The sequence below is a fragment of the Henckelia pumila genome, chromosome 4 (assembly GCF_033568475.1).
Source record: "Henckelia pumila isolate YLH828 chromosome 4, ASM3356847v2, whole genome shotgun sequence".
Taxonomy (NCBI): Eukaryota; Viridiplantae; Streptophyta; class Magnoliopsida; order Lamiales; family Gesneriaceae; genus Henckelia; species Henckelia pumila.
The window spans coordinates 133,037,008-133,109,096 of NC_133123.1; the positions used below are offsets into that span (position 1 = coordinate 133,037,008).

The window sequence follows — 72,089 nt, forward strand, 5'->3', positions numbered from 1 at the left end:
CACTGAGTCTGTTCCACCTATGTCTATTTATAACACTGCTGTGATTATGTTGAATTCTACTGCAATTCGTGCTCAAATGGCTCATGCTGAACTGAAAATTGCACAAGCCAAAGCTGATCTCGAGTACTATGAAGCTTTAATGGCTGAGTACAGGCCTAAACTTGGACTACCAGGGCCCTCTGGACAAAAAGGGGAAGTAGAATCAAGTGCTGAGTAAGCTGAAGAGGCAGATGATTAGATGTGGTTGATCGTAATTGGTTTTAGGATTTTTTTTTTCTTATCCTTATCTTTTATTTTTTTTATTTATTATTTTGCTCTGAGTTAGTAATATATTTATGAGTTGATTAGGTTGTGCTCCTTATTACTCTCTGATATGCTATTAAGCTATCTGCTACTCTGATCTAGTAAGTGTTGAGAGTTGGTGTGGCCAACACGACCATACAACACTATGTTCTGAGATGATTAAATTCAGGGGGAGCTTTAGTTGCATAAGATAGGGGAAGTTATTTGCACTTATGTGTGTTTTGTCCAGAAAAGCAAAAAGGGGGAGTTTGAAAGAACATATTGTGCACATGTCTTTTAAATTATTTCCTTATTGCATTCAATTTCTGTATTTATAGTTTTGCCTTTCTTAGAACAAGTTTTAAAATTGGTAATATCAGTTATATCTTGATTCGAAATATTTGATTATGATGATATATTGTTTCCATGCTTTGTAGGTTCTTATTTATGAAAATATATTGAAGATCTATTTATAGGAGTGCTTGGACCGAGAGAGATGACAACAACGAGATAGAGAGATCAAGAGAGTGAAACATAGAGAGCAAAATACATAGAGAAAGTAATGCAGAAATTCTAGAGTATTGAAGTTCGATCATTGAAGAATTTCTGAAGAGATACTACTGCTACGTTGTGTTGCCGAGTAGTGTTGGAAACACTGAAGAACACACGAGTGAAGTGTTGTTCAGAAAGTGTTTCTTTGGTTTTTGTTTTTCGGTTTAGAACTTCCTATTGATTTATTATTCTAGTTTTTAGGAAGTCTTTTATTTTCTCAATGTGTTGAGAAAAGTAGTTTTTCATAAACAATCACTAGTTGATTTTTGTAAACTGATTTGATTTTCTAGTGATTATTTCACCATGAGGCATCGTACAAGTACTTAGTACTTGTGCATAACTATTTTTGTGTTATTTACTTTTACTGTTAGTTAATTATTCTGCTGCATAATGTTATCGTGAAGTGATGACAACACTGAAAGATAACACAGACTCGAATATTTATTTCTGGTATTTCTGTGATTTCAAGACTGTCCAAACCTTACAATAATAACTTAATATAACAACATAAAATCTCATTCTGACTTAAATAACTTGATCCGAAGTTGGAGGTTGAGCTCAATTTTATTATTTCGAATTTTAACGACTCGCAAAAAAAAAAGATTAACAAGCAGTGTAAAAGGCTCACAAATAGACTCGAACCATTTTTTCCAAGATACATCTCACGGAGAAAGAAACATCACCCCAAATTTTCCTACAGCATTCCACACAAACAGTTGCGAAGTTCAGTTTGAACTTACAATATAATGAAGAAACAATGCAACACTTTTAAGTGTCTTAACCAGTGTAACCAAGATTGTCCAGAAGTACTAGGAAAAATCACAATACTGATGCCGGACTATCCATTTCTTTTCAATGGCGACAACCTATGCTTCGACCATTCTTCCAAGGCTTCACGGTGAAGAGCATTCATACGAATGTAAGGCCTTTTTTCACGAATTAGTTTTTCCGCACTTTTCCAATCTTCTGCTAGGCCAAGAGCCACCAACAGAGCACACATTACTGCAACGCTTCGTCCATGTCCTTAAGAATTTTAAAATTCATAAGTACCAAATTATAGGGCATATCTCTTCAGCTTTTGGACTAGAATTAATTCATAAGTACCAAATTCATCAATGTGCATATCTCTTCAGCTTTTGGACTAGAATTAATTCACCACGGCGACAAAGCACACATCATCGAGTCATTCGAAGTAAACACAAAAAAACCTTGATAGGCATAACAAGAAATGGCCATAATTCAGGCAAAAAGATATCTAATTGCATAGGCTCAAACCACATTTTGGAAGTGAGTTCGGCTGAAACTAAAGAAGAAAAGGGGAGAGAAACATTCTAACACCACTGGAGACTGTAAAGATGCAAGCCAAATTTGAGTCAATGAAAGCCTGTTCACTGTCTTTCTGGAACATAACATAAGCCTAGCGTAATCTTTCATTTGAATGAAGAAACTCTGGTATCGTTCTCTAAACAAGCCAACTTTCAAAATCCCTAAAACAACATGTCAAGTCTATCCATCTTTTTCCACATACAAGCGATGAAAAACTACTCTCCTTTTTAAACTTGCAGCATCTAATTTTTAATGATCATTAGCATACAATGTCCTAGAGATGAGAAAACATGAAACAGATACAATTCACTGGTGGAAATGTGTACTTTTTTTTCTTGGTTAGATATTATCAAGATATCAAAGCTGAAAAAGCAAAACTAACACAAGCTAATTACTTCAATCCAGCAAAAGTCAGAGAAAACATATAGTGATGAAGTAATATGCAATAACACAGGCATCCTACTACGCATGACTTCTAACAACTGAAATGGACTTTTAGCACTTGATATCATACCATATGCACAATGAATAAAAATAGGAGTTTTCTGAGCAATCTTTCGACAAGCCCATTTCACCGCAGACTCGATCTCACCCGGCTGAGGCGCCCGTGTATCCCATGTAGGAATGCAAAAATATGCATGCCCTGAAACCTCCATTTTCCTAGGCAACTCACAGGTGCAATCAATTATAGCCGGATTACCCGGTGGCAACTTATCTGGCGAATAAGGCCAACCTCCTACATACAGACCCTCACTGACCTGACTGTACGGATCCTCTCTGCTTGTAAATCTTCTAACAGCCGAAAATGCTCTCACGAAATATAGATAAGGACTGAACATGACCAAAGACCAAATTGGGAACTTCCCATCTGTGCCTTTTCCTAGAAGCATCGGTAGATTTATGGAAGGATGGGAAGCAAGTGCAACCAATAATGATACCAAAGATGCATACAAAATTGGAATTGACAGCAAAGCGAAGCCGAGATTTCTAAGAGATGCAAAGAAAATGAATAAAGTTGCTGCCTTTAGGCCTATGAGGAAAGATATACCGACACCCATTAGTTTTCTTGAATCGGTAGACAATCGTGTGGGGAAGATTTTCTTCTTGAAAACTGTGCCGTTTGAGTCACAGGAATGGAGAGGGCGATTAGGATTTATGGAGTCAGCATCGATCGCACAGAGGATAGATTCGAGCGAACAAAGGAAAATTTAGGGAGAAGAAATTCATTTCTAACTTATTTAAAAAAAAGGATTCATGTTTAAAATTATTTATATATCCTTCTATATTATTATTATAATTCTAAATCAATAATAAATTTCTTCTTAAACGGGCGACGTGATTATCTCTCCTCTCTTTCTTCTTCATCTCTTTCTTTTTCATTCAAATTATTTTCTATTTTTCAATCTCTTTCTTTATCAAACAAAATCTTCCATTAAACTCAAAAATTCTACGCACTCTTCATCTTCTCAAAGCGAGACAAATCTTGGCAATAAAGCGAGACAAATGGCTGACAACACAATGGTAACGTTTCTTCCTAAATGTATTTTTCAAAACTCATCGTCTGTGTATTTAATCAAACGTGAACCCTTGATCGACCCAAACGTGGGTCTCGATAAAACGCCCCATGCCTAGGTCGACCCAAGCTAAGGGTCAACCCAAGCTTGGGTCGACCCAGAGATTTGGTTAAACCCAGAGCTCTGGGTCGAACCAGATCCCTTGTGCTTGGCAGACCCAAAGCTTGGGTCTGCCAATGCCCCCAAGCTTTGGGTCTGCCAAGCAAAGCACTTGGCAGACCCAAAGCATTGTGCTTGGGTCTGCCAAGCAATGCCAAGCGTTGTGCTTGGCAGACCCAAGCACTTGGCAGACCCAAAGCGTTGTGCTTGACAGACCCAAGCGCAGACCCAAATCTTGGGTCTGCCAAGCACAACGCTTTGGGTCTGGCCAAAGTGGTCAGACCCAAGCTTGGGTTTGCCAAGTGTTTGGCAGACCGTGTGCTTTGCTTGGCAGACCCAAGCTTGGGTCTGACCCAAGTGCTTATTGCTCTTTAGGTTTACTCATCTAATATTTGTTTTATTAATTATTTTAAAGCGTATATTTTTGAATTTTGCAGGTGCATTTGCCAACAAAATTAGGTAAGGATGTAATTTTTCGTGTCAAATTGACTATGGAGTCGAGGTATAAAGAGACGTCGGAGAAGATTCATAACTATCTAAACAACAATGAGAGAGCGACATTTTTTGAGCACTCTCCATTTGATAATCTCGTTAAGTATTATCGAGATTTTAATGTTTCCGGTCAAATTATTTGGTATCTAATGAGTAGACAGATATTTGATAATAACAGTGATGATTTTTGGATGGTTGTGCGCAAGAGGCCGGTAAGATTTTCTATGTTAGAGTATTGTTTAATAACCGGTCTCGATTGCGGTATAGAGCCGATAGATTTACCAGAGGAAGATGTCTTTGCATCCAGACATTTTGTTGGTAAGTCTCAGATTTTTCTCAGTGATTTGAAGGCAAAGATCAAAGCCGTAGGGCAGAATGAGACCGAGGGAATGGATGTGGAAAAGTTGAACATAGAAATTTTTTGGTAGACCATGAAATTTTTTTGGTAGACCATAGAAATTTTTTGGTAGACCATGAAAAGTTTTTGGTAGACCATGGAAATTATTTGGTAGAACACGGTAGACCATAGAAATTTTTTGGTAGACCATGAAAAGTTTTTGGTAGACCATGAAAATTTTTTGGTAGACCACGGTAGACCATAGAAATTTTTTGGACCATGAAAAGTTTTTGTTAGACCGTGAAAATTTTTTGGTAGACCACAGAGATTATGTTATGTTATTATACATATTTTAATATATGAATTCATAACATATCACGATTATGTTATATAATCATACATATTTTGATATAGGATATGAATCCATTAATTTCACGATTATGTTAGATAATTATACATATTTTGATATAGAAATCAACTGATTTAATGATTATTTTATGTTATTATACATATTTTAATATATGAATCAATTAATTTCACGATTATGTTAGATAATTATACATATTTTGAAATAGAAATCAACTGATTTAATGATTATGTTATGTTATTATACATATTTTAATATATGAATCCATTAATTTCACGATTATGTTAGATAATTATACATATTTTGATATAGAAATCAACTGATTTAATGATTATGTTATGTTATTATACATATTTTAATATATGAATCAATTAATTTCACGATTATGTTAGATAATTATACATATTTTGAAATAGAAATCAACTGATTTAATGATTATGTTATGTTATTATACATATTTTAATATATGAATCCATTAATTTCACGATTATGTTAGATAATTATACATATTTTGATATAAAAATCAACTAATTTAATGATTATGTTATGTTATTATACATATTTTAATATATGAATCTATTAATTTCACGATTATGTTAGATAATTATACATATTTTGAAATAGAAATCAACTGATTTAATGATTATGTTATGTTATTATACATATTTTAATATATGAATCCATTAATTTCACGATTATGTTAGATAATTATACATATTTTGATATAGAAATCAACTGATTTAATGATTATGTTATGTTATTATACATATTTTAATATATGAATCAATTAATTTCACGATTATGTTAGATAATTATAAATATTTTGAAATAGAAATCAACTGATTTAATGATTATGTTATGTTATTATACATATTTTAATATATGAATCCATTAATTTCACGATTATGTTAGATAATTATACATATTTTGAAATAGAAATCAACTGATTTAATGATTATGTTATGTTATTATACATATTTTAATATATGAATCCATTAATTTCACGATTATGTTAGATAATTATACATATTTTGATATAGAAATCAACTGATTTAATGATTATGTTATGTTATTATACATATTTTAATATATGAATCAATTAATTTCACGATTATGTTAGATAATTATACATATTTTGAAATAGAAATCAACTGATTTAATGATTATGTTATGTTATTATACATATTTTAATATATGAATCCATTAATTTCACGATTATGTTAGATAATTATACATATTTTGAAATAGAAATCAACTGATTTAATGATTATGTTATGTTATTATACATATTTTAATATATGAATCCATTAATTTCATGATTATGCTAGATAATTATACATATTTTGATATAGAAATCAACTGATTTAATGATTATGTTATGTTATTATACATATTTTAATATATGAATCAATTAATTTCACGATTATGTTAGATAATTATACATATTTTGAAATAGAAATCAACTGATTTAATGATTATGTTATGTTATTATACATATTTTAATATATGAATCCATTAATTTCACGATTATGTTAGATAATTATACATATTTTGATATAGAAATCAACTGATTTAATGATTATGTTATGTTATTATACATATTTTAATATATGAATCCATTAATTTCACGATTATGTTAGATAATTATACATATTTTGATATAGAAATCAACTGATTTAATGATTATGTTATGTTATTATACATATTTTAATATATGAATCAATTAATTTCACGATTATGTTAGATAATTATACATATTTGGATATAGAAATCAACTGATTTAATGATTATGTTATGTTATTATACATATTTTAATATATGAATCTATTAATTTCACGATTATGTTAGATAATTATACATATTTTGATATAGAAATCAACTGATTTTTCGGTAGATAATGACAGACCATGTTAGACCATTGACATTTTTTGATACAGACCATGGTAGACCATAGATAATTTTTTGGTAGACCATGACAGACCATGTTAGACCATTGACATTTTTTGATACAGACCATGGTAGACCATGGCAGACCATTGGCATTTTTGGTACAGACCATGGAGATTAGGTAGACCACGGTAGACCATAGATAATTTTTTGGTAGACCATGACAGACCACATTAGGCCATTAACATTTTTTGGTACAGACCATGGAGATTAGATAGACCATGGTAGACCATAGATAATTTTTTGGAAGACCATGACAGACCATGTTAGACCATTGACATTTTTTGATACAGACCATGGTAGACCATGGCAAACCATGGCAGACCATTGTCATTTTTGGTACAGACCATGGAGATTTGTCTTGCTGGACCAAGACAATCGAGACATAATGATGCATATTTTAACACAAAAATCAACTTATTTCACGAGTATATTATATAATAATACATGTTTTAACAATCGAATACACTAACTCACGATTATGAGATATAGTTTTACATGTTTTTGCAAAAGAATACAATCCTCTCGCTTCTACCTTTTGCTAAATTCACCAATAGAAGGAATTCTCTTTTGTTTTTTTCTACCAACTCTCTTCTCTAAACAAGGAGGTAGGACCACTGGAAAATTAATGTTACGTGGCCATTCACTTTCTTCGGGAACAGGATAGACAGTCTCTGAGTAAGTCATGCACCATGTCATCGTAGAATAATACTCTGAACACAATTGATATAAGTCAATCTTTGCTAACCAACTGGCTGCAATGGCATGAGCACATGGGACTCTATCAATATCAAAAACTCGGCAAGTGCATCTTTTAGATTCCAGGTCCACAATAGCCGAATGTCGACCACTCCGAACATCAAACTCAAGACGACCCAATTCAAAAACTTGCATTCCCTGGGCATCAGTGAAACGGCTTCGAAGAATTCTGTAGTAGCCCGTACCCTAATGGAGTAATTAAAGGATTAATGCTAATTAATTGAATTGGGTATCGGATGGATCGGAAGCTCCGAAGGCACGATCGGAAGCTCCGAACAGGATCGGAAGCTCCGATGAGCGATCGGAGGCACCGATGTTATTACGTCAGGCATGACGTGTGGTTGGATCGGAAGCTCCGATCAGGACCGGAGGCTCCGATCACCCCTATCCGGAATCAACTAGTGATATTTTGACACGTGGCAGATCAGGATCTTCGGAAGCTCCGATGGCAGGATCGGACGTTCCGATTGAGGTTCGGACGTTCCGATCAAGGATCGGAAGTTCCGATCGTTGTCTATAAATAGAAGGCCGAGACTTCACTTTCATTTGCCAATTCCGAGTTCTCCTTTCCTTTCTAGTCCTTTTGGAGCTGTTCTAGTCTTCTTAGGCTTGGTCCGGAGGTCGGCGAGGCGTTTGGTAGTCGTAGCGGAGTTGTGACCAAGTTCTGGAGGCATCGACATCAAAGGGCTAACGACGGACGAAGGTATAACTTTTGCTTCCTATAAATATTTAGGAGTATGCAATAGCTTAGTTAAGGCTTTTAGAGCACTTTAATGATAGTAGTATCATTTGGCAGTGTAGAGTAGACTATAGGCGTGGACCTAGAGTTGGTAGAGCTTGCACTGTATTGAGGTACGAAAGTACTGTTCGAGATATCCTGACTGAGTATGCATGTATTCTGTGACTGCATGATTTATATGCCATGATGTTATGCTGCATTCATTTGCATCTTGCTGTATCTCTTTCGAGATGTCTGTTAGTAGGGTTGTACCCTATCCTGTTGTGGATGGACTTCCATCGATTTGGGTCCGGCGTATCCACGGTTATCTCGGTATGGGAGCCACCTCCTGAAGCGACGGCACAGCGTGCTACATACCAGGGCCCGGTCTGTCTCTGTTATCTGATCCTTGACCTCGAGTCTATAGGGAGTTCACTTTGCATGCATGTATACTCATACTCTCGCACTGAGCGTTTTATGCTCACGTCTTGTACTCTGTATTTTCTGGACACCCTATTCCATGGGGCAGGTTTGCGATTGGACGAGGAGGGTGGATCCAGGAGGGGCTAGTCAGTGGTTGGCCAGCTGGAGCTTTGCTTAGTTTTATTACTGTTGTTTGGGTTTATACAGCTATTCGATTTGGTTGTATATTATTGGATAAATTACAGATTCCTTTATTTGGGATTGTATATTTTGTTTATGGATTCCGCAGTTTTATTCTGATATCTGTTTCATTAAGTTAATTGCATGCCTAAGTTCTGTTTAGTAGGTGATCCGGGTAAGGGTCACTACATTTATGGTATCAGAGCATGCAAAAGATTTCTTGGGATTTAGTCTCATCTTGAGGTATTTTTGTAGATGTCAAATCGTGACGACCAGAGTTCTCATGGCAGTGTTGGTGGGCGTTGGGGTGATGCCGACCGGGAGCCTCGTCGAGAACGGCGTCATCGTCACCATGACGACGAGCGTTTCACTGTGCGTCGATTCTTAGCTATGGGTCCTAAGCCCTTAGTTGGAGGTGAGTCTCCGGAGGATGCGAAGAACTGGTTAGACCGCATGGAGACGACTTTTCAGACTTTCCAATTCACCGATGAGCAGAAGGTGGAGACCCTTGGCTATCTTCTGGATGGGCGTGCGCGCAGGTGGTGGAGGTTTACTTCTGCACCTTTTGTTGCGGCGAGAGGAGTGGCCACCTGGGCCGAGTTCCGCACAGCTTTCCAAAAGCGGTATTTTCCTCCTGCACTCCGTCAGTCGAAGGCAGGCGAGCTACTGAGTCTGCGACAGGGAGCCATGTCTATCGATGAGTATCAGCAGAGGTTCTTTGATCTGCTATCCTATTGCCCCGAGATTGCTGATAGCTCAGAGATGAATATAATTTTTTCCTTCAGGACCTTAACCCTGAGATCCATGACCGTGTGGCGGTTGGCGACGACATGTCCTACGAGGGTTTGGTGAGCCGTTGTCACCAGGCGGAGGACAGCATTCGGCGGAACAGGTCTTTCCCTCAGTCGAGGCCTGCTAGTTCTTTGGGTCCCCGTGCCCAAACTTTCAAGAAGTCTGGATCTTCTTCTTCCTCTGGTTCTGGAGGTGTCGTTCGTTTCGGTAAGAAGGACAAGTGTGATCACTGTGGGAAGAACCATCCATCCGACAAGTGCCGTAGAGCTTCTGGAGCTTGTTTCCATTGTGGAGAGACTGGTCATATCCGGAGGGATTGTCCACAGTCTGGGGGAGGCGGTTCTGGTTCTGGTTCAGGATCGGGTTCTCAGGCTACCGTACAGCAGAGGTCGCAGGAACAGTCTGCTGGGAGTTCTCATTTGAGGCCACGAGCTTCTGGCCAGGTGTTTGCCCTGAGACATGATCAGGCTGTGGAGGAGAATGAGAAAGTCATCGCAGGTACATTTCTGCTTTATGGTATACCTGCTCTTGTACTTATTGACACTGGTGCATCTCATTCCTTCATTTCTGCACGTTTTGTTAAGAGGCATAAGTTACCATGCATTGCACTAGACGTAGTGATGTCTGTTTCTACTCCGATGGGCCAATCTGCTTTGGCTAAGCATCTAGTGATGGGTTGCCCTTTTGAGTTCGAAGGGAACATTCTGTTAGCGAATCTCATGGTCCTGGCGATGGACGACTTTGATTGCATTCTGGGAATAGATATGTTGACTACCTATCGAGCTTCAGTGGACTGCTATCAGAGATTAGTACGCTTTCATCCGGAAGGGAGTGAGAGCTGATTTTTCTATGGTGAGGGAGCGCGACCCCCGATGCCTTTGGTATCAGCTTTGAGAGTCTGTCGAGCTCTGGAGTCTGGCGGGGAAGGCTACCTTATCTATGCAGTTGATTTGTCCGCTGAGAGTATTGGGATAGAGAGCATTCCTGTTGTGGATGAATTTTCAGATGTATTTCCTGATGAGATTCCGGGTTTTCCTCCTGCTAGGGAAGTCGAGTTTGGCATAGAGTTGATGCCGGGTACTTCGCCTATTTCTAGAGCACCGTATCGTCTGGCTCCGTCAGAGATGCGTGAGTTAAAGAATCAGCTACAGGATCTTTTGGACAAGGGGTACATTCGTCCTAGTGTATCTCCTTGGGGAGCTCCTGTTCTCTTCGTGAAGAAGAAGGATGGGTCGATGCGGCTGTGCATTGACTATCGGCAGCTGAATCGAGTCACTGTGAAGAACAAGTATCCGTTGCCTCGTATTGATGACTTGTTCGATCAGCTGCAGGGCACGTCAGTTTACTCCAAGATTGACTTGAGATCTGGGTATCATCAGTTGAGAGTCCGTGATCAGGACATAGCCAAGACTGCATTCCGTACTCGCTATGGGCATTACGAGTTCCTAGTGATGCCATTTGGTTTGACTAATGCGCCGGCTATATTCATGGATTTGATTAACCGTGTCTTCAGGGAGTATTTGGACAAGTTTGTCGTGGTCTTTATTGACGATATCTTGGTGTATTCGCGTAATACGGAAGAGCGTGTTTCTCACTTGCGGTTGGTACTACAGACTCTTCGAGATGAGCAGTTGTACGCCAAGCTGAGCAAGTGTGAGTTCTGGATGGATAGAGTGGTCTTTCTTGGCCATATCATATCCAGGGAAGGGATTTCTGTTGATCCAAGCAAGATTGAAGCGGTACTTAATTGGTCGCGTCCGACGACAGTTGCTGAGATCCGTAGTTTTCTGGGTCTAGCAGGGTATTATCGTCGCTTCATTCTGAACTTCTCTCAGTTAGCTCGACCGTTGACGCAGCTTACCCGCAAGGGTGTGGATTTCGAGTGGTCCTCCGAGTGCGAGGACAATTTTCGTGAGCTTCGACGGCGGTTAACTTCTGCGCCGGTGTTGGCATTACCGTCAGGATCTGGAGGGTATGTAGTTTACACGGATGCTTCTCTTCAGGGGTTAGGTTATGTCCTGACTCAGAATGGGCATGTGATCGCATACGCTTCTAGACAGCTGAAGCTTCATGAGGAAAATTATCCAGTCCATGATTTGGAGTTAGCAGCCATTGTGTTCGCTTTGAAGATCTGGCGTCATTATCTGTATGGCGAGAAATTTGAGATCTTCACCGACCATAAGAGTCTCAAGTATTTGTTCACTCAAGCGGAGTTGAACATGAGGCAGAGACGTTGGATGGACTTGCTTAAAGACTATGATTGCGAGATTAAGTACCATCCGGGAGCTGCTAATCTCACCGCTGATGCTTTGAGTCGCAAGGTGCGACTATCCGCACTTCAGGCTTGTTCGATGTCTAGTGCGATCAGTGACTTTTGTACTTCAGGTTATACCTTCAAGCATAAGAAAGGTATGCAGAGTATCCAGATGTTTGCGATATTATCTGAGCCAGCCTTGTATTCGCGGATCCGAGATGCTCAGATGTCTGATTCGAAGACCCAGCGTTTAGCTCGTCTAGCTAACAAGGGTAGCTCGTCTGGATTTCATTATCAGTCAGATGGCTTTCTGTGTTTGTTTGGTAGGCTTGTGATTCCGCAGGATGAAGAGTTGCGAGAGGAGATTTTGTCTCAGGCGCATCGCACTAAGTTGAGTATTCATCCTGGGAGCAACAAGATGTACAAGGATCTACGTACTCGTTTCTGGTGGAAGGGAATAAAACGCAGTGTTTATCAGTTTGTTTCGAGATGTTTGGTGTGTCAACAGGTCAAGGCAGAGCACCGACGACCTGGAGGATTGCTTCACAGTCTGCCTATTCCTGAATGGAAATGAGAGTTTATCACTATGGACTTTGTGACCCATTTGCCGATATCCCCGAAGAACTGTGATGCTATCTGGGTTGTGGTGGACCGACTCACCAAGTCAGCGCATTTCATTGCCTATAGCCGAGAGTACTCTGTGGATCGCATGGCGCGGATGTACATTCAGGAGATTGCCCGACTTTATGGAGTGCCTGTGAGCATTGTCAGTGATCGGGACCCCAGGTTTACTTCTAGATTCTGGGGGAGTGTTCAGCGTGCGATGGGTACTACTCTCAGTTTGAGTACAGCCTATCATCCGGAGACTGATGGTCAGTCAGAGCGCACTATCCGTACGTTAGAGGATATGCTTAGAGCGTGCGTCATGGATTTTGGTTCAGCCTGGCAGGATCATTTGCCGTTGATCGAGTTCGCGTACAACAATAGCTATCACACTAGTATTGGGATGGCACCTTTTGAGGCGTTGTATAGGCGACGTTGTCGTACTCCACTCTTCTGGGAAGAAGTGGGGGAGAGACAAGCTGAGGGACCGGAGTTTATCCAGCAGGCGATAGACATTGTTGATCAAATCAAGAAACGGATTAAGACTGCACAGGATCGTCAGGCCAGCTATGCTAATATCAAGCGTAGGCCCTTGCAGTTCGAGGTCGGGGAGAAAGTGTTTCTGAGAGTGTCATCTTTCCGCAAAATTCTCAGATTTGGCCTTAAAGGCAAGTTGTCTCCCAGATTTATCGGTCCGTTTGAGATCTTGGAGAGCATTGGAGATTTGGCTTATCGACTAGCTTTGCCACCGCATCTATCCAGTATTCACGACGTGTTCCACGTATCTCTGTTGAGAAGGTATGTGGCAGATGAATCTCATATTCTGCAGCGGTCTGAGGTTCAGGTAGACAAGGATTTGACTTATGTTGAGAAACCACTTCGTATCCTGGATTATAAGGATAAGGTTTTACGGAACAAAGTCATTCCTTTGGTTTTAGTTCAGTGGCAGCGCCGAGGCACTGAGGAAGCTACTTGGGAGCTTGAGGACAGGATGCGTAAAGACCATCCTGAGTTGTTTTAATTTTATTCTTTAAGTTGTATTCAGTTGCAAACTCTGTAAACGTTTGATTTGAATAAAGAATGTTTCTGATTTCTGTATTTGCATTCGGTACTTAAGATCTGATTTCGAGGACGAAACATCTTAAGTGGGGGAGAATGTAGTAGCCCGTACCCTAATGGAGTAATTAAAGGATTAACGCTAATTAATTGAATTGGGTATCGGACGGATCGGAAGCTCCGAAGGCACGATCGGAAGCTCCGAACAGGACCGAAAGCTCCGATGAGCGATCGGAGGCACCGATGTTATTACGTCAGGCATGACGTGTGGTTGGATCGGAAGCTCCGATCAGGACCGGAGGCTCCGATCACCCCTATCCGGAATCAACTAGTGATATTTTGACACGTGGCAGATCAGGATTTTCGGAAGCTCCGATGGCAGGATCGGACGTTCCGATCGAGGTTCGGACGTTCCGATCAAGGATCGGAAGTTCCGATTGTTGTCTATAAATAGAAGTCCGAGACTTCACTTTCATTTGCCAATTCCGAGTTCTCCTTTCCTTTCTAGTCCTTTTGGAGCTGTTCTAGTCTTCTTAGGCTTGGTCCGGAGGTCGGCGAGGCGTTTGGTAGTCGTAGCGGAGTTGTGACCAAGTTCTGGAGGCATCGACATCAAAGGGCTAACGACGGACGAAGGTATAACTTTTGCTTCCTATAAATATTTAGGAGTATGCAATAGCTTAGTTAAGGCTTTTAGAGCACTTTAATGATAGTAGTATCATTTGGCAGTGTAGAGCAGACTATAGGCGTGGACCTAGAGTTGGTAGAGCTTGCACTGTATTGAGGTACGAAAGTACTGTTCGAGATATCCTGACTGAGTATGCATGTATTCTGTGACTGCATGATTTATATGCCATGATATTATGCTGCATTCATTTTCATCTTGCTGTATCTCTTTCGAGATGTCTGTTAGTAGGGTTGTACCCTATCCTGTTGTGGATGGACTTCCATCGATTTGGGTCCGGCATATCCACGGTTATCTCGGTATGGGAGCCACCTCCTGAAGCGACGGCACAGCGTGCTACATACCAGGGCCCGGTCTGTCTCTGTTATCTGATCCTTGACCTCGAGTCTATAGGGAGTTCACTTTGCATGCATGTATACTCATACTCTCGCACTGAGCGTTTTATGCTCACGTCTCGTACTCTGTATTTTCTGGACACCCTATTCCATGGGGCAGGTTTGCGATTGGACGAGGAGGGTGGATCCAGGAGGGGCTAGTCAGTGGTTGGCCAGCTGGAGCTTCGCTTAGGTTTTATTACTGTTGTTTGGGTTTATACAGCTATTCGATTTGATTGTATATTATTGGATAAATTACAGATTCCTTTATTTGGGATTGTATATTTTGTTTATGGATTCCGCAGTTTTATTCTGATATCTGTTTCATTAAGTTAATTGCATGCCTAAGTTCTGTTTAGTAGGTGATCCGGGTAAGGGTCACTAAAAATTCCCTCTATGGTTGGGGTCAGATTAGTATTAGCTGCAACTGATTCGTTGCGATAGCGGACAAACCAAGATGATGTCAGTCTCTGCAAAGAATCTAAATAGGAAGCTTCCTCTCTTCAAGTAGTCGAGCATTGATCGATTCAACCCCGTTTGTCGTCATAATATTGTAACGGGTATTTGGGCAATATGCTCGAGTCCATCGATCAAGTGTATCTCTCTCGTCCAAAAACTGTGCGGCCTCAGGATATCTCTTCCTAAAATCACTGTATGCAATATCAAACTCGTTTTGCTTATAAATTTTTGCAATTTGCAGAAACAGTTCCGTTGCACCCTTCTTTTTGCACCTAATTTTCAAGTTCTGGGATAAATGCCACGTACAATGGCCATGATGTTCATTTCTATAGACACTAGAAATCGCATTAATTATTCCCTGATGTCTGTCTGAAATTATCACCAGTTCATCCTCGTCTGGTACTACTTCTAACAACTTCGTCAAAAACCAACTCCACGAAAACGTAGACTCAACATCGACGATTTCCCACGCCACAGGATATTGGTGATAATTTCCATCATGTGCGGATGCCACAAGTAAAACACCATTGTATTTTCCCTTCAACCATGTGCCATCAATTGATACAACTTTTCGCATGCTTCGATATCCCCTGACACATGCACCAAAAGCAAGAAACATATACTTGAATCGATTTTTCTCGTCAACACATATGTCTGTTATGCTTCCTCGATTCATCTTCTCAACCATGTGTAAATAACAAGGCAGTAAAGTAAAACTTTTGGTAGGATCACCTTTCAAAATATTGTCTGCTAGTTCTTTCCCTCTCCAAGCCTTGTAATATGATATATCAGCATTCATATTATTGCGTATCATCGCCATGACTGCTTTCGGGGCTATTGACACTGGATTACCTTGGAAAGTATTCACCAACATATCACGAACAACAGCCGAACTAGCTTCGCGTATTCTCTTACTTCTCCCTGTCAAATCACAAGTGTGTGTATTGCAATATGTTCGAATGGAGAATGCATGTGAATCTTTAATCTTTGAGGTCCAGATTCTCCACTTACAATCAGCCACTATACATTTTACAGCATACACTATATGACTACTTTTTACTGTCTCAAATTCAAAACATGCTTCCAAACTGATCCTTCTTAACACCTTTTTCACTGCATCTCTGTTTGGAAATTCTTGACCAACAAATAAGTTTGAACCATCTGTGAATAAAAATGTGTCGTTAACAATATCCACATTTGCAACCACATCTTCCTCATTTCTTGCAATCACAATTGTCTCATTATTTGCAATCACAATTGCCTCACTATCAATATCCACATTTTCAACCACATCTGCTTCATTTCTTGCAATCACAACTGCTTCATTACTTGCAATCACAATTGTCTCGCTATCAATATCCACATTTGCAACCACAACTCCCTCAATATTTGCAACCACATCTGCCTCATCAAAAGCCTCACTGATATTATTAAGATCCAAAGAAACAATATTCAAATCAAAATAATCATCATAAGAGGTTTGATCGTTATAATCAGTATTGCCTTCATCAATACCAATTTCATGAACGTTATCAGAAACATCCAAAAAACCAACATGTTCAATTTCAACTTTGAGCACGGGCCTTGTTTTGGGACAACCAAAATACAGATATGCTTTCAAATCTTGGTCATTATCGATATAGATCGGTTGAATGTTGCACGTCAACTCTAGAAGGTAACTCAACCTCAGGTTGGCAGACTCTTCTATTTTCCCAGTTCTATATAGTTCACGATTTAAATTTTCAAGAAAAAAAAAAATCACCATCTACTGGAATAGCAGCAAACTTTGAATTGGGCCCTGGATTCCATTTATATATGTTATCTTCACTCGCTTCCCATCGACCATCGAAATGAACAACAATAACTGTAGTCATAACCTACAAAATTCACAAAAATAATGAGAATAATACTATTGTAATTACCAAAAATAACAAAAATTCTCCATGGTCTAGCATGGTCTACCCATGGTCTATCAATAGAGTTTATGGTCGACCAAAAGAAAGTTCTCAGTCTCAGTCCCAGAACTCTTTGGGTCGACAAAAAAATTCTCCGAGATCATCAATAAAATCAAACTCAGCTTATTCCAACACATCATTTTTTAATCCACACTTGCTAAATGAAAAAAAAAAAAGACTTAAATCGTATTAATGCTTACATTCAACAACAATGGAGAAAACTTGCGCTTGTACTGAGATAAGTTTCTTCAAATACAGATGAATGGGAAATAGACAATGTTTGAAATAGATTAGGTCTTCTTCACAGCTCAAGGATCGGAGCAGCCACGTGAAGATAAAAATGAAGAAGATGACAGCCCCAAGTTTTTCTTACGGGAAAATAAAATAGGGCAAATTGCGGGAAAGAATCGAATAAAACTGTTAGGATTGTTAATTAGTTTAACTAATTAACTTATTAGGTTTAATTTTAATTTACCTGAGTCAACTCCCTTTTTTTTAAAAAAAGAAGTCAACATCCTTTTTTTTTAAATACTCCCCAAAGTAAGGGCTGGTTAAAAACATATGATTACTTTGGGGAGTATTTAAAAAAAAAGGATGTTGACTTCTTTTTTTAAAAAAAAGGGAGTTGACTCAGGTAAATTAAAATTAAACCTAATAAGTTAATTAGTTAAACTAATTAACAATCCTAACAGTTTTATTCGATTCTTTTCCGCAATTTGCCCTATTTTATTTTCCCGCAAGAAAAACTTGGGGCTGTCATCTTCTTCATTTTTCTCTTCACGTGGCTGCTCCGATCCTTGAGCTGTGAAGAAGACCTAATCTATTTCAAACATTGTCTATTTCCCATTCATCTGTATTTGAAGAAACTTATCTCAGTACAAGCGCAAGTTTTCTCCATTGTTGTTGAATGTAAGCATTAATACGATTTAAGTTTTTTTTTTCATTTAGCAAGTGTGGATTAAAAAATGATGTGTTGGAATAAGCTGAGTTTGATTTTATTGGTGATCTCGGAGAATTTTTTGGTCGACCCAAAGAGTTCTGGGACTGAGACTGAGAACTTTCTTTTGGTCGACCATAAACTCTATTGATAGACCATGGGTAGACCATGCTAGACCATGGAGAATTTTTGTTATTTTTGGTAATTAAAATAGTCTTATTCTCATTATTTTTGTGAATTTTGTAGGTTATGCCTACGGTTATTGTTGTTCATTTCGATGGTCGATGGGAAGCGAGTGAAGATAACATATATAAATGGAATCCAGGGCCCAATTCAAAGTTTGCTGCTATTCCAGTAGATGGTGATTTTTTTTTTCTTGAAAATTTAAATCGTGAACTATATAGAACTGGGAAAATAGAAGAGTCTGCCAACCTGAGGTTGAGTTACCTTCTAGAGTTGACATGCAACATTCAACCGATCTATATCGATAATGACCAAGATTTGAAAGCATATCTGTATTTTGGTTGTCCCAAAACGAGGCCAGTGCTCAAAGTTGAAATTGAACATGTTGGTTTTTTGGATGTTTTTGATAACGTGCATGAAGTTGGTATTGATGAAGGCAATACTAATTATAACGATCAAACCTCTTATGATGATTATTTTGATTTGAATATTGTTTCTTTGGATCGTAATAATATCAGTGAGGCTTTTGATGAGGCAGATGTGGTTGAAAATAGTGAGGCAGTTGTGGTTGCAAATGTGGATATTGATAGCGAGACAATTGTGATTGCAAGTAATAAAGCAGTTGTGATTGCAAGAAATGAAGCAGATGTGGTTGAAAATGTGGATATTGATAGTGAGGCAATTGTGATTGCAAATAATGAGACAATTGTGATTGCAAGAAATGAGGAAGATGTGGTTGCAAATGTGGATATTGTTAACGACACATTTTCATTCACAGATGGTTCAAACTTATTTGTTGGTCAAGAATTTCCAAACAGAGATGCAGTGAAAAAGGTGTTAAGAAGGATCAGTTTGGAAGCATGTTTTGAATTTGAGACAGTAAAAAGTAGTCATATAGTGTATGCTGTAAAATGTATAGTGGCTGATTGTAAGTGGAGAATCTGGACCTCAAAGATTAAAGATTCACATGCATTCTCCATTCGAACATATTGCAATACACACACTTGTGATTTGACAGGGAGAAGTAAGAGTGTAACACCCGGTATTTTTAATTACGTAAATCCGCCTGCATAATTAGGATATTTAATTATTTAAATTTATGATTTATGGGTTAAATAATTATGTGAATTATTTATGCATGATTTAATTTATTTTTAAGCATTTAACCCATAATTAGTGATTTTTATGATTTTTAGTATTTTTATTATTTGATCGCATAGACGGGACCGTGGACAGACGAGATGACAACTTTTTAGCCAAATTATTTTATGAGCCTTTTTAGAGCCTTAAAATATTATTTTGAGTCCTATTATCTCAAAATTTTAAGTATTTAATTTTATTTAATTTTAGGAGTCCATTTTTATTCTAATTAAGCCAAAATATTGACTTTTTATTATCTTTAAAATTCCCTAAAATTATTATTTCGAGATTTTATAATATTTATGTTAGTATTATTATTTTTAAAGTTGGGATTATTTTAATTATGTTATTATCTTCCTATTTTAATTATTAAACCCTTATCTACCTAAAATAATCCCCAAACCCTACGCCATTCTCCTAGCATCAGCCGCCTACCTCCCCTCCATTCTCCATATTCTTCATCAGATAGCATTCTCCAAGGACTCCATAGCCTCAATTCGTGTGGTTTTCAAGCCGAGTCATCATTCCGTCGTCCCGGAACCGTCCCACGTTCGTGCTTCTCGTCATCTACGGTGAAAGGCATGATTCCTTCTTAAAATTTTCGTACCATCTCAGTTAGTTTACGTGTGTGTAGTGTTATGCATCAAAATTTTAAAGATTTTCAGAAAACGATAATGGTATTGTATGTATGTGCTTTGTTCCTTGTTCCTCTTGTTCATGACCACGTTTTTGGGGTTAACTATGGATGGTAGGTCTGTTGGTCAAGGTCCTAGGAGGGTGGGGGACGGCCTGGACTCGAGTGGCTCGAATGGCTCGAGCCAAACGAGCCCAGGGTAGCCAATATAGCAGCTCGGCCGAGACAGGTGCAGGTTTAGGGTTGGCAGGAAGGAGGCTCGGCCTTGGCGGTTCAGGGTGCATGGGGGTTCGGGCCTGACTGGGTTTGGTCCGCCCGGACGTGGGCTACGTCCGGGCGGCGGCGCTCCGGCCAGGGGCGGCCGGAGCCGGCCGGCAGCAGCCATGGAATGGCTGCTGCTCTCGGCCGAGAAGCAATGGGAGAGGGGGGATCGGGTTGGGTTGGGTTAGGGGTCTGGGTCGGTTCTGAGTGGTCCGGGTCGGGTCGGTTAGGTAGTGGGTCGGGTTAGTGAGTCCGGGTCCGGGTTTGGTGGGCCGGGCTCGAGTATTTTATTTTTAAAGTATTTTACAAATTTATGTGTTTTTGAGTCAAATAAATTGAAATAAAATTATTTGGACTCCCAAATAATTTTATTTGGACTTTTAAAATTTTTAATTAAGTTAGTCCATTTATTTTATGGGATTTTGGGCCCATAAAAGTTAATGGGCCAGTCTTTGGGTTTTTGGGCCCATTGGGCCAGTTTAAGTTGTTATTGGGCTTAGTGTATTTTAATGGGCTTTATTAATTTAATTGGGCTTAGAATAATTATTTGGGCTTAAAGTTTAAGATATTGGCTTAAGTATGTTAATGGACCAGATTTAAGTTAATGGGCTTGTGTGTAGGGCCAGCAGTCCAGGACCATCCATGAGAAAATTTGCATGTGTCCTGATTATATATTTAATTATTTTTATGCATTTGAGTTATTTTAATATTTATATGTTAATAAGAAATTAAATTAAATATATATGATGGACACACATTTTATTCAAGTACATGCATTCATGAAATAATATTTTATGCATGATTTAATGTTTAAGTTGAGCAATAAAAATATTTTATGTTGGAAGTTGAAGTAGTGTGACAATTTAAGGGGGATTCGTCCCCATATGATTGAAGGGCAGTTTACTGCCAATTTAAGAGGTGATTCGTCACCGGCCACGTACGTAGGTTTCCACGCTGATCAGTATTTAATGTATGATTTAAGGTTACACTACGGATACAACCATGCTATGTTAGAAAATAAATTGCTCAATAATGTTATGTATTATGTTATGTAATGTTTATTTAAGTAAGTTATGTTATGTAATTTTTAAGCATGCTCATTCATGTATATGTATGTATTAGTATTAAATTGGTTTAAATTATTTTAAACCCTTGTTATGTTAGCATGTTGGGCCTCTAGGCTCACTACACTGGTATGGTGCAGGTGAGTACGTTGAGGATGACATTGTACCCACCGGAGGCGAGGACGTATGAGCATGCATGCAGTGGCCCCGTGACCGTGAAATATTCTGAGTCGCTATGCATGTCATTGTTTTTGTCAGCATGATACATTTTTATTATTTTCAGTGATTGAGGGTCTAGAATATTTATTTAATATTTTCAGTGCATGCAAACTTTTATTTACTTATGCAGTATATTTTTAATTAATGTTTGACTCAGATATTTATTATATTTTTAAGAATGCATTTTTATTTAAGTATTTATTTGTTTATTCATTTTAAATATTTTTATTCTGTGCATATATGTATGGGCATATATGTACATATTTTATTTAGTAAGTATAAAAAAAAAAAAATTTCCGCATATTTATTTATTATAGAGTTAGGGTCGTTTCAGTTGGTATCAGAGCACGGTTCTTGGAGGGGTCATTACTGCTATGCGAGCTCAGAAATCCACGCTACCGGTCTGTAAGTTTTAAGTGTTTATAGTATGATTTAATTTTTAGGATTTAAGTTAGCATTAATTTTAAAACACTTAGTTATGCATGGCGATTTACGTAAATAAATATGTGGTGGTGCAGAATGCCTCCCAGACAGGTGAATCGACGTGGGAGACCTCCACATCCACCTCCACCTCCACCGCCACCTCAGCAGCACCCCATGACAGCACTGGAGCAGGCCAGTGCCACGATGATGGCGGGTATTACTGCCTTGCTGGAGCAGCAGGCAGCCCGTCCCAGACTGTCCCACGAGGAGGACGTCGCCGAGAGGTTCCAGAAGAAGGGGCCTAAGGAGTTTTTGGGGACCACCGATCCGTTGGTGGCTGAGGGATGGATTCGATCTTTGGAGTCCATCTTTGACTATATGGGGATCACAGACGCCGACAGGGTGAGCTGTGCTACATACATGATGCGAGGCGATGCAGCCTCATGGTGGGAGGGTGCAGTACGAGGAGTCCATCTACCTACTCTGACATGGGCTGAGTTCAGGCGTATCTTCTACGCCAAATATTTCACTGAGGATGTGCGCAGTCGCATGATCCGAGAGTTCATGAGTCTCCGTCAGGGGGACAGATCTGTGGTGGAGTACATAAGCCAGTTTGAGAGGGGCTGTCGTTTTGTGCCCATGATTGCTGATAGTCCGCAGGAGAAGCTGCGACAGTTTGTTGAGGGCCTGAAGGCTGAGATCAGGCATGACGTGCGCATGGCAGACGTGTTTACATATGAGTCTGCAGTCAGCAGGGCCTTGCGTTCTGAGGAGGGTCGGAGAGCGATCCAGAGAGAGCAGCAGGGCAAGAGGCAGTTTGTACAGACAGGATATCAGCGACCATCTTCGCAGCCACCTGCGAAGAAGCAGTATACAGGGCCGGCTAAGGGCCCGAATCAGCAGCAGAGGCCACAGCAGCAGAGGCCGCAGCAGCAGCAGAGGGGCGGGGCCCCTAATTCCATAGCTCATCCCACTTGCCCGAAGTGCCAGAAGATGCATTCGGGACCTTGCCTACTGGGAGCAGGAGTTTGCTTCCACTGCAGAGAGCCGGGGCATCAGATTGCTAACTGCCCCAGGAAGAAGAACACCGCTGGTAGGGTGTTCGTGATGCAGGCTGAGGAGGTCGATCCTGACACCTCCTTGATCACCGGGAGAATTCTAGTTGGAGGCAACTCCACGTTTGCGTTGCTAGATTCAGGAGCTACGCATTCGTTTATCTCCCTGGAGTTTATCAGGCGGGTAGGCATCACACCTGAGAGTAGTGACAGCGGGTATGATGTTACTATGCCGTCAGGGCAGATTATGTCTACCTCGAAGGTTATTCGAGGACTGGAGTTAGAGCTGCAGGGACACTCCATTCGAGCAGATGTAGTAGTCTTGCCTTTGAGTGGTTTTGATCTTATTTTGGGTATGGACTGGTTGACAGTCAATGGAGCTTCGATTGATTTTCGTCGGAGATCAGTGTCAGTGAGACCTACAGGGGGCGACCCGTTCACTTTTCATGCATCTCAGAGCAGTGATATTCCTCAGGTGATATCCTATATTCAGGCGAGGAAGTTGTTGAGACGGGGTTGTCAGGGGTTTCTAGCGAGTATTGTCACGACTTCAGAGCCATCTAGCAGATCATTATCAGAGTTAGAGGTGGTTCGTGACTTTCCGGATGTCTTTCCAGAGGATGTGGCAGGAATTCCACCAGTGAGAGAGGTGGAGTTCAGTATTGACTTAGTGCCAGACACCGTGCCTATCTCTAAGGCACCGTACAGGCTTGCTCCTACCGAGATGAAAGAGTTGAAGGAGCAGATTCAGGAGTTGTTAGAGAAAGGCTTTGTTCGACCTAGCTTTTCTCCTTGGGGAGCTCCGGTGTTGTTTGTGAAGAAGAAGGATGGCAGTATGAGACTGTGCATCGATTACCGAGAGCTTAACAGAGTCACAGTGAAGAACAAGTATCCACTGCCGAGGATAGAGGACTTGTTTGACCAGTTGCAGGGAGCTTCAGTGTTCTCCAAGATCGATCTGCGATCTGGTTACCATCAGTTGCGTGTTAGGGATGCAGATGTGTCCAAGACTGCTTTCCGGACACGATATGGGCATTACGAGTTCTTGGTGATGCCATTTGGGTTGACCAATGCTCCAGTGGTTTTCATGGATCTCATGAACCGAGTCTTTCAGCCATATCTGGATCAGTTCATCATAGTCTTTATTGATGATATTTTGATCTATTCTAGGAGCATCGAGGAGCATAGACAGCACCTTCAGACCGCATTGCAGACTTTGAGGGAGCATCGGTTGTATGCCAAGTTCAGCAAGTGCGAGTTTTGGCTTGAGCAGGTGGCATTTCTTGGTCACATTATTTCGAGAGATGGAGTTGCAGTCGATCAGTCTAAAGTGGAGGCAGTGCAGAATTGGGGCATTCCGAAGAATGCTTCAGAGATTCGCAGTTTCTTGGGTTTGGCCGGATACTACAGGAAGTTCATCAAGGGTTTTTCCTCTATTGCAGTACCCTTGACTTCCTTGACCAAGAAGAATGCGAAGTTTATATGGAGTTCAGACTGTCAGAGGAGCTTCGATCAGCTGAAGGAAGCACTCACTACAGCACCAGTGTTAGCGATGACAGTACCACACGAGGAGTTAGTGGTTTACACCGACGCGTCTAAACTTGGTTTAGGCGCAGTGCTTATGCAGTGTGGTAAGGTTATTGCGTATGCGTCGAGACAGTTGAAGATTCATGAGCAGAAATACCCGACGCATGACTTGGAGTTGGCAGCAGTGGTCTTCGCTTTGAAAATCTGGAGGCACTATCTTTACGGCGAGAAGTGCAAGATTTTCACCGATCACAAGAGCCTCAAGTACTTCTTCACCCAGAAGGAGTTGAACATGAGACAGCGCAGATGGTTGGAGTTGGTGAAGGACTATGATTGTGACATTAGCTACCATCCGGGTAAAGCTAATGTAGTGGCCGATGCTTTGAGTCGGAAGTCATCAGTGGTAACATGTTTGACTGTGCAGTTACCACTACAGACCGAGATTCAGAGATTTGGTTTGGAGTGCTATCCGAGTGGCCATGCACCGAGCTTGTCAGTGTTGACGGTGCAGCCAGTTCTGCGAGATCGGATTAGAGAGGGGCAGTCCACTGATGAGGAGTTACAGCGATGGAGACAGAGAGATGAGGCTAGAGGAAATCTCTTATATACAGTGTAGGATGGCATCGTTCAGTACCGTGGGAGGATGTGGGTACCGAACATCGATCAGTTGCGAGCTGAGATTTTGACAGAGGCTCACGCATCTCCGTACTCCATTCACCCCGGAAGTACGAAGATGTACAAGGACTTGCAACTATTGTATTGGTGGCCCGGGATGAAGAGTGACATCGGGAGGGTGGTGTCAGAGTGCTTGACTTGTCAGCAAGTCAAGGCAGAGCATCAGCGTCCAGCAGGACTTCTTAGACCTCTCCCCATTCCGGAATGGAAGTGGGAGAACATTACGATGGACTTTGTGGTTGGCTTACCGAGGAGTACCAGAGGGTGTACAGCGATTTGGGTGATTGTGGATAGACTCACCAAGTCAGCTCATTTCTTGCCGGTAAGGACTACTTACACCTTGACACAGTATGCAGAGCTTTACATCAGAGAGATTGTTAGACTGCATGGCATACCAGTGTCTATCGTGTCAGACAGAGATCCGAGGTTCACCTCAGCGTTTTGGAAGAGTCTGCACACAGCTTTGGGGACTAGACTTTTGTTCAGTACAGCTTTTCATCCCCAGACAGATGGTCAGTCCGAGAGAGTGATCCAGGTTCTCGAGGATCTTTTGAGAGCTTGTGTCATCGATTTTCGAGGATCTTGGGAGACTAGACTGCCATTAGTGGAGTTTACCTATAACAACAGCTTTCAGTCGTCTATAGGTATGGCTCCATATGCAGCACTCTACGGGAGGAGATGCAGATCTCCGGTGCATTGGGATGAGGTTGGAGAGAGGATTTTGTTGGGTCCAGAGATTGTGCAGCAGACAGCTGACATTGTGACGCAGATTCGAGACAGGATGAGGACAGCGCAGAGTCGGCAGAAGAGTTATGCGGATGCCAGACGACGCGATTTGGAGTTCGCGGTAGGTGATCACGTATTCCTGAAGGTGTCACCTATGAAGGGAGTAGCGCGTTTTGGGCGGAGAGGCAAGCTTAATCCGAGATACATAGGGCCATTCGAGATCTTGGAGCGAGTTGGCACGTTGGCCTATCGTTTAGCTCTACCTCCAGGGCTAGCGGCAGTGCACAACGTTTTCCATGTATCCATGCTTCGGAGATATGTCTCCAATCCGTCGCATGTGTTGGATTTTGAGCCCTTACAGTTGCCACCAGATCTTGTTTACGAGGAGAGACCAGTGCGGATTTTGGCTAGAGAGGAGCGGAGGCTTAGGACGCGGGTCATACCGATGGTCAGAGTCCAGTGGCTGAATCACTCGGAGGAGGAAGCTACTTGGGAGACCGAGGAGGATATGAGGACTCGCTACCCGGAGATGTTCGGGTAAGTACTTTAATTTCGAGGACGAAATTCAATTTAAGGGGGGGAGAATTGTAACACCCGGTATTTTTAATTACATAAATCCGCCTGCATAATTAGGATATTTAATTATTTAAATTTATGATTTATGGGTTAAATAATTATGTGAATTATTTATGCATGATTTAATTTATTTTTAAGCATTTAACTCATAATTAGTGATTTTTATGATTTTTAGTATTTTTATTATTTGATCGCATAGACGGGACCGTGGACAGACGAGATGACAACTTTTTAGCCAAATTATTTTATGAGCCTTTTTAGAGCCTTAAAATATTATTTTGAGTCCTATTATCTCAAAATTTTAAGTATTTAATTTTATTTAATTTTAGGAGTCCATTTTTATTCAAATTAAGCCAAAATATTGACTTTTTATTATCTTTAAAATTCCCTAAAATTATTATTTCGAGATTTTATAATATTTATGTTAGTATTATTATTTTTAAAGTTGGGATTATTTTAATTATGTTATTATCTTCCTATTTTAATTATTAAACCCTTATCTACCTAAAATAATCCCCAAACCCTACGCCATTCTCCTAGCATCAGCCGCCTACCTCCCCTCCATTCTCCATATTCTTCATCAGATAGCATTCTCCAAGGACTCCATAGCCTCAATTCGTGTGGTTTTCAAGCCGAGTCATCATTCCGTCGTCCCGGAACCGTCCCACGTTCGTGCTTCTCGTCATCTACGGTGAAAGGCATGATTCCTTCTTAAAATTTTCGTACCATCTCAGTTAGTTTACGTGTGTGTAGTGTTATGCATCAAAATTTTAAAGATTTTCAGAAAACGATAATGGTATTGTATGTATGTGCTTTGTTCCTTGTTCCTCTTGTTCATGACCACGTTTTTGGGGTTAACTATGGATGGTAGGTCTGTTGGTCAAGGTCCTAGGAGGGTGGGGGACGGCCTGGACTCGAGTGGCTCGAATGGCTCGAGCCAAACGAGCCCAGGGTAGCCAATATAGCAGCTCGGCCGAGACAGGTGCAGGTTTAGGGTTGGCAGGAAGGAGGCTCGGCCTTGGCGGTTCAGGGTGCATGGGGGTTCGGGCCTGACTGGGTTTGGTCCGCCCGGACGTGGGCTACGTCCGGGCGGCGGCGCTCCGGCCAGGGGCGGCCGGAGCCGGCCGGCAGCAGCCATGGAATGGCTGCTGCTCTCGGCCGAGAAGCAATGGGAGAGGGGGGATCGGGTTGGGTTGGGTTAGGGGTCTGGGTCGGTTCTGAGTGGTCCGGGTCGGGTCGGTTAGGTAGTGGGTCGGGTTAGTGAGTCCGGGTCCGGGTTTGGTGGGCCGGGCTCGAGTATTTTATTTTTAAAGTATTTTACAAATTTATGTGTTTTTGAGTCAAATAAATTGAAATAAAATTATTTGGACTCCCAAATAATTTTATTTGGACTTTTAAAATTTTAATTAAGTTAGTCCATTTATTTTATGGGATTTTGGCCCATAAAAGTTAATGGGCCAGTCTTTGGGTTTTTGGGCCCATTGGGCCAGTTTAAGTTGTTATTGGGCTTAGTGTATTTTAATGGGCTTTATTAATTTAATTGGGCTTAGAATAATTATTTGGGCTTAAAGTTTAAGATATTGGGCTTAAGTATGTTAATGGACCAGATTTAAGTTAATGGGCTTGTGTGTAGGGCCAGCAGTCCAGGACCATCCATGAGAAAATTTGCATGTGTCCTGATTATATATTTAATTATTTTTATGCATTTGAGTTATTTTAATATTTATATGTTAATAAGAAATTAAATTAAATATATATGATGGACACACATTTTATTCAAGTACATGCATTCATGAAATAATATTTTATGCATGATTTAATGTTTAAGTTGAGCAATAAAAATATTTTATGTTGGAAGTTGAAGTAGTGTGACAATTTAAGGGGGATTCGTCCCCATATGATTGAAGGGCAGTTTACTGCCAATTTAAGAGGTGATTCGTCACCGGCCACGTACGTAGGTTTCCACGCTGATCAGTATTTAATGTATGATTTAAGGTTACACTACGGATACAACCATGCTATGTTAGAAAATAAATTGCTCAATAATGTTATGTATTATGTTATGTAATATGTTTATTTAAGTAAGTTATGTTATGTAATTTTTAAGCATGCTCATTCATGTATATGTATGTATTAGTATTAAATTGGTTTAAATTATTTTAAACCCTTGTTATGTTAGCATGTTGGGCCTCTAGGCTCACTACACTGGTATGGTGCAGGTGAGTACGTTGAGGATGACATTGTACCCACCGGAGGCGAGGACGTATGAGCATGCATGCAGTGGCCCCGTGACCGTGAAATATTCTGAGTCGCTATGCATGTCATTGTTTTTGTCAGCATGATACATTTTTATTATTTTCAGTGATTGAGGGTCTAGAATATTTATTTAATATTTTCAGTGCATGCAAACTTTTATTTACTTATGCAGTATATTTTTAATTAATGTTTGACTCAGATATTTATTATATTTTTAAGAATGCATTTTTATTTAAGTATTTATTTGTTTATTCATTTTAAATATTTTTATTCTGTGCATATATGTATGGGCATATATGTACATATTTTATTTAGTAAGTATAAAAAAAAAAAAATTTCCGCATATTTATTTATTATAGAGTTAGGGTCGTTTCAAAGAGAATACGCGGAGCTAGTTCGGCTATTGTTCGTGATATGTTGGTGAATACTTTCCAAGGTAATCCAGTGTCAATAGCCCCGAAAGCAGTCATGGCGATGATACGCAATAATATGAATGCTGATATATCATATTACAAGGCTTGGAGAGGGAAAGAACTAGCAGACAATATTTTGAAAGGTGATCCTACCAAAAGTTTTACTTTACTGCCTTGTTATTTACACATGGTTGAGAAGATGAATCGAGGAAGCATAACAGACATATGTATTGACGAGAAAAATCGATTCAAGTATATGTTTCTTGCTTTTGGTGCATGTGTCAGGGGATATCGAAGCATGCGAAAAGTTGTATCAATTGATGGCACATGGTTGAAGGGAAAATAAAATGGTGTTTTACTTGTGGCATCCGCACAAGATGGAAATTATCACCAATATCCTGTGGCGTGGGGAATCGTCGATGTTGAGTCTACGTTTTCGTAGAGTTGGTTTTTGACGAAGTTGTTAGAAGTAGTACCAGACGAGGATGAACTGGTGATAATTTCAGACAGACATCAGGGAATAATTAATGCGGTTTCTAGTGTCTATAGAAATGCACATCATGGCCATTGTACGTGGCATTTATCCCAGAACTTGAAAATCAGGTGCAAAAAGAAGGGTGCAGTTGAACTTTTTCTGCAAATTGCAAAAATTTATAAGCAAAACGAGTTTGATATTGCATACAGTGATTTTAGGAAGAGATATCCTGAGGCCGCACAGTTTTTGGACGAGAGAGATACACTTGATCGATGGACTCGAGCATATTGCCCAAATACCCGTTACAATATTATGACGACAAACGGGGTTGAATCGATCAATGCTCGACTACTTGAAGAGAGGAAGCTTCCTATTATTTCACTTTTAGATTCTTTGCAGAGACTGACATCATCTTGGTTTGTCCGCTATCGCAACGCATCAGTTGCAGCTAACACTAATCTGACCCCAACCATAGAGGGAATTCTTCGAAGCCGTTTCACTGATGCCCAGGGAATGCAAGTTTTTGAATTGGGCCGTCTTGAGTTTGATGTTCGGAGTGGTCGACATTCGGCCATTGTGGACCTGGAATCTAAAAGATGCACTTGCCGAGTTTTTGATATTGATAGAGTCCCATGTTCTCATGCCATTGCAGCCAGTTGGTTAGCGAAGATTGACTTATATCAATTGTGTTCAGAGTATTATTCTACGATGACATGGTGCATGGCTTACTCAGAGACTGTCTATCCCGTTCCCGAAGAAAGTGAATGGCCACGTAACATTAATTTTCCAGTGGTCCTACCTCCTTGTTTAGAGAAGAGAGTAGGTAGAAAAAAACAGAAGAGAATTCCTTCTATTGGTGAATTTAGCAAAAGGTAGAAGCGAGAGGATTGTATTCTTTTGCAAAAACATGTAAAACTATATCTCATAATCGTGAGTTAGTGTATTCGATTGTTAAAACATGTATTATTATATAATATACTCGTGAAATAAGTTGATTTTTGTGTTAAAATATGCATCATTATGTCTCGATTGTCTTGGTCCAGCAAGACAAATCTCCATGGTCTGTACCAAAAATGTCAATGGTCTGCCATGGTCTACCATGGTCTGTATCAAAAAATGTCAATGGTCTAACATGGTCTGTCATGGTCTTCCAAAAAATTATCTATGGTCTACCATGGTCTATCTAATCTCCATGGTCTATACCAAAAAATGTCAATGGCCTAACATGGTCTGTCATGGTCTACCAAAAAATTATCTATGATCTACCGTGGTCTACCTAATCTCCATGGTCTGTACCGAAAATGCCAATGGCCTGCCATGGTCTACCATGGTCTGCCATGGTCTGTATCAAAAAATATCAATGGTCTAACATGGTCTGTCATGGTCTACCAAAAAATTATCTATGGTCTACCATGGTCTGTATCAAAAAATGTCAATGGTTTAACATGGTCTGTCATTGTCTACCAAAAAATCAGTTGATTTCTATATCAAAATATGTATAATTATCTAACATAATCGTGAAATTAATGGATTCATATATTAAAATATGTATAATAACATAACATAATCATTAAATCAGTTGATTTCTATATCAAAATATGTATAATTATCAAACATAATCGTGAAATTAATTGATTCATATATTAAAATATGTATAATAACATAACATAATCATTAAATCAGTTGATTTCTATATCAAAATATGTATAATTATCTAACATAATCGTGAAATTAATGGATTCATATATTAAAATATGTATAATAACATAACATAATCATTAAATCAGTTGATTTCTATATCAAAATATGTATAATTATCTAACATAATCGTAAAATTAATGGATTCATATATTAAAATATGTATAATAATATAACATAATCATTAAATCAGTTGATTTTTATTTCAAAATATGTATAATTATCTAATATAATCGTAAAATTAATTGATTCATATATTAAAATATGTATAATAACATAACATAATCATTAAATCAGTTGATTTCTATTTCAAAATATGTATAATTATCTAACATAATCGTGAAATTAATTGATTCATATATTAAAATATATATAATAACATAAAGAAAGACCTTGTTTTTCCTTCTGGGGGTTTTCTGTCCTGGACCATAGGTAATAGCATGAATACTTTATCTCCCCTACATTTGCCGAGTGTTACTAGCATTCCTATTGTATTGGTTGGTCTTGTGCCCCATCATGGAGCTGTGATCCCAGGAAGGTGAATAAGCAGTACATCGAGAGTAGGTCAGTGTTCCATTGGGGGATCTTGGAGGGATTTCACCTATGATCAGATCAGTGGGCAACCATAGTTTACTTGCCTCGGTTATCCAGCCTCTTTTTGACCATTTCTTTACTTATCCGCAGTTTTTTAATGCACCGCGTTCTCCAAGTGGTTGATCTTAGCTTAGCGTGCTAGCCGCTGCTTCATTTCGTATAGTGATAACCCATCTAGCTACTCTAGGTTGGGGGGTAGGTCCATTGATAATTACTTTGCCAGGTTCTAGGGGGGCTACTCTTCTTTTTTTGTCGATCAACATAATCATTAAATCAGTTGATTTTTATATCAAAATATGTATAATTATCTAACATAATCGTGAAATTAATTGATTCATATATTAAAATATGTATAATAACATAACATAATATTAAATCAGTTGATTTCTATTTCAAAATATGTATAATTATCTAACATAATCGTGAAATTAATGGATTCATATATTAAAATATGTATAATAACATAACATAATCATTAAATCAGTTGATTTCTATTTCAAAATATGTATAATTATCTAACATAATCGTGAAATTAATTGATTCATATATTAAAATATGTATAATAACATAACATAATCATTAAATCAGTTGATTTCTATATCAAAATATGTATAATTATCTAACATAATCGTGAAATTAATGGATTCATATATTAAAATATGTATAATAACATAACATAATCATTAAATCAGTTGATTTCTATTTCAAAATATGTATAATTATCTAACATAATGGTGAAATTAATGGATTCATATATTAAAATATGTATAATAACATAACATAATCATTAAATCAGTTGATTTCTATATCAAAATATGTATAATTATCTAACATAATCATGAAATTAATGGATTTATAATAACATAACATAATCATTAAATCAGTTGATTTCTATTTCAAAATATGTATAATTATCTAACATAATCGTGAATTTAATTGATTCATATATTAAAATATGTATAATAACATAACATAATCATTAAATCAGTTGATTTCTATATCAAAATATGTATAATTATCTAACATAATCGTGAAATTAATGGATTCATATATTAAAATATGTATAATAACATAACATAATCATTAAATCAGTTGATTTCTATTTCAAAATATGTATAATTATCTAACATAATCGTGAAATTAATTGATTCATATATTAAAATATGTATAATAACATAACATAATCATTAAATTAGTTAATTTCTATATCAAAATATGTATAATTATTTAACATAATCGTGAAATTAATGGATTCATATCCTATATCAAAATATATATGATTATATAACATAATCGTGATATGTTATGAATTCATATATTAAAATATGTATAATAACATAACATAATCTCCGTGGTCTACCAAAAAATTTTCACGGTCTAACAAAAACTTTTCATGGTCTACCAAAAAATTTCTATGGTCTACCGTGGTCTACCAAAAAATTTTCATGGTCTACCAAAAAATTTCTATGGTCTACCGTGTTCTACCAAATAATTTCCATGGTCTACCAAAAACTTTTCATGGTCTACCAAAAAATTTCTATGGTCTACCAAAAAAATTTCATGGTCTACCAAAAAATTTCTATGTTCAACTTTTCCACATCCATTCCCTCGGTCTCATTCTGCCCTACGGCTTTGATCTTTGCCTCCAAATCACTGAGAAAAATCTGAGACTTACCAACAAAATGTCTGGATGCAAAGACATCTTCCTCTGGTAAATCTATCGGCTCTATACCGCAATCGAGACCGGTTATTAAACAATACTCTAACATAGAAAATTTTACCGGCCTCTTGCGCACAACCATCCAAAAATCATCACTGTTATTATCAAATATCTGCCTACTCATTAGATACCAAATAATTTGACCGGAAACATTAAAATCTCGATAATACTTAACGAGATTACCAAATGGAGAGTGCTCAAAAAACGTTGCTCTCTCATTGTTGTTTAGATAGTTATGAATCTTCTCCGACGTCTCTTTATACCTCGACTCCATAGTCAATTTGACACGAAAAATTACATCCTTACCTAATTTTGTTGGCAAATGCACCTGCAAAATTCAAAAATATATGCTTTAGAATAATTAAAAAAACAAATATTAGATGAGTAGACCTAGAGAGCAATAAGCACTTGGGTCAGACCCAAGCTTGGGTCTGCCAAGAAAAGCACACGGTCTGCCAAACACTTGGCAGACCCAAGCTTGGGTCTGACCACTTTGGCCAGACCCAAACTTGTGCTTGGCAGACCCAAGCACGACGCTTTGGGTCTGCCAAGCAAAGCACTTGTGCTTGGCAGACCCGCATTGCTTGGCAGACCCCAAGCTTGGGTCTGCCAAGCACAAGCTTGGGTCTGCCAAGCACAAGGGATTTGGTTCGACCCAGAGCTCTGGGTTTACCCAAAGCTCTGGGTCGACCCAAGCTTTGGTTGACCCTTAGCTTGGTTCGACCCAGGCATGGGGCGTTTTATCGAGATCCACGCTTGGGTCGACCAAAGGTTCACGTTTGATTAAATCCACAGACGATGAGTTTTGAAAATTACATTTAGGAAGAAACGTTACCACTGTGTTGTCAGCCATTTGTCTCGCTTTGTTGCCAAGATTTGTCTCGCTTTGAGAAGATGAAGAGTGCGTAGAATTTTTGAGTTTAATGGAAGATTTTGTTTGATAAAGAAAGAGATTGAGAAATAGAAAATAATTTGAATGAAAAAGAAAGAGATGAAGAAGAAAGAGAGGAGAGATAATCACGTCGCCCGTTTAAGAAGAGATTTATTATTGATTTAGAATTATAATAATAACATAGAAGGATATATAAGTAATTTTAAACATGAATCCTTTTTTTTAAATAAGTTAGAAATGAATCTCTTCTCCCTAAATTTCCCCCAAAGTAATCATATGTTTTTAACCAGCCCGCTAACAAAGGTGGAGACTTTTTGTGTTCGTTTCGACGTGTGACGTGTCACATCATCGGGGTCGGCGAATTTTTCCAAAAATCTGCCCAAAGATGATTGTAAATTACACTTTGCCCCCTCAACTACACACGAAATACCTTTTCTTCTCTGAATTTATAAATCTACGTGACCAAAAAACAGAGGATCCATTGTGGTTAAAAGTTCCAAGTTCCAACGCCATATAAACTGAAAGCTTCTGCCGGCAAAAACAAGAACGTAATAAACTGTTGAAATCAGGTGCCCACAAACAGTTAGTTCCTTTTTTGCAGATATAAAATTCAAGAAAATGGAGGTGGCAAAGGGGGTTCAGAGATGGGCTGTTGACATATCCAAGTGGAATCCTTCTGTCAATCACTTGTCTTTTTTCATTTCCCTTCTTCCTCAGCTTGAGCACTCCTCCATCAATAGGTAATCTTTATGTCGTGTGTGCCTCAATTTTTCCATTTTCTCATTGTATTCAACTAGTTTGCTTTATTTGAAGAGCTTACTGTATGCGGCTCCTTGGACACAGAATTTCGAATTTGACGTGCTTGTTCTGAAAATACATCCAGTATCCATGAGCTAGAATCATAAATCGGCCATGATCCTATTTGTTGAATTTTTGTCCATTTTTTTCAAAAAGAAAAATCCTGTTCTTAACTCATAGAGTCGAAAAGAAAATCTTGCAGTGGAGTATGAACTGTCTGAACCATTGATTACTTCATGTTAAGAAAGTGGCAATGGATATGTTGGTGAGCTCGATTCTTTGATTTATCAGGTTTGTGAAATTGGAGGATCGAAAACGTGCTCTAGTAAGCCGGTTGTTGCAGTATTCACTTGTGCATCAAATACTAGGGATCCCATTTGATGAAATCATCATTAGGCGCACGGCGGAGGGAAAACCTTATTTGGTATATTAACACCTTGATCAAAGTATTGTTACTTCTGGCTTGTGCTAAGCTTCAAGTTTTTGTTCAGGATTGGGATAAAACTATTGATGTTTAAGGATAAAACTATACATTGAGCTAATGTTGTGAAGTTAGCTCCTGTTCTCTTTTCTTTCTCATTTCGGTTGGGTGGTTCAAACTAAATGAAAGAAATGCAAAAACTTCTATTCGATGGGCAATCAGGTAGGAGTGAATAGCTTGGGTCTTGGTATACATCTGTTGTTTCTTCCATTAATATATTGATCTACAATGCAATAATGGTTCTGAGAACGAATATATCTTTGTTCGAGTCTGCTTGTGTTGTAGGCTTGTAGCTCTATGATTTGTCTCATCACTTATGAATTATGATTTGATTTAGAGAGCAATTTGAGGCATGGTCAAGAAAAGTTTCTATCATAGCGAGTGCAAATGTCAGAGTTACTAGGCCGGGGAATGGGGATACAACTAATTTTATCTATTACAAGCTGGGCCTTTTATTCTCTATCTTAAGTTGATATGGAAAAAAAAAGAAGAGTACAATGAATGCCAGCTTGATCTCAAAGAAAATGTCAAGGTCTTTGAGATGCTTTCCTAGGATTGTGGGATATTTATGAAATACTCAAAGGCTGAATGAATCATCATAGGATCCATTTACCCTTCACAAGGTGACTCGGCATGATGTTTTGAGCCGGATACCCTGGCATAGTAATTTTTTTCCTTTTCATTATCATTCTAGACAAGAGCTTATTAAAACTTCTCAATGTAATTTGTTGAAAAGGGAATCTCTCCACCATGAATGAATAGGAACTGGTTTGCAAGGTTTTCATCATTTTATTTTTGTTGCATTTGTAAACAGCAAGATAGCATGCATACTCACCACCGCACAATACATGAATATATTAAAATATTTACATGAGTGTGTGCATAAAGTTTCCGTATTTACTTTTGCTAGGTTTGTGCAAACCCGGAGATTGGATTTCCAAATTTTAATTTTAATGCATCCCATCATGGCGACTACGTTGCAATAGCATCAGAACCTATATGTCTGGTGGGTTTAGATATCGTTTCTCATTCCATTCCTGTAAATGAAACAGCTCAGGAGTTCATTCAAAACTTCTCTTCATACTTCTCTAGTTTAGAATGGTATCATGTCATCAGTGCTAGCTCTTCGGAGGAGAAGCTGAAAATATTTTACCGGTAAGCTAATTTCAGTATCAATATCCTTGTATAACAAGTATATTAGTGTCTTGATGTAATTTTAGAATCCCAAAATACCCCTCTTTCTTTCATTGTTTTCAACGAAAATTGTAATTTATGAAAAACAAAATCTAAAAAACTCATTAAAATTTAAAAATCATAAATTTTTTCATTTTTTTTATAAAAAGAGTACTTACGGAAAATTAGAGCATTCAAATCATCAGCGATACCAATGCTAATTGCTATGCATCAATTATTGTGGCGCATAAGTAATTAGACATGACAGCGGGTGAAATTATTGCTCTCGTGAGTGTTTTTTCAGTAATCAAAGGGATTGATTACACTCATAAAATGAAAACTTTTTCACTCTCAATCTTGCAGATATTGGTGTCTGAAAGAAGCTTATGTCAAGGCCTTAGGTACTGGTGTAGGTTACAAGTTGGACGATGTTGAATTCCACCACAACGGGTGGAAAAACATATCCGCCAAAGTCGCGGGAAATGAGTTGAAGGATTGGAAATTCTGGCTGCTAGAACTGGACCAACACCATTCGGTTAGTTTTCAGAGTTTCCCGTTGCTTATATTTTCAAAATTATTTCCTAGACAAATTAATATGTAGCAGTCCTTTTTTGCTGAAAAGATATAAGTTTTCCCCGAGTTCTTTCTTTCATTTGTTCTACAATAATTTATTTGCTTGAGGTAACAAATCTCAGGCTACATGATGTAAGTAGTTTGTAGATTTTTCGGATGTTACACTAGTTGGTCTATCCTGAGCAGTGCTTGTTTTATTGTTAAACCATGTTGATTGGCTCTTGATCAAGGGTTTTAAATTTCTTGCTGTAGTTGTCCATCGCCAGAGGCCATCCAAGAACAGCCACCTCTAGTTACAAGAGCACGCTAAAACAGACAGAATTTGACAAGGACATGTACAGCATGGGATTACATCTTCCAAATTCGAGTTTCATGTTTCTGACTGTCGAGGATCTTGTACCAGTTCAGCGTAAGCCGGAAGGGTTATCTCTTGATTTATCCAGAAACCATCTTGGATCCCAAAATGGTGACGATGATGAGAATGCCATGTTTTCGGAGTTATAAGTTTGATTTTGGCTGCCATATCTATTGTATAGCTCAGTCTATGAAGGTAAAAGTCTGCAACATGGACTGTCCAAAAATCATATATAATGCTAGATAATAAAAAGGCTTGGGAATTGGAGAGTTAAAACAACTGAAATTAACCTTGAATATAAAAGTAACAGAGTTGGAAAAAGGTGAACGAAATTTTGGCGTTAATTAAGGATTTTTCAACTCGTATACTTTACATTGCAGCCATTTGTTAACACCCTTTAAACAAAAAAATTGGCAACATAAAGATGAGCTCGATATCATCTCCTTGCCCCCACAATGTGGTGCATTTAGTTGGTACTTGCACCAAGCAAAATACGGTGATCAGAAACGATCAGGTACAAAAATGAGATGCCATTGAACAGTTATAATGTTTATTCCCAAAGAAAATTGTCTGGAATACAGGGAAAACTAGGATATTCTAACATTCTAGCAGGGTACAGAAAAAGAATTGCATACTTACAACAGCCCATTTTGGCCAGGACATATCTTAAAAACTGCAACCATACCCTACCCTACCCTACCCTCCCTCCACGGCTCGAGCGAAAAAAGGACAAAGAAAAAGGCACCGCTAGCCAGTCAAGTATATACGCAAGCTGTACAAGGCAATGCTACAATCAAAATATATCTGCAAGCTCATCCATAGGAGTTGGAAGGCCAATAAAATCATGTTCTTGGCCTGTTTCCTCATCTAAATTGAACCAAGAATTGAAATCCTGTGGCACACCAACCTCGGCATCTATGCCTAGATCCTCTATACCGTTGATATAATTTAATGGCAAGTTTGTGGCGTCCACTGATTCTTTTGTTTCTTTTGATGAATTTGGGGGGACGTTACCTGTCGATTTAAATCTAATGTCTCGTTTCCTGTTGCCAACATCATTGGCTGAGTCACCAGAAACGCTGGCCGAGGTACAGATTGGATTTGTGGTGTCTGTGAGTTTATTGACAAACCCATTTCCTGATGTACAAAGTTGAGCAGTTTTCTGCTTGGGCTTCGATTTTGTTTTCCGGTCACCTTTAGAGCTGGCCAAAGATGACCTCCCAGCTTTGGTGACGGTGTTTCTGGTTGAAGTGTCTCTATCTCTGTCCCTTTCACTTCTCTTGCCCTTCGTACCGCCCAAACTGCCAAGAGCAGGTGTGGCTCTAATGGCAGCCCCCCCAACATCATCAAGCAATACTTCTTTTTTCTTCCCTCTGTTTGATATGGGCCCTTTTTTAGCAAATGCATGATCAGATTGATGAGTCAAAGTTGCAAAAGCATCCGATGAAACACCATCTGCATAGCCATCAAAAGAATAGTCTGTTAAAATAGTGTCGAACGATGTTAAAAGAACATTTTCTAGACATGTTAAACAAAATTCGGAAAAATATGAGCATGGCAGAAGGAATGCAAATCGGTATAACCAAGTTGTCAAATGCTATTTTAAGAAACTAGAAAATGTCAAATGCTAAGTTGTGCACGATTTAACTGCTTACTTACCCTTAGCAACTCCCAGGTTAGAAAGCGGCTCTGTTTCGAAGGACCGAGGTGGAGTAGCATGAATGATTTCTCGTAGTGGAGGCTCAGAAAAACAGCTAGCCCCTGAATCTTCAAACATCCGACATCTTGCGAGGGACCTCTTGACAAAAGCCAAAGCAAATTGTTTCGATACTTTAGCAATCCCATGTTTAGAAGCAAAGCTTCCTTTGGTAGCCTGCCAATCATTCCAAAGTCATATTCCACTTTTCTATGAAAAAAGCTATGAAAAAATTCACTACATAAGAACTACTGCAGAAAGTGTATTCGAGAATTCTCTGGCAATTTGAAACAGCAAAATGAAAAACTTTTGAGTTTTTCCAGTTTGCATAACAGAGTGAAAGTCAAAACTGCCCATAGATGCAATGATGGCATGAAAATGCTAGTATTGATTATTGAATGCGATGAAACAAGGCAAAGCATTTTCTCAGAACATAGTTGTAAAAATTTTACCTATAACAGTCATATGATTGCTAATCAGCAGTTCGCTATTTACATGGAGAACCAACATTTGGGTAAATTGGTTCTCCTAAAATAACCAGAAAGTGTACATTTAGTCTTTTATAGTTATAATGAAACAAAGGAAAATCGCAAGTGCTATGTCATCTATCACACGCCAGGCCCAGGCCCGCGCCTGGACAGCACAATGGACCCTATAGCAACTGCTTCGTATCCATCATTCCATCCTCGCTTTACAGAAATGGTTAACCCAAATTGCTATAGAAATCAACTGTATATAATATAACTCATTTTAAATCTTCAATTTTACTCATGTGAGACAAGGTGTATATATATATATATGAGTAATTTTCAGCTGCCCAACCATTACTGCCCAACTCGTCCCCGACCACTAAAACCAGCTACCGGGTTTTAGTTGTTTTTTTAAAAAAAAATTCGTATCACTAAAACCCTCTACCGGGTTTTAGTTGTCGGGATGAGTTGGGCATCATTGGTTGGGCAGTTGAAAATTTCTATATATATATAAAGAGTCAAATGACTAAAAAAAAGTCTCGTACAAATTGCAGTTTAATGAAAAATGTACGTGTCAATACAGTTTGAAGGCCTTTGAGGCTAGTCGAGGGACAGGCTCAAAGTAATTAACACTCACCAAAAGTTTCTTGTATGACAACTCAATAAGTCTGTCCATTGCAACCTGCTCAGGTTCACTGCATAACCACCAAAAATTATATCTTATTACATGATTCAAACATTATTTTATCTCGTTAGTGACCCCTAATGCTCATGAAGTTCAATACATAGTACTTTACCATCTTCCATCATTCTTGGCTTCTCGAACAGCCTTGCATATTTTATCCAAGGAAATCTTCTTCTTTCCGTTCTGAAGAAAGGAGCACAAATTGCAAAAATGTTTACTCAGTAACTAATAGAAAATGAATGTAATAACATAATGATCCATACGACAAAGAAAACCGAGGAAGCAATAACTTGAGCATAATCAATAAAAAGGGAACTTATCAAAATGGTCTGATGCAAGATTACCTTTTCAAGAAGCCCCCTCTCTAATTGAACAATATCCTGGTTAATTGGCTCGTCTTCTTTATCATCTAAGTCAGGCTGCGATACAGAAACAATTTAGAAATGCATATATTTATTTCTATCATAAAATATGAATGTAGAGGTAAAGTTTTTGCATTGTTAATGCCCACAATCTGTTCATTGGTGTGTGAAATGAGATGGGTATTTTTGGAAATTGCAGGAAAAAATCAAGGGCAATATGGGGAATAAAATTGTATTATTACAATTAATTATCATATCATTAATGCCAGAGAAGATAATAATGTTTATTACCACTAACATATCAATATGAATATCATCTTTAATTCAATTATATGGATAATTGGCTATTAAACAAGTGATCTTACATGCGGATGACAAAGCATGTGCTCTTTACTGGTATTAGAAAAAATTCTAGTTCAAAGCGTAACAAAATATATTATATAATTCCAAGTTTCAGTATATCTTTCAAATTGTGCAATTCATACAGAGAAATCAATGAAATTTAACAGAAGTAGGTGGAGGGTAATGAAAACTTATCACAGAAATTTTCACTTAAAGATGAAAGCATCAATCACCAAATTCCCCCATAATAGTAGACTTACGATGGATTCCAGAAGTCCGATGCTCTGCAATTCTAGTACAATCTTTTCATCCATGGACATCTGCTCGTATGCACAATCAATGGGAGAAACATTACAATTATTTGCAGGATATTTTGGTGGAATATAATCACCCCTTGTAAATCTAACCGACACTTCAATCTCTGAATGCAAATATTCGCCATCCTTCTGAAACAGCTCACCATTACAAAGATGATCTCTACCACTAGGGCGACTATTGAAATCTGTATTTCCGTTACAGGGAAAAACAGTATGTGGATTCCCGTTTTTCAGAGTTTGAGAACCAAGTATTGGCTCACAGAATTCGAGCATATCTACATGTTTACTTCCATTGCCAATGAAGAGACATGTATCATTAACTGAACTCCTTGGTCTTCCAAATCCAGTTTCTTCAGATTCTTCAATGTCAACTTCCACAATTAAAGCAGATAGCACCCTTTGGAACAACGGAGTAGAAATCTCATAATCTTTCTGAGCACTGGGGCACTGAAATAGAGAAGAATTCTGAAATTGTTGTACAAATTCTGCCTTATCCAATGAGTCCTTCGACCCAATATCATTCTTCATGTGTATACTTCTTTCACAAGAGAAAACATCAGATGCATACATCTCATCTTGCCCAAGGCGATCCTGATACAAGAGTGGTATGCTTTTTAAACACTATGAAACAGATTCATACAATTACATAGACTCGAACTAACTTTTCTCTCCAAGGATCTAGCATAATATATTAGAAAGACAAAGGGACGCTAGTGCCAAAAAAAGGTGCTCAAACAAGTGCACAAATGTTTATCTCCATTGGAAGAGGATGCACTGAATCATTTCCACACCGAAGAAATTCATGAATAAGGAAGCGCAAGTAAAATAAGATAAGAGATTGCAACTACAAACCAATCTCCCCTGAAGATTACTGCCATGACAACAATTTTGAGACAAACATCCACATGACTCTTCAGCCAGTTTCACCTGATGGTTCAAAACAAAATAGAAAAATTTTCAGAATCAACAAAGACCAAAAACAGAACAATGTATGAAACTAGTAAAGTAACAACCTGCCGAATTAAGTAGGATTTTTCCTCTTCACTCATAGAAGCAAACAACGGCTCAACAGTCTTCCAGAAATCACTCGAACACGCATTCACTGCATTCAAGAAAAAGTTGACGGTAAATCACTTCTAGTATACATGAAAAATGAATGTCAATATGTAACCAAAAAAAAAGCACATACGGCTAGAATGGTAAGCCAAATTTGCAGCTTCTAAAAGCTCCTCGTGGTCGTCCTCAGATTCCCCTGAAAAGTCATGCATTAATTACTAGGAATTCAGAATTTCAATCAACAGATTGAATTGTTTCCCCTCTTTTGTCAGCTAAAGCATGCAAGTGATGTGAAACTTCATACCTCAGTCGCCAAAAAACTAAAGTACCTCCCGACTAATCCTGTTCTAGAGACTCCACAATGATAAAACCACGCAGAGAATTGCAAACAATCACATATCTCCAAAAACCAAGGCTATTAGAGGCTTTGATTTTTTTTATTTCAATTGATAAATAATATTATAAATTTAATTAAAATAAATTTTTGTTATTTTAGTTATATATTTTAGTCAATCATGCTAAATGCTAACATTTAAGTGTTTTCTTTTTAGTTCAAGTATATTTTTTTTTAACAAAAAACTATAAATATAATTAAATAATATTTTTAAAATCGGGTAGTGCTTTAATATCGGGTAATACCCGGACCCTTAATTCCGGTTCGGGATCGGTTATAAAATATAAACCCAAACTACCCGAAACCGAATAACCCCACCCGTGTCCACCCCTAGACTTGTAGAGCTTACATAAGCAAGCAGCATATCTCTTACAAGGCCACGGAGGGAGAAAACCAAATAAATAAAATAAAATAAAATAAAATAAAAAAAGAAAGGGTCAACGAGGCCGGTATACGGATTTATTCCCATCAAAACTTGGATTGGAAATGATAATATGAAGGTTGCAAAAATAAATTTGCTTAAATTGAATCAAGATTAAAGAAAATTCTTTTAAGGTATACCACTACAATCAGGTGAACCCCCATTTGCTAAATGGCCAATACGAGGGAAACCTCTGCGATCTGCGAGCTTCTTCAAACGACGGCCTGACTTGCTGTGAAAGTACATAAATATTCATCGTGAGAAAAAAAAAACATGAAAATTTATACATGTAAGTCATTTTCAGTGCTATAAAAATCATTTCGTACCTTCCATTCTTGTCGGAACCAGACCTCACATTACGCAGAGGCTTGACTACTGGCATCACATTATCCACCTTCTCCCGCAGGGGTGAAACGCTTTCCCTAGAAAAAGGTGAGACCCTTCCACTACGCTCTTGCCTCCGCACACCATCACCACTTTCTTTTTTGACAATGTTTTTGTTTTTTTCCACCGGAATTACAGAAGGCATCACATTCATACCAGCATTCGCAGCCTTTTCCTCCATGCCTCCATTCCCAACAACTCTCTCTTTGTTTCTGTTTTCAACAGCACCAGATTCTTCACTGTCGGACAATCTGGAAGGAGACGGAACACTTTCAGGTTTCGATTTAAAATTTTGGTTTCCATTCGGTGCACTCTTGGAAAGAAGAGAAGCATTGGTCGCTGCAATGCTTAAACGAGGTCCAAAACTTGAAGGAGAACATGCTTCGAATGGTATCTGCACTTCATCATGGTTCACGGGCATAAGATTTGTCCTCCTAGTACGAGAAATCTTATTTGATCTCTGACCACCCCATTGAGTAATAGGTGGAGAAGACGATCCTGCAGGCATAGCACGCTTGCGATTGTTAACCCCAACAATCGAAGGGGCCTTGCTAACACCCTGGGGTTGTTCCCAACTCTCCAAAGTTCCAGGCAAACGAGGTATGTTAGAAGCAGCGTTAGTTGAAATCGTGGAGCCACTTCGCGGCGCCCTAGCAGCCTTTCCTTTAACTATTGGACTAGGACAATTAGTGTTGTTGTCCTCACGATTATTCAGCCTAATAGAATGATTCAGAAGATGCACCAATGTTAAACATCCAGTTCAAGGAAAAGAAACAACACCAAAACCATCCACAAATCAAGTGATAGAAAACTTGGGGATTTCCTAGAGACAAACCAGCTATATAAACAGGTACGTCAAATAATTTCCAGAACTAATAGGGAAAAAGATGAAACACGCATACTTTAAGTTTCCTTTCCCAAAGGCTCGCTCCTTATTTTGTCCAATAGAAAAATCCTTTGAGAGTGCAGATTTTTCTTGATCATTTTTAATCGTCGCCCGTGCATTTGAGCCAGCAGGAGATGTAGAATCCACTTTCTTACTGCCACTAGACGCCCCAGATCTGGAAGCAAGTCACCGGGATAAAACTTGAGACACTAAAACTAAATAATAGATACAAAAGGAATTCTTTAAAGCACTCATGCCTCAAGTCACAATTACAAATATTCATTTCTCGAGAGAAAAGAAGGGCTGGCCCAATAACAAGCAGAAGAAGCACACAACAATTACTGACCTGAAACCAATATTAGAATCAGGGGCCTGCAGACTAGAGTCACTTGTAAGCTTATGATGCATAGGTCGCTTCACTTCCCCATCACTGTCAATGGATCTTGAGAATACAGCACCAACTGAACGTTTCCTTTTCATTCTTTTGTCCCAGCCTTCTCCACTAGCAGGCAATCTCCTTATTTTTTCTTCAGCCATATCAGGATCTGCATTATTATATTTAACAATCTCTCTTTCTTTTGCCACCAAAGATGATCGTGGTACTCCATTATTTCGGGATTCAGCCTGAAAATGGGAAAATTCTTACATTATTTTGACAACTAAAGAAAATAGAAAAAGGTTATGTCCACAGTAACGTAATTCATAACAGCTGAAAAATAAGAAAAACATTTATGAGGTAGAATGATGTCATAAGAAAGCATGATACTAGTTTCTGCACTGATTTTTTTTCTTTATTTTTAGCATTTCTCGGCTGTTTTCCCACATAGAAATGTCTGCCACCGTTTCAAGCAAACACTGAAACAACATTTTTATTGCTAATGTTAGAATTTTGTACATCTCAAGAGGAAGAAAGGCATAAATCTATGAGATGAGATGTTAAACAATTTAAAATAGTGACATACTCTTCCCACAAAAAAAAGTTGTTTTTAAACCTGATAAATATGTTCTGTGACAAATAGGTATTGTCTTCGAGTTGTCAAGATAAAATGTTACGTTGAAAAAAGCATATCATCAAAATCCTGGAAAAACTAGCATCCATTTTTATTACATACCCGGGTTTCTGTAACGGATGAGCGCATGCGCTTGTTAAGAACAACGTTCTTAGGTCGATCATCTAATTTCTGATTCCCGAGTTCTGGCGAATTTCGATGCATCTGGGATCCAATCTTCAAATTTGAACCACTTGATCGTTCATTTGTCATCAGTTCAAGTCGCTGCTGCTTCTTAGAGGTCATAGCATCATAATATTTGTGTAATTTATTCAGATGTTCATCCAACCTCTTTGCTCTACCACTACCCAAAACAAAAGGGAATATTTCAGTTTAAAAATAACAGAAATAATTACAAAAGCAACTGTGTGGATTGCATAGAATTTAATGCATTTCAAGCATACCCCTTGCTGCAAATGTTATTTAATGTTCTTACAAAAAATGTACAAATACTGAATTCCAGGACAGTGACACAGAATATATAAATACATGTGTTTTAAACAGAGATATGACCATTTGGCGGCATTTTCATCCATATGAAAACAAAAAAGACATGGACAGGGCTGAAAATTCGACAACACTGACCCAAAAATCCATGTATTAATTCACTCTAGAGATAATAAATATTATGTTAACAATAACCTGGCTTTAACACAAGAATCTGCAACACTTGTTCTCAGTCGTTTTAATTCCTCCACGGCCAATGGAGATAAATTCTTCGGATAAGCAGCACCAAAAGAATTGTCTTCGGAACTGCTCCCAACAGAAAAACCAAGAACTCTCCTTAGCTCAACAGAATGTGCATTTTTTTTTTCTCCAACGACAACTGGATCCAACATCAGGCATTGAGATAGTGTAGGCATGTCTGATGAGGTAGCACTCCCTCTAGGAGTTGCCTTCCCAAAACCAAACATCCTACTCTCTGCATTTTCCCTGAAGCTTGAAGGCCTATCCAGAGTGGGACCCGAGTAACTTCTCTGACCATTTTGGTAGTTCCCTGAAAAACTGGAGTCAGGGCTTGCCGATGTCAATTCATATCTAGCATGTCCGGCCATATTATAATGTTATATTCCACATCAATAGAATCCTTTCTCTTCAACAATATTTTTGTGCTGTTCGAGCAGCCACAAACTCACAAGACCTAGCAAAACAAGCCATATAAGCAGAAATCAAAGCAGCCAAATCAGACATAAATTGTAACCCATCTGTCACTTCAAATTTAAAGACTAGTAATTTTTTTTTCCAGAAATTAGCAATAGTAATTAGTACAGATCAACGGAGTGGATAACTTTTCTTCAACAAACTAACAATCATATTTCCCGTATATGGTGCAATAATCCTCTTATCATCTGAATTTTCTCCAGGCTTCACGCCTTTGCAACACGTAAGAAATATGACAACCATCATTCATTAGGAATATCTACCAATTCACACAACGAACTGAGCAGACTCCTCATAAGAGAACAAAAACACTTGGTTAATCACAAGCACGAGCAAAGATCAAATAAAAAGCATAAATTAATAATAACCACCTGATAAATTAAAGCATTGAGTACACATTTCCAAGCAAAATCAATCATTAAAAAAAAGGACAATTCATTCAAATTAAACAGATAAAACTCATATTAAAGGTACAAATAACCCAAATCATACCGGTCAGACACTTCCACGGTTCATTCAAAAACTCAAAAAACCCTATATCAAGCAAAGCAAAAAAAAACTAGGGTTTATCCATAAATCCCCCTTCCCTCCAAAAATTGAACTTATTACGCACCTCATAGCACAATTCTATCACGCCGACTACGAGAATTGTCGAGCAATTAACCTGCATTCGTCGATCGAGGTGGGATCGAAGAGAGAGACAGGAAGATGGTAAAATCTAGAGAGAGACTGCAAAAGCGCGTACTGTAGTCTTATTATTTTCTCTTCTCCTTTGATATTTTTTTATGTTCTGACGAGTCTTTGTAGTAAGTTGTTATATATGGCTAAATATTAGGGTTATGTTATAATTTCAGAAACAAGTTGAAATAGGGGAAACACAGTTCATTTCAACTTATTTATACAGGCATTACTTTTATGATAGATCTAAGGGTTCTCGTTTATCAATACACGTGGGGTCCACTAAAAATAATGGATCTCACATTTATTAATAAATATTCACCGTTAGATCTACCCCAAAGCAGTGCATGTATAGATAGGATCTAACTTACCGGGAAACACATTAGAGGCCACGAATTAAGGGGTTTTGTCGTAGTTTTGCAATGTGGTGTTAGACTATATAACGAACAAATAATTTGACAATAGTTTACTCATGCTCTTAGTAGATATGTACATCTAGCAATTAACCTGCATTCGTCATTGCATAACGGGTTGTTTATTCAATCTTGTCGGCATACAACAAATCACGCAGCTTATCTTCTTGCTGCTAGGAGATTGAATTTGGGCTTTAATGAAGTTTTTGAACTTTCGATTCTTTACTTTCTGAAAACTGTTGTTTCTTAATGTGTTATTTATGCAAGTCATTTTCAAAAAAAAAAAAAGAAAGAAAATATATCTATAGATTCTTTTCTGGTTGAAAAGTTTGTTATAATTGATAATCGAACGTATATATCGTTTAAAATTTATAATTTTATATTAAGCATGTTGTGAGTCTTATGAGACAAGTTATATGATTTTTTGTTTTGGGGGTGGGGGGTTATTTTATCATAATATGGCGTGTGACATTGGATAAATTATGAGTTATCAACAACAAGCAAAGAATTTGACAATAATTTAAGTATGCACATCAAGGGGATATGTTAGATGATTTTTTTTAGTTTGTTAGGATTGATAATCGAACGTATATGTCGTTTTAAACTTAGAATATTTATGTCAAAATGAATTGTAAGTCTTGTGACACGTGTAATGTGATTTATTTTTTAAGAATTCGGTCATAATTTGGCAAATGGCGCTAGATGAACTAAAAATAAAAGACACCATGTTTGACACGTAGGATCAGATTATCAACCGGCATGTAACATGATTGATAAAAAAAAACATTAAACATTAGATGATTTTGAAGTGTAGTTAATTACATAAAGTTTTGTGTTATGTTATAATTTTATCCTTCGTACCAAATAGTAAAAATAGTTTGACAATAGTTACACATGCATGTGGAAGATTTATATATATATATATATATATATATATATATATATATATACGAGTCATTTTTTTCCATTTCGAGGAGTTGGTTATAATTGAGAATCGAACTCGATATATTGTTACAAATCTAGAATTTTAGTGTCAAGTGAGCGGTAGTTTTCTTATACATGTGATGTGCTTTCATTTTTTTATGGGTTTGTCATGATTCGTGCTAGATGAACTAAAAATAATCGACAACAAACAAAAAAATTGATAATATTTTACACATATTGTTAAACATGTGTCTCTCCTCATTTGTACTGCAACCAAGGAATGCTCTAATTTAGTAGCTACTAGGCCTAACCATGATCTAAAGCTCTCATTGGGCTTGCTGCCTTGGGCTGAACCATTTGGTAGTCTTAAGAATTAGTTGGAAGGCTAACAATTAACAAGCTAACCGGAAATGCGGGTGTATGGGAATGAAGACTATGGCTTAGGCTATAGGCTCCAAGATTCAATTGTCCAGCAGCTAATGTGAAAAAGATAAATACCAAGTGAAAGACATATACAATTAGAATAGAGATCAAAATCTATACAAGCAAAAGAAGCAGAAATAAAAATAGAATCAAGAATAGAAGTTGAGGGTCATCAAAGGCTCGATTGTGTATTTCTTGGATTGATATTTTGGATTGATTGATTGTAGTGTATCGTGGATATCTTCACCTTGGAAGTCAATAACAGATTGGTTGAGCTGTTTCCCATGAATGTAGGCCTGAAAAGATTGGCCGGACCACGTAAATTGATTGGTGTTCTTTATTTTGATTTACTTCCTCTTGCTTACTCGTTTGCATTATGCCAGTGTTGAATGGTTATATTTCTTTAATAGGATTATAGAGCAATTGTGCGTTGAAGTTCTCGAGTTAACAGCTAGTGATCACTTGAGAACAATAAGAGTATGTGTGTTATTGATAAATTTGTGAGTGTTATTCATTGGTTTTGTTGGTTTGAATTCAAAACATAAATACAAGAGAGATACATAAAACGATTTACTATCATTTGAAGAGTTTGCTATAACCGATGATGATAACTTAATATATCTAAGAATTTTGATATCAAGCAAACCAAAAGTCATTTGACACATGATGTGAATTTACCAAAAAAACATTAAAAAAAATATAATAATTAACGGGGCATGATCTACCTCAATAACGTGATCTCCTTGGATTAGCTGATGAAACTCCTCCAACAAAATACGAACTGCTGCTGACCTGAAACCACTAATCCAGAGTGTTAAGAGGGGGCCGGAAGGTGTTCCGGCGTATCCCCTCCGACGCTCAAGTCAGATGCTAGGATAGCAAAATATAGAGAGTGGTGTGTGCACACGAGTGAAAAATTAGGATCCAAATAATGAAAGTGAACCTGGTATTTATAGGAGAGAGCTCCGGATTTAGCGCCTACCTTCCTTATCAAGAATCCGCGAATCCCGGGATCACAATCCCGAATATTTAGGCTGAAATCTCGCCCGAATCTTGTCTGACAAAGGAAATAACAATACACTTAATCTGAGCTGAACTGTCATCATGAGGACGCTATACTGCTGCTCTCCCTGGGGTCATATGGAAAAGGGATGAGTGAGTTATTGCTGAACCCCTGAACTCAACCTGAACACTGATCCTAACATCTTAGCTAGCTCATCAAGGTTGTCCAACCCCTCTACTAAGCTAACTCCCTACTGACATCGGGGCTGAGATGAACTCCAGAGCTCCCGACCCGAGCTGAAAGTGATGGTGGAGGAGCTTGGCTGAGCTCCCAAGCTGAGCTCCCGACCCGAGCTAGAGGTGATGGTGGAGGAGCTTGGCTGAGCTCCCGAGCTCCCGAGCTGAGCTCCCAAGCCGAGCTGGAGGTGATGGTGGAGGAGCTTGGCTGAGCTCCCGACCCGAGCTAAGCTCCCGACCCGAGCTGAAGGTGATGGTGGAGGAGCTTGGCTGAGCTCCCGAGTTGAGCTCCCGACCCGAGCTGGAGGTAATGGTGGAGGAGCTTGGCTGAGCTCACGAGATGAGCTCCTGAACCAGTTCTGGTTGATTAGGGATGTTCCTTTTATATTAGGGTCATCCATGAGCTGAGGTGGTTTCCTCCTCTGAGTATCATAAGTCCCTCCCATAAAAGTCGAATTGAGGTCAAAGACTCGAAATTCGTTTTTGATTATGAGATGACCCTAAGAGAATGCCGACCTGAGGTTCCTGCTGAGCCCTCCTGTCATTCTGACTATCATTAACGGTAACTTTTTGAATTCCAACGAATCTGAGCCGTACATCTGTCCAAATTCAACGGCTCGATTTAACCCGATCTTTCTATAAATAGCCCCTTGCTGTCAAAATTTCATTTTCACTTTCTTCACTTCTTACTTCTGTAAATTCTCTCTTGAATTCCCCTCTCCTAAGATTTTCCGCCTTCTTCCCTTTCTCCCAAGTTTCCGAACTTCCTAAGTAAGTATTCCTTTCATGGCTACTTCTTCCCGAGCTCATTCTGGAAGCTTTGACGAAGTATTCCGTGAGGTGGATCGATTTGATTCCCTCGCTCTTACTCCCGCAGGAGAGCCTTCAGGCCAGGACCCTGCTCATGCTTCAACCTCTGCTCAGGAATATGACCTGGGCAATGACCCCGAAATCCCCGTGGTGCCATGGTTTGAGCAATACCCATCCGAGCTAGTGTTGGAGAACGCGGCGATCAGATCTATCAGGATTGATACCCGGTGCAGCGGAAGTTTAAAAATTTTATATGGAACGATTCCATATTGGGTATCAAAAACTTACGATTAAATTGTGTGTGTAAAAATTAAATAACAATTATAAATTTTTACCTCCAATCTCGAAGCGAGATTTTGGACACCAACAGATTGCTCTGCTCTTGTTGTATATCCCTGGAACTGATGGACGAACTGTTCTTCAATCAGGTCCACGAACGGATATTTAATCCCTCTGATAGATTGCACTAGAAAATCTATCAGAAGTTTCTACGAAGAGATTAACGAATTTGATCCGTTAAACCAGACTGTAATTCAAAATCACAGGCTGGATTTTTCTCGAGTAGAGAGGGAGGGGGGCGGCCACTATTGATAGAAAATACTTAGGTTTTCGAAAATTGTGACCTGTTGTGTTTAATTTCTGTACTGCAATAACTTATTTATAATGTAGGCCACTAACAGCTTAGGGCCCATTAGTCATAAGTTCAAACCCGACAAGCAAAGCCCGCATGTTCAGAAATTAATATAAAATTCATCGTGACTCCGATTGATAAACTGGTTTCACCAATGTGCACAGAAACCATTTCTGCACCTTTTAAAGTCAAGATAAATTTTTCTGAATCCGAATTCAGTGGTTTCCAAAAATGTCCATCCCTATGTCATTTTAGGAAATCTTACTCCTCTACTCTTAAATAAGAAGTCCAACTTCTTTGTTCATTAAATTTAACTCTTTAAATTTAACTATCTCAACGGGGATTAAAAATCCATTACTCTGTGTGACCCTCAATGGTTCAGGGATACAGCTAGCCGTGGGCTCACAACTCCTTGTGACTCGGAACAACAATTTCCGACTTGCCCATCGAATCATGGTAAGAGCGTCTAGCAACATCGCCCCATGATTCCCTAGGTATCACTGATAGTGCTTACAAGAACCAATAGATTTTGGTTAGCGTACAGTACGGTCCCTTCATCCATATATCCCGATCGAATCAACAACCATTGGTATATCGAGAGTCGCTCGAGATTCGATAACTATGCAATACATCTTGAAGATCAAATAGTGACATCGCATGTGCTACTAAGAAACCATTTCTTAAATTACATCATGTACTCTGGCCAGAGATTTGTCACACTAATATCTCCTCAGATCGCATAGGATATCCACACTCGCAAGTATGTGGTGAATCCTTGACAACAAAGCATCGACTCCTATATGTGTTGTAACTGTACCCAATCCCGACACCTGATGACCCCAATAGAGTCGGTAAACGAGTCAAAGCACAGTACTAGCATATAGAGTCTCAATGATGTTTCAAGTAATAAGGACTAATGGTGTACAACCAAAACCGCGGACTTTATCCACTCGATAAGTGATAACCACTTGGAAAGTCCGGATAGGGTAGTTCGATCATTCATCATATGAATATCCATTTGCATGCTTCGAACATCTCTATGTTCCTTACCAATGAAACGTGGTACTCCGCATCGCAAATGCTAGTCTCAAACTCGAGCGATCCTTATCCTTATTATCGTACGGCTCAATCGACTAGGAACAGTTTAGAATATACAGTGACTATAAGATGTGTTTCATGATAGACATCTCCATGTTCTACCACATCTTACATACACTATAGTATATTCAAGGTCTTTATCAAAACAACAATAGTATATCACAATATAACAATATGAAGAAAGATAAAGTCATTGCCATTAATAAAAGTGTAAATTATATTAAACAAAAGATTGTTTATACAAAGAGTCATCAAAGCCCTTAGCCACAAGTTGGCTCACCGGGCACCCACTCTTTAAATCTCCCACTTGCCCTATAGCCAACTAGTCATACTACGTAGACCCATTGCTTCGCGATGTTTGTCGAATAATGGTCCTGACAAGGGCTTAGTAAATGGATCAGCGATATTGTCTGCAGAGGCCACTCTTTCGACAGTGATGTCTCCTCTTTCCACAATCTCCCGGATGATGTGGTATTTCCTCAGTACGTGTTTGGATCTTTGATGAGACCTTGGTTCCTTTGCCTGAGCAACGGCACCCGTGTTGTCACAGTACACCGGGACTGGACCAACAACTTCAGGAATGACACCCAACTCTTGGACGAAATTCCTCATCCAAACGGCCTCTTTAGCAGCAGCTGATGCTGCAATGTATTCAGCCTCAGTGGTGGAATCCGCTGTGGTGTCCTGCTTGGAACTCTTCCAAGAGACAGCACCGCCATTGATCATGAACACAAATCCAGAGGTTGACTTCGAGTCATCCACGTCACTTTGGAAGCTAGAGTCGGTATAGCCTTCCAATTTTAGTTCTCTTCCTCCATATACCATGAACATATTCTTAGTCCTTCGTAAGTACTTAAGAATGTCCTTCACGGCTTTCCAATGCATTTGACCGGGATTAGCTTGATATCTGCTCGTGACACTCAGAGCAAATGCTACATCCGGTCTGGTAGATATCATCCCATACATGATACTACCTATGGCTGACGCATATGGTATATGTGTCATTTTCTCTATCTCTTCATCAGTCTTGGGACACATAGACTTGGATAGAGAAACTCCATGACACATGGGTAGATGTCCTCTCTTGGACCCATCCATTGAAAACCGTTTCAATATGGTGTCGATGTAGGTTGATTGAGTGAGTCCTATCATTCTCTTAGATCTATCTCTATAGATTTGTATCCCAAGAATATAGGATGCCTCACCCAAATCCTTCATCGAGAATCTACCTGATAACCATATCTTTGTTGACTGCAACATCCCTACGTCATTCCCAATGAGTAGGATGTCATCAACATAAAGTACTAAGAATGTCACATCATCCTTAACTACTTTCTTGTACACGCATGGTTCCTCCGGATTCTTGATGAAACCAAAATCTTTTATTGTTTCATCAAATTTCTGGTTCCAACTTCTTGATGCTTGTTTTAGACCATAAATTGATCTCTGAAGCTTGCATACGTTATGCTCGCTTCCCATGGATGTGTACCCCTCAGGCTGCTTCATATAGATTTCTTCCTTAATGTCTCCATTAAGAAACGCAGTCTTCACATCCATTTGCCATATCTCATAGTCATACCATGCAGCTATGGCAATAAGGATTCTTATGGACTTGAACATTGCAACTGGTGAAAAGGTTTCATCATAGTCAACTCCTTGTCTTTGAGTATAACCTTTTGCCACCAATCGCGCCTTGTAGGTCAATACCTTACCATCAGGCCCAAGCTTTCTTTTGTAGATCCATTTACACCCTATTGGAACAATTCCATCGGGAGGATCTACTAAAGACCAAACTTGGTTTGTATGCATCGAATCTATTTCCAACTGCATAGCTTCAAGCCATAAATTTGAATCCGCATCAGAAATTGCTTCCTTGAAGTTTTTTGGATCACATCCAACATCGGGTTCATCTTGATCCCCTTCAAGAAGAAGACCATATCGAATAGGAGGTCTAGAAGTCCTCTCGGATCTTCTAGGTATAGGCGTGTCCAGCAATGGTTCCTGAGGTGTAGGATTGTTATTTTGTATTTCGGGTTCTTCTCGAATTTCTTCGAGTTCCATCATCTCGCCTTTCTTATCCAATAAGAACTCCTTCTCCAAGAAGGTGGCATTCCTTGAAACAAATACCTTTGTTTCAGCAGGATAATAGAAATAATATCCGATTGAATTCTTCGGATACCCTACAAAATAACATAAGCTGGATCGACTATCCAACTTATCTCCCACTGTCCGCTTCACATAAGCAGGACATCCCCAAATCCTCAAGTACGAATACTTAGGAGCTTTGCCATTTCATAACTCGTATGGTGTTTTGTCCACTGCTTTAGTGTGGACGTTGTTCAACAACAATACCGCCGTTTCAAGCGCATAGCCCCAAAACGAAGGTGGAAGCTCAGTGAAGCTCATCATGGACCGAACCATGTCCAACAAAGTTCGATTACGACGCTCCGATACACCATTAAGATGTGGTGTCATAGGAGGAGTCCACTGAGAGAGAATCCCATTCTTTTTTAGATAGTCCAAAAACTCGGTACTCAAGTATTCTCCACCTCGATCCGATCGAAGTGCTTTAATACTTTTACCTAGCTTGTTTTCTACTTCAGCCTTGAATTCTTTGAACTTTTCAAATGCTTCAGACTTATATTTCATTAAATATAAATACCCATACCTTGAATAATCATCAGTAAAGGTAATGAAGTAGGTGTGGCCATATTGAGTCCCAACTCTAAATGGACCACAAACATCTGTATGGATCAAATCCAACAGATTTTGACTACGCTCAGGTTTCCCTTTAAAAGGAGATTTAGTCATTTTTCCTTTTAGGCAGGATTCACAAGTAGGTAGAGAGTTAATATCAGACATATCAAACATGCCCTCTCCCACTAGCTTGTTCATCCTCCTTGAGGAAATATGACCTAGCCTAGCGTGCCAAAGGTTTGCCGGGTTTTTGCTATCGATTTTTCTTTTGTTTGTTGTTGCCGGTTTATCAACATAATTTATTGGAACGTCTTTTAGTTTTAAGTTGTATAGATCGTTTTCAAGTTGTCCATTTCCAATCAAACATTTATTCTTGTAAATATTGCAAATCCCATTCACAAAATTGCAAGAATAACCATCTCTATCAAGCATAGAAACAGAAATAATGTTTTTAATCAAATCCGGAACAAATAAAACATCTCTTAAAAGTAACTTAAAACTGTTCTGCAAAATTAAATAAACATCTCCCACGGCTTTTGCTTCAACTCTGGAACCATTTCCGAGCCTCAGCTGGGTCTCACCCATTCTAAGCCTGCGACTTCTTGTCATCACCTGCAAATCATTGCAAATGTGAGATCCACATCCGGTATCCAATACCCAAGAAGTAGTATTAAGTGAGACATTTATTTCAATATAGAACATACCCTTCGCAGTTCGCAACTGCTCTAGATATTCCTTGCAGTTACGCTTCCAATGACCGGGCTTCTTGCAGTAATGGCAAACATCCTTGGATTTTTCCATGTTTGAAGCCTTTGTCTTGTACTTCTTCTCGGGTTCGATTTTCTTGGGTGGGGCAGAACGTTTCTTACCCTTTGTACTTGGCCCCTTCTTAGCAGAAGAAGAGGAGCCCACCAAGAAAGCCGGTTTATCCTTCTTTAATGTGGATTCATATGTCACAAGCATATTGACCATCTCTTCAAGGGAGGCCTCTATCTTGTTCATATTGAAATTTACCACAAATCCGTCAAACGAAGAAGGAAGAGACAGAAGTAGTAAGTCCACGTTGAGTTCATGCTCCAACACCAAATCAAGGGTTACCAACTTCTGTATGAGCCAAATCACTCGTACCCCATGATCACGGACCGAAGTCCCTTCACGCATGCGACACGTCATTAGCTCCTTTACAGTAGCGAACCTTTCAGCCCTCGATTGAGCCCCAAAAAGTTCCTTGAGTTGAACGTGAATGTCAGCAGCATTCACGGTGTCCTCAAATCGCCTCTGGAGTTCATCAGACATCGAGGCTTGCATATAGCATTTGGTCTTGATATCATGGTCCCACCATGTATCAAGTTTGGCTAACTCTTCCGGACTTACGTCAGCTGGTGCTTCCTTCGGAGGAGATTTCTCTAACACGTAGAGCATCTTCTCCGAAGTCAAGACAATCTTCAACTTACGGAACCATTCCGTATAGTTTGCGCCAGTCAACTTATTTTGTTCGAGGATCGAGAAAAGTGGATTACGCGAATTCATCTTATGAAATACTGAAAAGAAACAGACAAATATCAGTGATTGTTTAAGCAATTTACTAAGACATAAAATAGGCGAAATTTATTTTATGAATCTCACTCCCACTATTTTAACGATTTCACTACCCTCTAGTGAAAACGGGAAACTATTTTCCTTAGTGAGAACATGGAGTCCAATTGACAAACTATGGTCCCGAATAATATCAGCCAACCATAATTTTCAAAAGGTAGAGCCCAATTGCTTCCAAAGCAACCTCCACATTTTTACCTCATGTCCAATAAGGGCCCAATAATATGACGCCGATTATTGTGACATGTCAAGATGACCCATCAATATTAAGTTGTGATGGACGGTCGCCATGTGGATCCCCCAATAATATGAGCCAATCCCATGGGAGTTCCACCCAACTTACAACATGTGTCGATTCAATGTACAGCTTTCCGACGAACGGGCCCCCCCAATAATATGAGCCGAACCGTATCCGCGGGTAGCATCTCATACATTGATCGTTGATGGAAGGTAGGAACATTTAAACAAATTTAAATTTCCTTTATTTATCTTGATATCAATTTTAAATCATATTTAAAATGAGGGATTTTAATTATAAAAATTTGTCTCATCATTTTTAAAATTTTGTATGCTTGCCGGATTCACACAATTATGTCTAAAACATGCATACAACTATAATATCACATATTATATAGGATGATCGATTCCATTTCTAATCGACCCGTGGTTGCCAATCACGAGTCTTAGTCCAATCCTAGGTAATATGCAGTATGCAATGCAATCCTATTACATTTGCTTCCAATTTACATTTCTTCTGTCTTTATTGTCTGCTGGGCCCACCTCCATCTTCAAATCTTGATCTTCCATTAAATCTAATGTATTTACAATAAATAACAATGACAAGTAGGGGATACATTTTTAAGGGGTGGGAACGGGCCATAAACCAAGCCCACTTTTATTACATATGACATTCATATTGGGCCATAAACCAGGCCCATTAATAAAACCAACAACAATAAAACAAATGTAAATTCCTAACATACACCTACAAAATTGGTCATGGCAATCGATCATCCTTATCCAATAACATTTAATTCAAAATTAAATTATTGGATAACATGCTATGGCAATTTAAATTTAAAAGGATAAAATCATATTTCAAAAATAAAATCTTATTTTACATACAAAATCATATTTTATCTTTTTATCAAATAAAATCATATTTTATATATAAAATCCAATTTTATACATAAAATCATATTTTACTCAATATATCCATAAGATCATATCTTATCATCAATTGTACCAAAAATAATTAATTTAAAAATTCAATTTAACGGATAAAATATTTAAAATTTCCAAAAATTCAAATTTATCCAAAAATCAATTTTAAAATTTTCGGACTCGAACAATTCGATCCGACGCCTCGTGGACCAATCAAAAACGATTTTCGATCGAACCAAAAAATAGAATTTTAACATATTAAAATTTAATTTAAAAATTAAAAAATAATTTTTCCCACGGGCCGCCCGGGACATTCCCGGGCTGCCCGCGCCCTAATGGGGTCGGGCCGGGCAGCGACGATCGCTGCCCATGGGTGCTGCCCGGTCGCTGCCCCCCCGGGCAGCGATCCAATCGCTGCCCGGGTTTTTTTGCCCGAAAAAAAATAATTTTATTTTTAAAATATTTATTTTGTTTCAAAAACCGAGGCTTAAAAATTTTTTTACAATCGATTAATTTAATCGCTTGATCTGAGCAACCTGGCTCTGATACCTCTGTTGGAGAACGCGGCGATCAGATCAATCAGGATTAATACCCGGTGCAGCGGAAGTTTAAAAATTTTATATGGAACGATTTCATAGTGGGTATCAAAACCTTACGATTAAATTGTGTGTGTAAAAATTAAATAACAATTATAAATTTTTACCTCCAATCTCGAAGCGAGATTTTGGACACCAACAGATTGGTCTGCTCTTGTTGTATATCCCTGGACTGATGGACGAACTGTTCTTCAATCAGGTCCACGAACGGATATTTAATCCCTCTGATAGATTGCACTAGAAAATCTATCAGAAGTTTCTACAAAGAGATTAACGAATTTGATCCGTTAAACCAGACTGTAATTCAAAATCACAGGCTGGATTTTTCTCGAGTAGAGAGGGAGGGGGGCGGCCACTATTGATAGAAAATACTTAGGTTTTCGAAAATTGTGACCTGTTGTGTTTAATTTCTGTACTGCAATAACTTATTTATAATGTAGGCCACTAACAGCTTAGGGCCCATTAGTCATAAGTTCAAGCCCGACAAGCAAAGCCCGCATGTTCAGAAATTAATATAAAATTCATCGTGACTCCGATTGATAAACCGATTTCACCAATGTGCACAGAAACCATTTCTGCACCTTTTAAAGTCAAGATAAATTTTTCTGAATCCGAATTCAGTGGTTTCCAAAAATGTCCATCCCTATGTCATTTTAGGAAATCTTACTCCTCTACTCTTAAATAAGAAGTCCAACTTCTTTGTTCATTAAATTTAACTCTTTAAATTTAATTATCTCAACGGGGATTAAAAATCCATTACTCTGTGTGACCCTCAATGGTTCAGGGATACAGCTAGCCGTGGGCTCACAACTCCTTGTGACTCGGAACAACAATTTCCGACTTGCCCATCGAATCATGGTAAGAGCGTCTAGCAACATCGCCCTATGATTCCCTAGGTATCACTGATAGTGCCTACAAGAACCAATAGATTTTGGTTAGCGTACAATACGGTCCCTTCATCCATATATCCCGATCGAATCAACAACCATTGGTATATCGAGAGTCGCTCGAGATTCGATAACTATGCAATACATCTTGAAGATCAAATAGTGACATCGCATGTGCTACTAAGAAACCATTTCTTAAATCACATCATGTACTCTGGCCAGAGATTCATCACACTAATATCTCCTCAGATCGCATAGGATATCCACACTCGCAAGTATGTGGTGAATCCTTGACAACAAAGCATCGACTCCTATATGTGTTGTAACTGTATCCAATCCCGACACCTGATGACCCCAATAGAATCGGTAAACAAGTCAAAGCACAGTACTAGCATATAGAGTCTCAATGATGTTTCAAGTAATAAGGACTAATGGTGTACAACCAAAACCGCGGACTTTATCCACTCGATAAGTGATAACCACTTGGAAAGTCCGGATAGGGTAGTTCGATCATTCATCATATGAATATCCATTTGTATGCTTCGAACATCTCTATGTTCCTTACCAATGAAACGTGGTACTCCGCATCGCAAATGCTAGTCTCAAACTCGAGCGATCCTTATCCTTATTATCGTACGGCTCAATCGACTAGGAACAGTTTAGAATATACAGTGACTATAAGATGTGTTTCATGATAGACATCTCCATGTTCTACCACATCTTACATACACTATAGTATATTCAAGGTCTTTATCAAAACAACAATAGTATATCACAATATAACAATATGAAGAAAGATAAAGTCATTGCCATTAATAAAAGTGTAAATTATATTAAACAAAAGATTGTTTATACAAAGAGTCATCAAAGCCCTTAGCCACAAGTTGGCTCACCGGGCACCCACTCTTTCAGCTAGATACTTTGGATGAGGACAGGATAAGAGCTCTCTCTCACGCCCCGGAGAATTATGAGTTCATCATTCCTGACTTCGAGGCCCAAGCTGACCATCCTCCAGAGGGGTATTATACCTTTTATTTAGATCAGCTGGAGGCCGGTCTTAGGTTTCCTCTCCCCCTCCTTTTTCAACAGCTCAGCCATTTGTTGGATAACGCGGCGATCAGATCAATCATGATTGATACCCGGTACAGCAGAAGTTTAAAATTTTTATATGGAACGATTCCATAATGGGTATCAACCTTACGATTAAATTGTGTGTGTAAAATTAAATAACAATTATAAAATTTTACCTTTAATCTCGAATTGAGATTTTGGACACCAACAGATTTCTCTGCTCATGTTGTATATCCCTGGAACTGATGGACGAACTGTTCTTCAATCAGGTCCACGAACAGAGATTTAATCCCTCTGATAGATTGCACTAGAAAATCTTTCAGAAGTTTTCTACGAAGAGATTAACGAATTTGATCTGTTAAACCAGACTGTAATTCAAAATCACAGGCTGGATTTTTCTCGAGTAGAGAGGGATAGGGGGCGGCCACCTTTTGGAAAATAAACTAGGGTTTTCGAAAATTTTGTGACCTGTTGTGTATAATTTCTGTACTGCAATAACTTATTTATAATGTAGGCCACTAACAGCTTAGGGCCCATTAGTCATAAGTTCAGGCCCGACAAGCAAAGCCCGCATGTTCAGAAATTAATATAAAATTCATCGTGACTCCGATTGATAAACCGATTTCACCAATGTGCACAGAAACCATTTCTGCACCTTTTAAAGTCAAGATAAATTTTTCTGAATCCGAATTCAGTGATTTCCAAAAATGGCCATCCCTATGTCATTTTAGGAAATCTTACTCCTCTACTCTTAAATAAGAAGTCCAACTTCTTCGTTCATTAAATTTAACTCTTTAAATTTAACTATCTCAACGGGGATTAAAAATCCATTACACTGTGTGACCCTCAATGGTTCAGGGATACAGCTAGCCGTGGGCTCACAACTTCTTGTGACTCGGAACAACAATTTCCGACTTGCCCATCGAATCATGGTATGAGCGCCTAGCAACATCGCCCCATGATTCCCTAGGTATCACTGATAGTGCCTACAAGAACCAGTAGATTTTGGTTAGCGTACAGTACGGTCCCTTCATCCAAATATCCCGATCGAATCAACAACCATTGGTATATCGAGAGTCGCTCGAGATTCGATAACTATGCAATGCATCTTGAAGATCAAATAGTGACATCGCATGTGCTACTAAGAAACCATTTCTTAAATCACATCATGTACTCTGACCAGAGATTCGTCACACTAATATCTCCTCAGATCGCATAGGATATCCACACTCGCAAGTATGTGGTGAATCCTTGACAACAAAGCATCGACTCCTATATGTGTTGTAACTGTACCCAATCCCGACACCTGATGACCCCAATAGAGTCGGTAAACGAGTCAAAGCACAGTACTAGCATATAGAGTCTCAATGATGTTTCAAGTAGTAAGGACTAATGGTGTACAACCAAAACCGCGGACTATATCCACTCGATAAGTGATAACCACTTGGAAAGTCCGGATAGGGTAGTTCGATCATTCATTATATGAATATCCATTTGCATGCTTCGAACATCTCTATGTTCCTTACCAATGAAACGTGGTACTCTGCATCGCAAATGCTAGTCTCAAACTCGAGCGATCCTTATCCTTATTATCGGACGGCTCAATCGACTAGGAACAGTTTAGAATATACAGTGACTATAAGATGTGTTTCATGATAGACATCTCCATGTTCTACCACATCTTACATACACTATAGTATATTCAAGGTCTTTATCAAAGCAACAATAGTATATCACAATATCACAATATGAAGAAAGACAAAGTCATTTCCATTTAATAAAAGTGTAAATTATATTAAACAAAAGATTGTTTATACAAAGAGTCATCAAAGCCCTTAGCCACAAGTTGGCTCACTGGGCACCCACTCTTTCAATCTCCCACTTGCCCTATAGCCAACTAGTCATACTACGTAGACCCATTGCTTCGCGATGTTTGTCAAATAATGGTCCTGGCAAGGGCTTAGTAAGTGGATCAGCGATATTGTCTGCAGAGGCCACTCTTTCGACAGTGATGTCTCCTCTTTCCACAATCTCCCGGATGATGTGGTATTTCCTCAGTACGTGTTTGGATCTTTGATGAGACCTTGGTTCCTTTGCCTGAGCAACGGCACCCGTGTTGTCACAGTACACCGGGACTGGGCCAACAACTTCAGGAATGACGCCCAACTCTTGGACGAAATTCCTCATCCAAACGGCCTCTTTAGCAGCAGCTGATGCTGCAATGTATTCAGCTTCAGTGGTGGAATCCGCTATGGTGTCCTGCTTGGAACTCTTCCAAGAAACAGCACCGCCATTGAGCATGAACACAAATCCAGAGGTTGACTTCGAGTCATCCACGTCACTTTGGAAGCTAGAGTCGGTATAGCCTTCCAATTTTAGTTCTCTTCCTCCATATACCATGAACATATTCTTAGTCCTTCGTAAGTACTTAAGAATATCCTTCACGGCTTTCCAATGCATTTGACCGGGATTAGCTTGATATCTGCTCGTGACACTCAGAGCAAATGCTACATCCGGTCTGGTAGATATCATCCCATACATGATACTACCTATGGCTGACGCATATGGTACATGTGTCATTTTCTCTATCTCTTCATCAGTCTTGGGACACATCGACTTGGATAGAGAAACTCCATGACACATGGGTAGATGTCCTCTCTTGGACCCATCCATTGAAAACCGTTTCAATATGGTGTCGATGTAGGTTGATTGAGTGAGTCCTATCATTCTCTTAGATCTATCTCTATAGATCTATATCCCAAGAATATAGGATGCCTCACCCAAATCCTTCATCGAGAATCTACCTGATAACCATATCTTTGTTGACTGCAACATCCCTACATCATTCCCAATGAGTAGGATGTCATCAACATAAAGTACTAAGAATGTCACAGCATCCTTAACTACTTTCTTGTACACGCATGGTTCCTCCGGATTCTTGATGAAACCAAAATCTTTTATTGTTTCATCAAATTTTTGGTTCCAACTTCTTGATGCTTGTTTTAGACCATAAATTGATCTCTGAAGCTTGCATACCTTATGCTCTCTTCCCATGGATGTGTACCCCTCAGGCTGCTTCATATAGATTTCTTCCTTAATGTCTCCATTAAGAAAAGCAGTCTTCATATCCATTTGCCATATCTCATAGTCATACCATGCAGCTATGGCAATAAGGATTCTTATGGACTTGAACATTGCAACTGGTGAAAAGGTTTCATCATAGTCAACTCCTTGTCTTTGAGTATAACCTTTTGCCACCAATCGCGCCTTGTAGGTCAATACCTTACCATCAGGCCCAAGCTTTCTTTTGTAGATCCATTTACACCCTATTGGAACAATTCCATCGGGAGGATCTACTAAAGACCAAACTTGGTTTGTATGCATCGAATCTATTTCCGACTGCATAGCTTCAAGCCATAAATTTGAATCCGCATCAGAAATTGCTTCCTTGAAGTTTCTTGGATCACATCCAACATCGGGTTCATCTTGATCCCCTTCAAGAAGAAGACCATATCGAATAGGAGGTCTAGAAGTCCTCTCGGATCTTCTAGGTACAGGCGTGTCCAGCAATGGTTCCTGAGGTGTAGGATCGTTATTTTGTATTTCGGGTTCTTCTCGAATTTCTTCGAGTTCCATCATCTCGCCTTTCTTATCCAATAAGAACTCCTTCTCCAAGAAGGTGGCATTCCTTGAAACAAATACCTTTGTTTCAGCAGGATAATAGAAATAATATCCGATTGAATTCTTCGGATACCCTACAAAATAACATAAGCTGGATCGACTATCCAACTTATCTCCCACTGTCCGCTTCACGTAAGCAGGACATCCCCAAATCCTCAAGTACGAATACTTAGGAGCTTTGCCATTTCATAACTCGTATGGTGTTTTGTCCACTGCTTTAGTGTGGACGTTGTTTAACAACAATACTGCCGTTTCAAGCGCATAGCCCCAAAACGAAGGTGGAAGCTCAGTGAAGCTCATCATGGATCGAACCATGTCCAACAAAGTTCGATTACGACGCTCCGATACACCATTAAGCTGTGGTGTTATAGGAGGAGTCCACTGAGAGAGAATCCCATTCTCTTTTAGATAGTCCAAAAACTCGGTACTCAAGTATTCTCCACCTCGATCCGATCGAAGTGCTTTAATACTTTTACCTAGCTTGTTTTCTATTTCAGCCTTGAATTCTTTGAACTTTTCAAATTCTTCAGACTTATATTTCATTAAATATAAATACCCATACCTTGAATAATCATCAGTAAAGGTAATGAAGTAGGTGTGGCCATATTGAGTCCCAACTCTAAATGGACCACAAACATCTGTATGGATCAAATCCAACAGATTTTGACTACGCTCAGGTTTCCGTTTAAAAGGATATTTAGTCATTTTTCCTTTTAGGCAGGATTCACAAGTAGCTAGAGAGTTAATATCAGACATATCAAACATGCCCTCTCCCACTAGCTTGTTCATCCTTCTTGAGGAAATATGACCTAGCCTAGCGTGCCAAAGGTTTGCCGGGTTTTGGCTATCGATTTTCCTTTTGTTTGTTGTTGCCGGTTTATCAACATAATTTATTGGAACGTCTTTTAGTTTTAAGTTGTATAGATCGTTTTCAAGTTGCCCATTTCCAATTAAACATTCATTCTTGTAAATATTGCAAATCCCATTCACAAAATTGCAAGAATAACCATCTCTATCAAGCATAGAAACAGAAATAATGTTTTTAATTAAATCCGGAATAAATAAAACATCTCTTAAAAGTAACATAAAACCGTTCTGCAAAATTAAATAAACATCTCCCACGGCTTTGGCTTCGACTCTAGAACCATTCCCGAGCCTTAGCTGGGTCTCACCCATCCTTAGCTTATTACTTCTTGTCATCATTTTCAACTCATTGTAAATGTGAGATCTGTATCTGGTATCCAATACCCAAGAAGTAGTATTAAGTAAAACATTTATTTCAATGTAAAACATACCCTTTGCAGTTCTCAACTGCTCGAGGTATTCCTTGCAGTTACGTTTCCAATGACCGGGTTTCTTGCAGTAATGGCAAACTTGTTTAGACTTGTCGAATTTTTCATGTAACATTTGGCCTTGAGATCATGGTCCAACCATTTCTCTAGTTCGGCCAACCTTTCGGCAGTTACATCAGCTGAGGCTGTTTTCGGAGAAGCCTTTTCTAACACTTAGAAAATCTTTTCCGAACTCATGACAATCTTAACTTATGGAACCATTCCGTATAGTTGCGCCAGAAAGTTTGTTTTGTTCGAGAACATGTGGATTACAAATTCATTGTAATGAAATACTGAGTTGAAACAGACAATAATCGATGATTGTTTAATTAATTTACTAAGACATAAAATGGGCGAAATTTATTTTATGAATCTCACTCCCACTATTTTAACGATTTCACTACCCTCTAGTGAAAACGGAAAACTGTTTTTCTTAGTGAGAACATGGAGTCCAATTGACAAACTATGGTCCCGAATAATATCAGCCAACCATAATTTTCAAAAGGTAGAGCCCAATTGCTTCCAAAGCAACCTCCACGTTTTTACCTCATGTCCAATAAGGGCCCAATAATATGACGCCGTTTATTGTGACATGTCAAGATGACCCATCAATATTAAGTTGTGATGGACGGTCGCCATGTGGATCCCCCAATAATATGAGCCGATCCCATGGGAGTTCCACCCAACTTACAACATGTGTCGATCCAATGTACAGCTTTCCGACGAACGGGCCCCCCCAATAATATGAGCCGGACCGTATCCGCGGGTAGCATCTCATACATTGATCGTTGATGGAAGGTAGGAACATTTAAACAATTTTAAATTTCCTTTATTTATCTTGATATCAATTTTAAATCATATTTAAAATGAGGGGTTTTAATTTTGAAAATTTGTCTCATCATTTTTAAAAATTTTGTATGCTTGCCGGATTCACACAATTATGTCTAAAACATGCATACAACTATAATATCACATATTATATAGGATGATCGATTCCATTTCTAATCGACCCGTGGTTGCCAATCACGAGTCTTAGTCCAATCCTAGGTAATATGCAGTATGCAATGCAATCCTATTACATTTGCTTCCAATTTACATTTCTTCTGTCTTTATTGTCTGCTGGGCCCACCTCCATCTTCAAATCTTGATCTCCCACTAAATCTAATGTATTTACAATAAATAACAATGACAAGTAGGGGATACATTTTTAAGGGGTGGGAACGGGCCATAAACCAAGCCCACTTTTATTACATATGACATTCATATTGGGCCATAAACCAGGCCCATTAATAAAACCAACAACAATAAAACAAATGTAAATTCCTAACATACACCTACAAAATTGGTCATGGCAATCGATCATCCTCATCCAATAACATTTAATTCAAAATTAATTTATTGGATAACATGCAATGACAATTTAAATTTAAAAGGATAAAATCATATTTCATACATAAAACCTTATTTTACATACAAAATCATATTTTATCTTTTTATCAAATAAAATCATATTTATCTATAAATCCAATTTTATACATTAAATCATATTTTACTCAATATATCCATAAGATCATATCTTATTATCAATTGTACCAAAAATAATTAATTTCAAAATTCAATTAAAGGATAAAATATTAAAATTTTCCAAAAATTCAAATTTATCCAAAAATCAATTTTAAAATTTTCGGACTCGAAAAATTCGATCCGACGCCTCGTGGACCAATCAAAACAATTTTCGATCGGACCAAAAATAGAATTTTAACATACTAAAATTTAATTTAAAAATAAAAATAATTTTTCCCGCGGGCCGCCGGGGACGTTCCCGGGCCGGGCAGCCCGGCTGCCCCTAGGGCAGCGATCACATCGCTGCCCATGGGCAGCGCCGAGCGCTGCCCTGCGCAGCGCCCAGCGCTGCGCAGGGAAGCGCCGTGCGCTGCTCGGGGCAGCGATCCAATCGCTGCCCGGGTTTTTACCCGAAAAAAAAAAATTTTATTTTTAAATATTTATTTTGTTTCAAAAACCGAGGCCTAAAAAATTTTTGTACAATCGATTAATTTAATCGCTTGATCTGAGCAACCTGGCTTTGATACCACTGTTGGATAACGCGGCGATCAGATCAATCATGATTGATACCCGGTGCAGCGGAAGTTTAAAATTTTTATATGGAACGATTCCATAATGGGTATCAACCTTACGATTAAATTGTGTGTGTAAAATTAAATAACAATTATAAAATTTTACCTTTAATCTCGAATTGAGATTTTGGACACCAACAGATTTCTCTGCTCTTGTTGTATATCCCTGGAACTGATGGACGAACCGTTCTTCAATCAGGTCCACGAACAGAGATTTAATCCCTCTGATAGATTGCACTAGAAAATCTTTCAGAAGTTTTCTACGAAGAGATTAACGAATTTGATCTGTTAAACCAGACTGTAATTCAAAATCACAGGCTGGATTTTTCTCGAGTAGAGAGGGATAGGGGGCGGCCACCTTTTGGAAAATAAACTAGGGTTTTCGAAAATTTTGTGACCTGTTGTGTATAATTTCTGTACTGCAATAACTTATTTATAATGTAGGCCACTAACAGCTTAGGGCCCATTAGTCATAAGTTCAGGCCCGACAAGCAAAGGCCGCATGTTCAGAAATTAATATAAAATTCATCGTGACTCCGATTGATAAACCGATTTCACCAATGTGCACAGAAACCATTTCTGCACCTTTTAAAGTCAAGATAAATTTTTCTGAATCCGAATTCAGTGATTTCCAAAAATGGCCATCCCTATGTCATTTTAGGAAATCTTACTCCTCTACTCTTAAATAAGAAGTCCAACTTCTTCGTTCATTAAATTTAACTCTTTAAATTTAACTATCTCAACGGGGATTAAAAATCCATTACACTGTGTGACCCTCAATGGTTCAGGGATACAGCTAGCCGTGGGCTCACAACTCCTTGTGACTCGGAACAACAATTTCCGACTTGCCCATCGAATCATGGTATGAGCGCCTAGCAACATCGCCCCATGATTCCCTAGGTATCACTGATAGTGCCTACAAGAACCAGTAGATTTTGGTTAGCGTACAGTACGGTCCCTTCATCCAAATATCCCGATCGAATCAACAACCATTGGTATATCGAGAGTCGCTCGAGATTCGATAACTATGCAATGCATCTTGAAGATCAAATAGTGACATCGCATGTGCTACTAAGAAACCATTTCTTAAATCACATCATGTACTCTGGCCAGAGATTCTTCACACTAATATCTCCTCAGATCGCATAGGATATCCATACTCGCAAGTATGTGGTGAATCCTTGACAACAAAGCATCGACTCCTATATGTGTTGTAACTGTATCCAATCCCGACACCTGATGACCCCAATAGAGTCGGTAAATGAGTCAAAGCACAGTACTAGCATATAGAGTCTCAATGATGTTTCAAGTAGTAAGGACTAATGGTGTACAACCAAAACCGCGGACTATATCCACTCGATAAGTGATAACCACTTGGAAAGTCCGGATAGGGTAGTTCGATCATTCATCATATGAATATCCATTTGCATGCTTCGAACATCTCTATGTTCCTTACCAATGAAACGTGGTACTCTGCATCGCAAATGCTAGTCTCAAACTCGAGCGATCCTTATCCTTATTATCGGACGGCTCAATCGACTAGGAACAGTTTAGAATATACAGTGACTATAAGATGTGTTTCATGATAGACATCTTCATGTTCTACCACATCTTACATACACTATAGTATATTCAAGGTCTTTATCAAAGCAACAATAGTATATCACAATATCACAATATGAAGAAAGACAAAGTCATTGCCATTTAATAAAAGTGTAAATTATATTAAACAAAAGATTGTTTATACAAAGAGTCATCAAAGCCCTTAGCCACAAGTTGGCTCACTGGGCACCCACTCTTTCACCGTTACTATGAGCTTCATTTAGGGCAGTTCACTCCTAATTCCTTTCGCACTCTGTGTAGTTTCGTTGTCCTCTTTAGGACTTTAGGCTATGACGTAAATTGTTTTACTATTTGTAATTTTTTACTTCCCAAACGTTCTGAGGAGGGCCCCTTCTACTTTTCTTGCCGACCTAATTGCAAGTTTTTTAAGGGCTCTCCCAGCTCTAAGAAAAATTGGAAAAACTCTTTCTTTTTTGTTCATCCCTCCGATGATTGGGATATATGCTCAACTTGGAGGGATGCTCTCCCCCTCTTACTTGTTCCCGCCCCGAGCTTCCGTCAAGGGGAATTGTTTACTGGAGCCCAAAGGGCTATAGGGGAAAGGTGCTTTGATACTTCTGCCCTTCTGGCAGAAGATCTGCTCTGCCACCATGGGCTCAGCTCGGCCGATATCTCGGTCCGAGGAAATTTAGGTATGGCCCTTCCCCCGTCCTTGCTCCAACATGTTAGCCATATTACTATCACTATTTCCTGAACTGACCTCTCTTCTTTCTTATATATATATATATAAAAGAGTCATGGACGCTGCCATGAAAAGAATGCTGGAGAAGAAGAGAACGGCTGCCCCCCCTGGGAGCAGGACTGAAGGGAGCTCCGCCAAGCCTAAAGCCCCTTCACCCCGAGCTTCTAGTAAGTCCGAGCCTTCTGCCCCTCACTCTAAGGGCTCAAAAAGGCGGGCCACATCCAGCCCTCGCCCTGAAGTGGTAGAGCTGGACTCTGGGAAGTCCTCTATTCCTGAGGTGGTGCCCCTCCGCCAGTTCAGGGCGGATAAACCTCAAACTCCCGTGGTCCGATGCAGGACCAATTTCTTTGAAATGTACCACGATGCTCTGCGCATCGTGGGGGTCGGACCTACTCCAACGGCCGGATCAGTCCTCCGAGATATGATCTCCCAGGCTGACGCCGATTATGTGAAGAGCCTTGGATGGGCTGAACTGATGCAGCGCTCTAACACTGCCTCTGCTGAGGTAACTTTCACTTCTCCATTATTTCATGTTCCTCTTTTATGTTCTCATTTACTTATTCTTTTTCTTTCTTAGGCCGCCGTCCTGAACGCTGAGATGTCCCTCCGAGCTTCCATGGCTCGCAAGCAATTTTCCAAGGATACCCGAGGTTACGAAGCTCATTTTGCTGAGCTTAATCAGTTAGCGGAGGACGCCAAGCTTGGTAATGAAAAGGAGGTGGCCAATCTCCGAGCCCAAATGGAGGAGATGCGGATGGGCTTCCAGGCTGACCGGCTGAAGCAGCTGAACGACCTCCGAGTCTCTGAGGTGCAGAAGGAAGCCTTGCAGGGTGAACTTAAAGGCTCCCAGGATTAGCGTTCTCAAGCCCTCCAAGAGCTAGAGCTATCCCAAACCGAGCTGACCAAAGGAGCTGAAGTCTTCAAAGAAAGCTTCCTAAAGTCGGACGAGTTTATGGATGAGGTTGCTGTCCAAGCCTATGGCTACCTATCCAAAGGGTTCGAGGGTTGTACTCAGCAGTTCAGGGCAGCAGGTTATCCTCCTGAAGGGATCCCAGTAGATTTTCTAGACTTGGATGGATTTGCCCTCTCCCTCACCTCAAGAGAGGCA

The 72,089-nt window shown here is 38.9% G+C and overlaps 4 protein-coding genes across 6 annotated transcripts; 2 read left to right on the top strand and 2 right to left on the bottom strand.

Moving 5' to 3' along the window:
- Window positions 1-1,435: 1,435 nt before the first annotated feature.
- On the bottom strand, window positions 1,436-3,379 carry LOC140866566 (uncharacterized). Its single transcript, XM_073271583.1, has 2 exons — window positions 2,675-3,379; window positions 1,436-1,857 (listed from the first exon to the last, which is right to left on the bottom strand). Exons 1-2 carry the CDS (start codon window positions 3,216-3,218, stop codon window positions 1,673-1,675), a joined length of 729 nt encoding a protein of 242 aa, XP_073127684.1. The 5' UTR covers window positions 3,219-3,379; the 3' UTR covers window positions 1,436-1,672.
- A 25,996-nt stretch (window positions 3,380-29,375) lies between these two features.
- Window positions 29,376-30,671, top strand: LOC140861780 (uncharacterized). The gene is made up of 2 exons (XM_073264789.1): window positions 29,376-29,650; window positions 29,924-30,671. The coding sequence occupies exons 1-2, from the start codon at window positions 29,376-29,378 to the stop codon at window positions 30,669-30,671; spliced, it is 1,023 nt and encodes a 340-aa protein (XP_073120890.1).
- A 4,389-nt stretch (window positions 30,672-35,060) lies between these two features.
- On the top strand, window positions 35,061-38,377 carry LOC140866291 (uncharacterized). Its single transcript, XM_073271253.1, has 5 exons — window positions 35,061-35,439; window positions 35,789-35,921; window positions 36,889-37,133; window positions 37,515-37,686; window positions 37,977-38,377. The coding sequence occupies exons 1-5, from the start codon at window positions 35,318-35,320 to the stop codon at window positions 38,226-38,228; spliced, it is 924 nt and encodes a 307-aa protein (XP_073127354.1). The 5' UTR covers window positions 35,061-35,317; the 3' UTR covers window positions 38,229-38,377.
- Window positions 38,378-38,607: 230 nt separating this feature from the next.
- Window positions 38,608-48,079, bottom strand: LOC140862959 (uncharacterized). Of its 3 annotated transcripts, none has more exons than XM_073265996.1 (16): window positions 47,967-48,079; window positions 46,784-47,282; window positions 46,205-46,445; window positions 45,439-45,716; window positions 45,109-45,267; window positions 44,149-44,922; window positions 43,963-44,054; window positions 43,141-43,203; window positions 42,965-43,053; window positions 42,804-42,878; window positions 41,895-42,542; window positions 41,275-41,349; window positions 41,043-41,113; window positions 40,883-40,940; window positions 39,739-39,952; window positions 38,608-39,534 (listed from the first exon to the last, which is right to left on the bottom strand). In XM_073265996.1, exons 2-16 carry the CDS (start codon window positions 47,194-47,196, stop codon window positions 38,873-38,875), a joined length of 3,912 nt encoding a protein of 1,303 aa, XP_073122097.1. In that variant the 5' UTR covers window positions 47,197-47,282; window positions 47,967-48,079; the 3' UTR covers window positions 38,608-38,872. The 3 variants fall into 3 exon arrangements, with proteins under 3 accessions (XP_073122097.1, XP_073122098.1, XP_073122096.1); XM_073265997.1 differs by having other exon boundaries at window positions 46,784-47,138; window positions 47,916-48,079; XM_073265995.1 differs by having other exon boundaries at window positions 47,916-48,079.
- Between the last annotated feature and the right edge of the window lie 24,010 nt (window positions 48,080-72,089).

What these genes read in the sequence shown, in the direction of transcription:
- LOC140866566 (XM_073271583.1), bottom strand. Translation starts at nt 3,218, where the DNA reads ATGGGTGTCGGTATATCTTTCCTCATAGGCCTAAAGGCAGCAACTTTA. An exon ending in TTTTATTCATTGTGCATATG is followed by an intron (nt 1,858 to 2,674) that starts GTATGATATCAA and finishes AAAATTCTTAAG; the next exon opens with GACATGGACGAAGCGTTGCA.
- LOC140861780 (XM_073264789.1), top strand. Translation starts at nt 29,376, where the DNA reads ATGGCGATGATACGCAATAATATGAATGCTGATATATCATATTACAAG. An exon ending in GTATCAATTGATGGCACATG is followed by an intron (nt 29,651 to 29,923) that starts GTTGAAGGGAAA and finishes CTTGAAAATCAG; the next exon opens with GTGCAAAAAGAAGGGTGCAG.
- LOC140866291 (XM_073271253.1), top strand. Translation starts at nt 35,318, where the DNA reads ATGGAGGTGGCAAAGGGGGTTCAGAGATGGGCTGTTGACATATCCAAG. An exon ending in GAGCACTCCTCCATCAATAG is followed by an intron (nt 35,440 to 35,788) that starts GTAATCTTTATG and finishes TTGATTTATCAG; the next exon opens with GTTTGTGAAATTGGAGGATC. An exon ending in CGGAGGGAAAACCTTATTTG is followed by an intron (nt 35,922 to 36,888) that starts GTATATTAACAC and finishes TACTTTTGCTAG; the next exon opens with GTTTGTGCAAACCCGGAGAT.
- LOC140862959 (XM_073265996.1), bottom strand. Translation starts at nt 47,196, where the DNA reads ATGGCCGGACATGCTAGATATGAATTGACATCGGCAAGCCCTGACTCC. An exon ending in GGGTTCACCTGATTGTAGTG is followed by an intron (nt 43,204 to 43,962) that starts GTATACCTTAAA and finishes ATGACTTTTCAG; the next exon opens with GGGAATCTGAGGACGACCAC. An exon ending in GCCAAGAATGATGGAAGATG is followed by an intron (nt 40,941 to 41,042) that starts GTAAAGTACTAT and finishes GTGGTTATGCAG; the next exon opens with TGAACCTGAGCAGGTTGCAA.